The sequence below is a fragment of the Labrus bergylta genome, chromosome 1 (genome assembly GCF_963930695.1).
Source record: "Labrus bergylta chromosome 1, fLabBer1.1, whole genome shotgun sequence".
NCBI classification, from domain to species: domain Eukaryota; kingdom Metazoa; phylum Chordata; class Actinopteri; order Labriformes; family Labridae; genus Labrus; species Labrus bergylta.
In genome coordinates this window covers 30531614-30601932 of record NC_089195.1, presented here as the reverse complement: position 1 = coordinate 30601932, position 70319 = coordinate 30531614, and the positions used below count along the sequence as shown (strand labels likewise).

At 39.3% G+C, this 70319-nt stretch overlaps 5 protein-coding genes and 2 long non-coding RNA genes across 12 annotated transcripts in view; 4 read left to right on the top strand and 3 right to left on the bottom strand.

The window, feature by feature from the left end:
• The window catches only part of LOC109977679 (uncharacterized), a 9151-nt gene extending 302 nt beyond the window's left edge, over positions 1–8849 (bottom strand). The window contains exons 1-5 of one of the 2 annotated variants that reach the window (XM_065957695.1): positions 8701–8849; positions 8171–8545; positions 929–1069; positions 722–783; positions 1–611 (exon numbers count right to left, since the gene is read on the bottom strand). The exon at positions 1–611 is cut by the window's left edge and continues 302 nt beyond it. In XM_065957695.1, the coding sequence (XP_065813767.1) occupies positions 552–611; positions 722–783; positions 929–1069; positions 8171–8545; positions 8701–8737 (675 nt within the window). In that variant the 5' untranslated portion in view covers positions 8738–8849 and the 3' untranslated portion in view covers positions 1–551. The other variant, XM_065957651.1, reaches the window with a different exon arrangement.
• Positions 8850–15458: 6609 nt separating this feature from the next.
• On the top strand, positions 15459–16246 carry LOC136179770 (uncharacterized). Its single transcript, XR_010666739.1, has 3 exons — positions 15459–15718; positions 15844–15905; positions 15988–16246. It is a non-coding gene; the product is annotated as an uncharacterized lncRNA (long non-coding RNA).
• A 10499-nt stretch (positions 16247–26745) lies between these two features.
• Positions 26746–32142, top strand: LOC109976861 (uncharacterized). Of its 2 annotated transcripts, none has more exons than XM_065957475.1 (5): positions 26746–26872; positions 27025–27408; positions 30400–30534; positions 30660–30721; positions 30804–32142. In XM_065957475.1, exons 1-5 carry the CDS (start codon positions 26836–26838, stop codon positions 30924–30926), a joined length of 741 nt encoding a protein of 246 aa, XP_065813547.1. In that variant the 5' UTR covers positions 26746–26835; the 3' UTR covers positions 30927–32142. The 2 variants fall into 2 exon arrangements, with proteins under 2 accessions (XP_065813547.1, XP_065813564.1); XM_065957492.1 differs by having other exon boundaries at positions 26825–26872; positions 27028–27408.
• Positions 32143–34015: 1873 nt separating this feature from the next.
• Positions 34016–42407, bottom strand: LOC114920911 (uncharacterized). Of its 2 annotated transcripts, none has more exons than XM_065957399.1 (5): positions 42360–42407; positions 41824–42204; positions 35247–35387; positions 35040–35101; positions 34016–34928 (listed from the first exon to the last, which is right to left on the bottom strand). In XM_065957399.1, the coding sequence occupies exons 1-5, from the start codon at positions 42394–42396 to the stop codon at positions 34869–34871; spliced, it is 681 nt and encodes a 226-aa protein (XP_065813471.1). In that variant the 5' UTR covers positions 42397–42407; the 3' UTR covers positions 34016–34868. The 2 variants fall into 2 exon arrangements, with proteins under 2 accessions (XP_065813471.1, XP_065813436.1); XM_065957364.1 differs by having other exon boundaries at positions 41824–42207; positions 42360–42403.
• A 4096-nt stretch (positions 42408–46503) lies between these two features.
• Positions 46504–47554, top strand: LOC109975146 (uncharacterized). Its single transcript, XR_002277092.3, has 3 exons — positions 46504–46718; positions 46844–46905; positions 46988–47554. It is a non-coding gene; the product is annotated as an uncharacterized lncRNA (long non-coding RNA).
• Positions 47555–50020: 2466 nt separating this feature from the next.
• On the top strand, positions 50021–55324 carry LOC109989948 (uncharacterized). Of its 2 annotated transcripts, none has more exons than XM_065957247.1 (5): positions 50021–50531; positions 50687–51058; positions 54656–54799; positions 54925–54986; positions 55069–55324. In XM_065957247.1, the coding sequence occupies exons 1-5, from the start codon at positions 50495–50497 to the stop codon at positions 55189–55191; spliced, it is 738 nt and encodes a 245-aa protein (XP_065813319.1). In that variant the 5' UTR covers positions 50021–50494; the 3' UTR covers positions 55192–55324. The 2 variants fall into 2 exon arrangements, with proteins under 2 accessions (XP_065813319.1, XP_065813282.1); XM_065957210.1 differs by having other exon boundaries at positions 50684–51058.
• A 2940-nt stretch (positions 55325–58264) lies between these two features.
• Positions 58265–61340, bottom strand: LOC109989953 (uncharacterized). 2 transcript variants are annotated; one of them, XM_029278897.2, is made up of 5 exons: positions 61156–61340; positions 60620–61000; positions 59495–59635; positions 59288–59349; positions 58265–59177 (listed from the first exon to the last, which is right to left on the bottom strand). In XM_029278897.2, the coding sequence occupies exons 1-5, from the start codon at positions 61190–61192 to the stop codon at positions 59118–59120; spliced, it is 681 nt and encodes a 226-aa protein (XP_029134730.1). In that variant the 5' UTR covers positions 61193–61340; the 3' UTR covers positions 58265–59117. The 2 variants fall into 2 exon arrangements, with proteins under 2 accessions (XP_029134730.1, XP_065813212.1); XM_065957140.1 differs by having other exon boundaries at positions 58265–59349.
• Positions 61341–70319: the final 8979 nt, after the last annotated feature.

The following is a 70319-nucleotide window of genomic DNA, read 5'->3' as shown; positions in this document are numbered from 1 at the left end:
ATAACGATACTTGTTTACTTGTTTACTTGTTGAAAATATCTGTTTTGTTGATGTTTATGTCTCTGAAGACATTGACAAATTGGATCCTAATCGGCCATCGAGCGTCGTAGTAGGATGATTAACGTCATTGTGATAGTAAACAAGGGTCCTCAAAAGCTGCTTCTGCTGAACATCTGCCGAAGACCCAATTGTTAATTCATGACCACAGCTGACCTGGTGGTTGGGTTGCCCGAATGTTTGGAAGCTCTGGTCCTCTGGGCGGGTGGTTCAGGTCCGGCCTGTGGTTCCATTACCACATGTCATTCCCCCCTCTCTCTTTCCTGTTTACTACTCTATACACCATCTTATCAAGTGAAGGCAAGAAGCCAGAAAACAAACAAACAAACAGTTAATTCAACACCACTATCTGACTTTCTGACACCATTTTGACTCCGCCCCCAAAACGCATCATCACTGTGTACAAATATAACAGGTCTTTAAACTCGGACGCTAAAGACTTTGTGAGAAGTTTGAAGTGGAGCTTGTGTGATGTCCGCTCAGACAAAGCCAATCTATTTGTTCCGTCCATCGACACACAAGAACACAACTCTGGTGAAACATGCGTCTTCATCCTGAAAGGTAATCAGACACAGTAACATGAGTGTCATTAGTACAGAGTCTCTACTGCTGCAAAGATGTCTAATGGTTCTGAGACCATGAAAATACCAAAGAAAGTCCTTACCTGATTCACTGTACTTTCCTCTCCCATGTCAGGTCTTCTCTCAGTCATTTGATCTTTTTCATCTGTAGAATCATAAATAAAAGGTTTCTTGTTAGACAATGACTTCATTCATTCAATGATCCATCACAATCAATATGATTCATTTGTATTTAAGTCGATTCATAATGTCTATACTTAACAGGTAAAAAGTGATTGTTGTGTATTTACCTGCATTCTGACTGCAGAGATAAACAAAAGTCAGGCACAGGAAGGTGGAGAGGACCGTGATGGCTGGACTGAACACCATCATCCAAGATACACCAGGCTCAACATGGGGTGGACCGATGGAGTCACCGGAGTCACTGGAGGCTAGGTCAAATATAGAATGTGGATTAGATGTTTAAAATGTTGGTTTTCAATGTATCTAATTTTTCTCTGGTGTGCAACCACAGCCTGTAAGAATGAATGGACTAAGCCAGAGTGACATCACCCGTCTGTTACTGCAGGGGGCTTTGGAGTCCCATCGGTGGCATTATAACCACTGACAAAACATTGGAGCTTGTAATGATAGTCATACGAGTGATGAAGGAGAGAGCTACGAGTTTGATCAGATCTACTGCACGTTTTAATTAGCAGAAGAAAAATGAGCCACTGCATGGAAACCTTTGACTTAATTCACAATGTGAAAAGTACTCAGATATTTAAACATATTTGTTCTTCTTATCTCAACATATCTGCATTAAATGTCTTTTTAAACAAATTTCTCAGGTACCTCCTGTTGCCCGCCCACTTATTTAGGCTTTCCACATTTCCTGTCTTTGCTGTTGTTATAGTCACTTTGGTCATTGGTGATCATCTCTCTGCTTTGCTCTGTCACATTGTACTTCTATAGAAGCATATAGAGTAATGAACACATACCACAGAATCTGTACATTTCTCCAACTTTCACATTTCTCTACCAAAACTCCATAGAGCACCTTTAAAAAAACACAGTATAAGTGTGCTGATGATCTCAGCAGATGATGTTATGGTCTTACATGGGTGTTTCAGTACGCTGAGAGCCTCCCCTTGTGTTCTTTAGAGAGTGTTGCCTGTGGATAGACATTTTCTCTTATTTTAGAATTTTTTTTAAATAAATATCTTTTTACTTGTAAATGATGTGCAGTTTAAGCTCATTATTGCAACTACTACTTTGTGCAATCTTTACAGTCTTTATCTTCATAAACTCACGACACACTAAAATACAATTGTTGGTTGTTGGTCTTTTGTATAAAATTAAACTTTATACAAAAGACCAACAACAAAAAACTGCCTTATTAAAAGTCAGAAATCTTCGGCCTGATCCCGGGCTCATCAGCCTTCACAGGCCTAGACTGCGCCGGGCTTGGAAAGGGATAGGGGGAGAGATGGGATAAAATTCAGGAAGAGGGATAGGGAGTAAGGGGGTGGGGGTTGGGGGTTGTTCTGGCAGGCCGTCAACCAACAATCTCGAGGAGCCTAACCCCCAATTTACACATATTCCGTGCGTGCCGCGGTCCGTCAGTTCCACGGTTTAGCTCCTTCGGACGGCTCGCGCCCATTCACACTGGATCTGTTTCTGGGACGTCAGCACACCTATGACACATCACAGGACAACTACAAGATCCTGCGGGAATAAAGAGTAAAACATGCAAACAACATGTTGCTTTGTCTTTCTGAGGATGCATTGTGGTTCATTCGATACCTGTTTTGACGTAATGTTGATAAAGTGATGAAAAATACGATCGGGAGTCTGCATATTGTGTTTAATTTTAAAATTGACCGGACGCTCTGTGCGTTTCCTTGTCTGACTTCCTGTCCGGGCTGTCATATTCTGTCCAGCTTGACGCGTGCCTGCAGCGTACTCCGGCGAAAACAGACTCGCTGCCAGAGGTGTAAAGAGTACTAATATATTCTACTCAATTAAAAGTACTGTTACTTTGCTAAAATGTTACTTAAGTACAAGTAAAAGTACCAGATTAAAAATGTACTCAAGTAAAAGTAAAAAGTAACTTGTTTAAAATGTACTTTAAGTAAAAGTTACTTAGTTACTTTTTTTTAACAACGCATCTCTCGTGTTGTGAAAAAAGGACGAGAGGAAATTAATCTCCAAATGCAAATCTTAACAAAGATTTATCTTTTCTGATAAACATTTTCTCATAGCCTAAAAACAAAATATACATAATGATGGATAAATAATCAAGGATTATATGTTCAAGTAATCAGCTGTTTTATGAAGGGAAATGTTTAAACTATTTAAGAAAATACTAAAAGGATCTTTGTCTCAATCATGAACAGTGTAAAGAGTATTTTAGTGTTTTTAGTTTTATTATTCTGAGGCTGGTTAGTCTCAAAGACAGCATCAAAGGCTGATTTAGCTGCAAATAAACCTGAGATGAAAGATAATTCATTTATTGTTTTGAATTGAGCCTTTATGAGCTTAAATATTAGATGTCTTAGTCACTGTTTGTTTACTTATTAGCTACTGAAGCTTCTAACTGAATCTGTTTGGTTTGAAGTATTTATTTTCACACGTCTCAGATGTGTTAAGTTGCAGCAGCTTATAACACCCACTTTCCTCATACGTCTGTTTCAAAAGAAAAGCACATCACAGAGATGTCAATAAAGGACTTTTATTGTGAAAAACTTTCCGGAACTAAATGTGTTTATCGCTCGGAGCTGCAGCGGCGATTGTAGTCGCGAACGCTGCAGTGAGAAAAAGCATCCTCAGCCACTTCTTTGCCCAAGAGTAAGAACCACAGCCAACTTATTTTAATCATGTTGGACTTAAGACAATGAGACATCAGTTTATAAACACCTTCAGCAGGTAGACCCACAGTAGAGGAGGAGCTTATCCGTGCTGCACTAGCTGTAGTGGCATCTCTCTCTGTCTCTCTCTCTGTCTCTCTCTGTCTCTCTCTGTATCTCTCTCTGTGTCTCTCTCTGTCTCTCTCTGTCTCTCTCTCTGTCTCTCTCTGTATCTCTCTGTCTCTCTCTCTGTCTCTCTCTGTATCTCTCTCTGTCTCTCTCTCTGTCTCTCTCTGTATCTCTCTCTGTCTCTCTCTCTGTATCTCTCTGTCTCTCTCTCTCTGTCTCTCTCTGTCTCTCTCTCTCTCTCTCTCTCTCTGTCTCTCTCTCTGTATCTCTTTCTGTCTCTCTCTCTGTCTCTCTCTCTGTCTCTCTCTGTCTCTCTCTCTGTCTCTCTTTCTGTCTCTCTCTCTGTATCTCTTTCTGTCTCTCTCTCTGTCTCTCTCTCTGTCTCTCTCTGTCTCTCTCTCTGTCTCTCTTTCTGTCTCTCTTTCTGTCTCTCTCTCTGTCTGTCTCTCTCTGTCTCTCTCTGTGTCTCTCTCTGTGTCTCCCTCTCTGTCTCTCTCTCTGTCTCTCTCTCTGTCTCTCTCTGTCTCTCTCTGTCTCTCTCTCTGTCTCTCTCTCTGTCTCTCTCTGTCTCTCTCTCTGTCTCTCTCTGTATCTCTCTCTGTCTCTCTCTCTGTATCTCTGTCTCTCTCTCTCTGTCTCTCTCTGTCTCTCTCTCTCTCTCTCTCTCTGTCTCTCTCTCTGTATCTCTTTCTGTCTCTCTCTCTGTCTCTCTCTCTGTCTCTCTCTGTCTCTCTCTCTGTCTCTCTTTCTGTCTCTCTCTCTGTATCTCTCTCTGTATCTCTTTCTGTCTCTCTTTCTGTCTCTCTTTCTGTCTCTCTCTGTCTCTCTCTCTGTCTGTCTCTCTCTGTCTCTCTCTGTGTCTCTCTCTGTGTCTCCCTCTCTGTCTCTCTCTCTGTCTCTCTCTCTGTCTCTCTCTGTCTCTCTCTCTGTCTCTCTCTCTGTATCTCTCTCTGTGTCTCTCTCTGTCTCTCTCTCTGTGTCTCCCTCTCTCTCTCTCTCTCTCTGTCTCTCTCTGTATCTCTCTCTGTATCTCTCTCTGTATCTCTCTCTGTCTCTCTCTCTGTGTCTCCCTCTCTCTCTCTCTCTCTCTGTCTCTCTCTCTGTCTCTCTCTGTCTCTCTCTCTGTCTCTCTCTCTGTCTCTCTCTCTCTCTGTCTCTCTCTGTATCTCTCTCTGTCTCTCTCTCTGTATCTCTCTCTGTCTCTCTCTCTGTCTCTCTCTCTGTCTCTCTCTCTCTCTGTCTCTCTCTCTCTCTTCGCTCCGGTGCGATGAGTAGGGTTGCCACCTTCCAAGCAGAAAAATAAAGGACATCCTGCAGCGGGGTGCAACTCAGTAGGGGTCTGACCACCACTGGCCGAACGGTGGGGTGGGGCACCAGTTATGGTGAATCATGATTTAAAACGTGGTTTTAATGAAGTAGTAAGAGTCATACTTAAAGTTTTAAGTGCTTTATTAACACTTTCTTTTCTGAAATAATTTACAAAAACGCAAAACATCAGTGTAAAGGCAGATACAGTCATGTATGCACAATGAAATGCACCTAACAGGACGTCAGCAGATGATTACTACTAGCTAGGCCTATCTAATTTACAACTTAACTTAAACATTAAATAAAGACATTAACTTAACATTAATTCATTAACAGAGTATTATTAAAGTGCTTTTGACACTGCTGTAACATAGAGGGGAGCAGTAAGATGACAGATTTTTTATTAAATAAACAGTACGAATTTAATAGTATTTTTATTCATTTATTCTGTCCTTCTGTCTTTTGTTTTTGTTGTTTTCTCATGAAATCATGAATGATACGATTAATATGGTTTTGAACTATTTTCTTATTGTATTAATTAAGTGTCTACTGTCGATATATTGATGTTGTATTGATGATATCTCGACAGACACCTGCAGACATGTTTCCTTCTGACTCCTATGACTTTCTCTCACCCAATCACTAAAGAGCTCTTATTGCTCATGCCAAAAAAGAACCAAACAAACCAACGGACGCTCTGAGGAGGCGGGAACTAGCCGGCTGAATCGGGCTGAATGATGCTGAGTTCAAGGCATCTTGGAAATACGGGAAATACTGCTTCCCGTATTATATTATAATATATATACGATTCCGTATTTTACGGGACGGGTGGCAACCCGATGAGGGAAAATCATTCATAGCAGGCCTATTTTTTTACTCAATAACGGATGTGATTTAAAATGTAGCGAATTACAAAACTTAACAGAAAACCTACTGAAATAAAGGTAAAAGTACAGATTTTAAAAAGGACTTCAAAAGTAGTAAGTACACCAAAAAACTGCTCAATTACAGTAACGCGAGTAAATGTAATTCCTTACTTTACACCTCTGCTCGCTGCGTATTTGAAACGGAGCAGAGCGTGGTGCCGTTGGTGGCGCGCACTGTGTGAACACAATGATCATGATTACGGAGTATGTGTGAATTGGGGGAAAGAGAGCTCAAGAGCTCCCAGGAAAGTAGGTGGTTAGTGACTGAGATTTACAGATAGATACATGCAGTAATATGATGAACTGTATATGCACAGTGAGAGAGAGAGGAGCTCAAGGTGCCAGTTCCCCCGGTAGTCTAAGCCTATAGAAGCATAACTAGGAGCTGATCTACATCAGCCCTAACTATAAGATTTATCAAAAAGGAAAGTTTTAAGTCTATTCTTAAAAATACAGACTGTGTCTGCCTCCCGGACTCCGGCTGGAAGATGATTCCAGAGGAGAGGAGCCTGATAACTGAAGGCTTTACCTCCCATAGTACATTTAGAGACTGTAGGTACCACTAGCAGGCCTGCATTCTGGGACCGTAGTGTTCTCGAGGGGCAGTACGGCACTAGTAGCTCTTTAAGATAAGATGGTGCCTGGTCATTTAGAGCTTTGTAAGTGAGAAGAAGGATCTTGAACTCTATTCTAGATTGTATAGGGAGCCAGTGCAGAGAAGCCAACACAGGAGTAATGTGGTCCCTTTTCCTAGTTCTAGTCAGTACACGAGCTGCAGCGTTCTGGACTAGTTGAAGAGTCTTTAGAGACTTACCAGAGCACCCTGACAAAAGAGAATTACAATAATCCAACCTGGAGGTAACAAATGCATGAACTAGTTATTCTGCATTATTTTGCGACAGGATCTGCCTGATCTTAGATAAGTCCAGGCCAGAGAACCCGAAAGGGTATGTTCTTTGGCTGCTAGGTCCGTCCGAGCCGATTCTAGTTTTGCTAAGAGTCATCGAGCGAGAGAAGAGGGCCGTGGTAGGGTAGACCGAAAATATCAGAAAATAGTTTATTATTATTAAATAAAGAATTACTATAAGTGTGATTGATCTAATTATAAACACACTAGTGTACAGATTGAACTACTGTTGATGTAGCACGTAGCAGCCACGTTCAGTTTGTATGCTCCCTAAATCTGGAACAAACTCCCAGAAAACTGCAGGTCTGCTGAAACTCTCAGCTCTTTTAAATCGAGGTTGAAGACTCACCTGTTTACAGCTGCCTTTCAATAAACAATTTTAATAAGATTTGAAATCTTAACTCTGCACTGTAACTTTTAACTCTTTTTATATTTTTACTTTATTTATTTCAATTAATTTCATTTGAATTATTTTTATTTGAACATATTTTCAGATTTAATAATTTCAGTCATTTTTAAATTTCCTATTTTAATGTTTCTCTTCTTTCCTCTGTCATGATGCTTTTGGTGTTTTGTGTGAAGCACTTTGAATTGTTGTTGAAATGTGCTCTATAAATAAACTTGCCTTGCCCTGTAAGAAAGAGTCTCAGTGCTAAACTGGCACTTCCTGCAGTCCTGACTTGTCACCCGTTAAAAGTGTTTCTGAGCTTTATGAAAGGTGTAAAAGGAGTCCTTGAACTGTTGAACATTTTAAATCCTACATTAAGCAAGAATGGTAAAACATTACCCTCTTAAAGTTACAGAAACTGGTCTCCTGTGTTGTTTAAAGAAAAGTGTGATGCAACAGAGCGGTACACATGACCCTGTGATTTCTTGTGATTATTTAAAAAAAAAAAATCAGGGTTTCAATATTTTTAAATTCATCAAAATCAGTTTTGTTTACTTTTGACAACTTTTTGACCAAAAAAACAACATCTTGAGAAAGTCAATGTTCTTAATTAAAATTTTTTTAGTATTTAACTTTGCAGACAAGTTGAGTCTTTCTGAATGTATGTATATATATATTTCTGTGTGTGTGTGTGTGTGTGTGTGTGTGTGTGTGTGTGGGTTCACACCTCTTCTTTTTTCACTTCTCAAATACCTCCTGATCGTCCATTTATTTCAGCTATATTAATTACATTTCAGTTAATAGTATTTCTGCCACTTGTCTTTCGAGTTAGTTGTAGTCATATTGGTCATTGATGATCTGGTGATCATCATCCTGTACAACACTTTCTTTGCAAATTAATCATTCATTTTACAAAAGTATGAATGTGTTGTCTGATGATCTTAGCGGATGATGTTTTTGGTCTGACATCATTAATTCAGTGAATGATTTATTTGTAATATTCAAATTATTGAAATCACAGTCACACAAAGACAGAGCGTACTTACTGAATATGATTCTTCTTGTGATGTTGCTGTAGCTGTAGTAAATATATCTAGAAGTTATGTGTTCCTTTTCCTCCACTTTTAGTTCTTCAGTTCCACAGTAGTAAAGACCTTCATCTGACTCAGTGATGTTCAGGATCAGCAGGTCGTAAGAGTCAGAGGACTGGTTCTTCAATAAGTGGAAATTAGGATGATTCAGTATATTCGTTGCTCTAAGAACGAATGAAGGCTCGTTCTCATGAGAACAGTTCCTGTACCACATGATGTAAACTCCAGTTGAAGTTTTGCAGTCACAGTAGAGAATGATGTTGTCTCCTGGTCTGACCGTCACCTTCAACTCTGATCCACAAACACAGTCAGGACTCAAGGAAACCACTGCTGGAATTCAAACAAGATCATAACAGCAGTTTAAAATGTGCACAGCTATACAGGAAGACAAAATGACAAGGGCACTAGAACGTTAGTATTCTTCTTCTTTTAATGTAAAAACATCCTTGTATTAAATCATCCAAACTGTTAATCAAAAGAATTACCTGAGACCAGGAGCAGAACAACGTGACGGCCCTCCATGAGTGACGAGGTCTGAGATGTGAAGACAGAGACACAGGTCTCACTGACATCACACCCATGTAGATGTTTCCATTAAAGGAAGCAGACGCTGTGATTGGCCAGTGAGGTGGAACATTTTTTTTTTTTTTTTTTTGCAGATGCCACCTAATGTGATATTTTAGACTTTGATGTCTTATTCTCTCATTGTGTCTTTACCTAACATCCTCTATTAACTTTTAATGCTTTTATTTATTTTCATTTAATTGCTCTTCTTACGTCTTTAGTTCTTGCACGGATTACAAGACATGGGTTTCCTGTGAACTAATTTGATCGTTCTTGGAAATGTGTAGTGGAGAAAACAAGAAATTGCATGTAAACTCAGAGGGGCTCAGAGTCCAGACAGAAAAAGGGACCACTCTGATACTCAAGGGTTCAAGGTCAAACTTATCTATTTGAAGGTTTTACTATACTTTTGTCAGTAATGTTATGTATGTGTGTGTGTGTGTGTGTGTGTGTGTGTGTGTGTGTGTGTGTGTGCGTGCGTGCGTGCGTGTGTGTGTGGATGAATGAGTATATGTCTACAACACATTACAATACAAACAAATGCTGATGGCAGACTGGTGGCCAGGGAAGAGTTGAGAGGACTGAGCAGGTCTGCTTTATAGCATCCTGAAACCAGCATGCTCAGGTGTGCTGCATTACAGAGTCGTCTCAGACTCCACCCACATCTACCTGCAACAAGGAGAACACAGCAAGCAAAAGAGAGAACAAACAGGTAGAGAGGCCAACACTGAGGCCGTCAACATTTCTATACTAAGGATCTCAAAAGAAAACCCATTTCTAACCTTCTGTCAGCCATCTTGATTCTGAGAAATTTCTGGTGCACTTACAACTGCTGGCCAGTGGGTGGCAGTGTATGGATTGACTTACCAACGTCTGCTGAAGTGGCTGATGTGAAACCAATCTATCAAACTCTATGAACTTAGTGGATAAAGGCTTCTGAATAGCTGTCCACTGCAGTGAGCACGATGTGTGGAAGGGTTATGTGCATGACTGCATGAATCCTGGTTCAATAAAAAAAGTTTGTGTTGTGGCTAGAAAACAACAACAAATGATGAGTTCCCAATGAGGTGAGAAATTCAGAGGTTTTCAAATGGATAATGTGGCACCATGTTTCGTCTGTCTTCTGTTGATGACTTATATGTAATATATATTTTGAACATTACTGATGAACTTCAAAATAACTTATTGTATGATTGTAATGTTGTCACAACGCCTCCCATTCTGTTGGTGGCTTATTTGTGGTTTGTCTTGTACCTTTTCCTGTGTCAGAGCGGCAACAACCACACTTTGTTTCCATCATCCACTCACTCACACACACACACACACACACACACACACACACACACACACACACACACACACACACACACACACACACACAACATCACTGACAAAAGTGGTCACTATGTTTTTCACTTTTGGTATAGTAAAACCTTTGTCAAATCAATAAGTTTGACCTTGAACCCTTGAGTATCAGAGTGGTCCCTTTTTCTGTCTGGACTCTGAGCACAACATGTCTTCCCTTGTGTATTGTAAACACTGTTCTTGCAACAACCATGGCTGGGGGGGGGGATTAATCCTCCATTGTTAATTATGGAAAAGTTCCCATGTTTCCCCCGACAGTTTCCTCATGTTTCCCGATTCCTGCTGATGCAAGAGTGGCTGCTGGGAACATAACTTTAGCATACATGTCTTTTTCTTTCTCACCATTCTCAACTTTTCTCTAAGTCATTTATTTGGCTGTCTGTAATTTAACTGTTTCTGGCACTTAACATGTAACAGCTTTTTATTCACGTTTCTTCATTGAAAGGGATCCATAACATTTCATTATAGTAGTGAGTGTTGTTTAACATGAGCTGTTTACATGCAATTTCTTGTTTTCTCCAACACACATTTCCAAGAACGATCAGATTAGTTCACAGGAAACCCAAAGTGATGAACAGACCCTCGTCTAACTTGACACTCTGCTGCAGAAAATAAGTCTGCGCAACACCCTTTGTTGAAGTGTTGTGTGTCTGGGTGTCTAAAGTCAAGCAAAACCTCAGTTGGACATTCAACTGCTCTGCAGACACCAAAGATACTTCTAGACAAGCAACTACACAGGAGTTGCTCTCACTCTGGTTCACTTTTTTATTCTGGTGTATAAATCAACAGAACACACTAATCAGTACTGTTTCATGCAAATTCAAAGGACTCACATCTTCAGCTGGGGAGAGTTTTCCATTGCTGAGCTACGTGTGAACAGCTAGTGGCCCGACCAATACAGCTCACAGTTGCTCTATTAAACCACCATGTAGCGACAGCCTTATCTGTTTTGTAAAAATTCAACACAGAGGTAGATTCGAACTCTGTTACACATGCAGGAGTGCACCAGTCAGTTTTAAGGAATGAACGGTGCACTCTTTCATACAGTAGTCAATCCTTAAATTAAAAATGGAGAATAATCTCAGATCAAAGCACATTAAAGGCTTCTGAATACTTGTTTGGTGTTTGAATGTTGGGTCAAATGTTTGCATATTTTTATATTGTCTTTAATTATTTATATTGTAAATGGAGCCGCTGAGATATGCGAGACATTATTGAGAGTTCTCTCTGACAATAACGTTCTATCAGTCAATCAATATATCTGAATCTATGTCATATGGGTGACCACGTCCCACCTTTGTGAGATCAAATGAGGTCAGCTCTGGTTGCACATATGAAGCAGAGTGTAGCACATGTTCAGTGGGGTTTTCGTCTGCATTCTCATGTCTAAATTTAAAACATGTAGTGGCAGTACGCAGTACTGGAAAGAGGGGAGAACATGTTCCTGCCTAAACCAACATTCAAAACCAGACATGGTCGCACTTTATTCAAGAAAACACATCTGCTAATGTAACATCATCTTAAACAACACTTGTCTCAATAGAAGTTGCTTCTAAGTTATTCTGAACGTCTTCTGACCGTCCATGGTGTCTTGTAATCCGTGCAAGAACTAAAGACGTAAGAAGAGCAATTAAATGAAAATAAATAAAAGCATTTAAAGTTAATAGAGGATGTTAGGGAAAGACACAATGAGAGAATAAGACATCAAAGTCCAAAATGTCACATTGGGTGGAATCTGCAAAAACAAAACAAAAAAAAGTTTCACCTCACTGACCAATCACAGCGTCTGCTTCCTTTAATGGAAACATCTACATGGGTGTGATGTCAGTGAGACCTGTGTCTCTATCTTCACATCTCAGACCCCGTCACTCATGGAGGACTGTCACGTTGTTCTGCTCCTGGTCTCAGGTAATTCTTTTGATCAATAGTTTGGATGATTTAATACAAGGATGTTTTTACATTAAAAGAAGAATAATACTTACGTTCTAGTGCCCTTGTCATTTTGTCTTCCTGTTTAGCTGTGCACGTTTTAAACTGCTGTTATGATCTTGTTTGAATTCCAGCAGTGGTTTCTTTGAGTCCAGACTGTGTTTGTGGATCAGAGTTGAAGGTGACGGTCAGACCAGGAGACAACGTCACTCTCTACTGTGACTGCAAAACATCAACTGGAGTTTACATCGTGTGGTACAGGAACTGTTCTCATGAAGACGAGCCTTCACCTGATCTCAAAGTAAAGAATATACTGACACAAAGTCTTCCTCCTAATTTCCACTTATTGAAGAACCAGTCCTCTGACTCCTACGACCTGCTGATCTTGAACATCACTGAGTCAGATGAAGGTCTTTACTACTGTGGAACTGAAGAAATAAAAGTGGAGGATAAGGAACACATAACTTCTAGATATATTTACTACAGCTACAGCAACATCACAACAAGAATCATATTCAGTAAGTACGCTCTGTCTTTGTGTGACTGTGATTTCAGTGGATTCAATAATTTGAATATTACACAAAATCATTCTCTGAATTAATGATGTCAGACCAAAAACATCATCCGCTAAGATCATCAGACAACACATTCATACTTTTGTAAAATTAATGATTAATTTGCAAAGAAAGTGTTGTACAGGATGATGATCACCAGATCATCAATGACCAATATGACTACAACTAACTCGAAAGACAAGTGGCAGAAATACTATTAACTGAAATGTAATTAATATAACTGAAATAAATGGACGATCAGGAGGTATTTGAGAAGTGAAAAAAGAAGAGGTGTGAACACACACACACACACACACACACACACACACACACACAAATATATATATATACATACATTCAGAAAGATTCAACTTGTCTGCAAAGTTAAATACTAAAAAAAATTTAATTAAGAACATTGACTTTCTCAAGATGATGTTTTTTTGGTCAAAAAGTTGTCAAAAGTAAACAAAACTGATTGTGATGAATTTAAAAATATTGAAACCCTGATTTAAAAAAATAATAATAATCACAAGAAAACATAAAATGTTTACAGAAAATGATACGCCAATTTGAATTTAATGCCAGCAACACTTTTCAAAAGTTGGGACAGGGTCATGTGTACCGCTCTGTTGCATCACACTTTTCTTTAAACAACACAGGAGACCAGTTTCTGTAACTTTAAGAGGGTAATGTTTTACCATTCTTGCTTAATGTAGGATTTAAAATGTTCAACAGTTCAAGGACTCCTTTCATACAGCTCAAAAACACTTTTAATGGGTGACAAGTCAGGACTGCAGGAAGTGCCAGTTTAGCACTGAGACTCTTTCTTACAGGGCAAGGCAAGTTTATTTATAGAGCACATTTCAACAACAATTCAAAGTGCTTCACACAAAACATCAAAAGCATCATGACAGAGGAAAGAAGAGAAACATTAAAACAGGAAATTTAAAAATGACTGAAATTATTAAATCTGAAAATGTGTTCAAATAAAAATAATTCAAATGAAATTAATTGAAATAAATGAAGTAAAAATATAAAAAGAGTTAAAAGTTACAGTGCAGAGTTAAGATTTCAAATCTCATTCAAATTGTTTATTGAAAGGCAGCTGTAAACAGGTGTGTCTTCAACCTCGATTTAAAAGAGCTGAGAGTTTCAGCAGACCTGCAGTTTTCTGGGAGTTTGTTCCAGATTTAGGGAGCATACAAACTGAACGTGGCTGCTACGTGCTACATCAACAGTAGTTCAATCTGTACACTAGTGTGTTTATAATTAGATCAATCACACTTATAGTAATTCTTTATTTAATAATAATAAACTATTTTCTGATATTTTCGGTCTGCCCTACCACGGCCCTCTTCTCTCGCTCGATGACTCTTAGCAAAACTAGAGTCGGCTCGGACGGACCTAGCAGCCAAAGAACATACCCTTTCGGGTTCTCTGGCCTGGACTTATCTAAGATCAGGCAGATCCTGTCGCAAAATAATGCAGAAAAACTAGTTCATGCATTTGTTACCTCCAGGTTGGATTATTGTAATTCTCTTTTGTCAGGGTGCTCTGGTAAGTCTCTAAAGACTCTTCAACTAGTCCAGAACGCTGCAGCTCGTGTACTGACTAGAACTAGGAAAAGGGACCACATTACTCCTGTGTTGGCTTCTCTGCACTGGCTCCCTATACAATCTAGAATAGAATTCAAGATCCTTCTTCTCACTTACAAAGCTCTAAATGACCAGGCACCATCTTATCTTAAGGAGCTACTAGTGCCGTACTGCCCCTCGAGAACACTACGGTCCCAGAATGCAGGCCTGCTAGTATGGAAGCGATTAGTGATCAAAATTGAAATGATAAAGCTAATTTGAAAATTCAAATGCATTAACAGAAATGCGTTTGAATTTTCAGAATATGAGTGTATTATTTGACTCAATAATAAAATGATGATTAATTTATCTAATTTGAATTTTAGTTTTCAACTTCAAAAATGCACATTCTTTGATTAAATTAAAATGATGAAGAAAATTACATTTTCTTTATCATTTTCAAACTATGCCCCGCTAAATTTGTATCATAATTCAAATGAAAAAGCAAATTTTAAAATGAAAATACAGTAAAAGAAACACGTTTGAATTTTCAGATTATAAGTGCATTATTTGACCTATATTTAAAATGAATATTCAGTCATCCAGTTTGCATTATACCTTTGCTCTCTCTTTCAAACTTGCCGTGCTAAAAAGTGATCATAATTCAAACCAACTCGAAAATGAAACGGCAAAGTGGACGGTGCAGGAAAGTGACGTCAGACTCCAGCTCCCAGGCAGGTGAACGTAACATTTACAGTCCATGAGGCGAGCGGGCAGAACACGCACTACGATAGGTGGCGGGCATAACATATTATTCTAATTCATCATTTGAATTCTGATTCAGTTATGGATGTTTGTTTGTTTGTTTTTTACCATTTTTCAGACTTTTAGTCAGGCAGCTTCGGACCAGATTTGGAACGAATGGGGACACGTCGGATAAAAGCACCAAATTATTTCCATATTTTAATGCATTCCTCTACTCAGAAAATATATTGACACCAAGATTGACTTTCTAAGTGGCTTGGAAGACATATTGGCACTAACAGACTTTACATGGCCGCCATCTTAGAACCGCCAACTTGATGAAGTGCCCCCCCCAAAAAAAAAAAAAAAATTCGAAAGCTATGGTGATGGAGACTATGTGGAAAAAAATTGGTGCTTTTGTCTGATATGTCCCTATAAATTTACTAAGCTGCCTTAGCATTATTTTTTTCCAAAAACAATAAAATATCCCAGTTTCATCAATTTACGTTGTCTTTGTGCTATTTTCATTCAAATATGAGATTTCAATGTTTTGAAGTTTCTACAACTTTCTACAACTTTTTAGGAATTTTTCTGTAGATCAGAGTTAAAGGAATGTAATCAACACAACTTTCATTTAGATACAGAACCGAATGAGACTCCTCCCCCCAAGATGCCACAGGACTGCTGGATTCTGATCATCTGTCTGTGTCCAGTTGTATCTATTGTCTCCTCTCTCCTCTCCTCACTTGTGGTCTATCACTGCTGTAAGAAGGGTAACTACCTCACTTTTTCTCGAATATGTATCCACATGTTTGTTTTTAATCACAAAGACACCTTAATGTCTCTTCCACTGTGTGAGTTTTATTGTGCTGTACTGATGTTATATTTATTCCTGCAGCTGAAGAACATCCTGTTGATCAGCAAAGACCTGACACTAGAGGTCATCCAAGACAGAGCCAGGTATCTATCATTAAAGTGTAATGTATCAAAGCATTAAATATGTTCAAGGTTGGGCTTCTAAATGACAAATATCCAATCTTAGGATGACGATGTGTGCTATGCTGCTGTGGAAATCCGTCAGAAATCAAAGAGACCAAAGAAGAAGAAGGAACCGCAGACTTCTGACTCCTGCACCTATTCTGCTCTTAATACATCTAGGATGTAACAGACCTAAGACCAGAGGAACAAAAAAATAATTTTGTAATGTTGACATAAACATCGAACAAAAAGTAAGGACATTTGTGTTTGGTAGATTTATTTCTTTGTTGTAACAATGCTTCTTGGCAATAAATCTTGTAACTTTGGAAAGACTGTTTATTTCCCTTTTAAATGGTGCCACATTTGTAAGGAACATGCACTGTGGGATGAGTAGCAGAGCTGAGTATGAAAATTCAAAAACTTGAAAAAACATGAAAAAACAGCTTATTCGTTTATTGGATTGGATGATTAAAATCTGAAGAAACAAGACACATTGGCAATTTAACAATTTATTGATTTAACAAACAGGAGCCTCAGTATCGTGTGGAAGGCAAGGCTCTTTCTGCTCTGAGGTTGCCCAACTTAGATTTGACCACATTTTACCCAAACTGTGTAAAAAATGACAACCTTGAATAAAGGTTCTCATGGAATCAATTAGAATTTCTGTTTAATTTTGTCATCAATCTTATCACTTTTTTGTGGCTCCTGTTGGGCTCAACCTTTCTTAGATCTGCTTCACCTTTTAACAGAGATACACCAACAACGTACTTTGATTAATTTGAATATTTATTACAAATAGATGGTGAAAATAATATTCATTTCTTTAAATGTACTCTGTGACTCCACAAACTCTTCCCTAACAACGTGAATGTGTCTGAAGACATTGACGAATTGGATGATAATCGGCCACCGAGCGTCGTAGTAGGATGATTAACGTCATTGTGATAGTAAACAAGGGTCTTCAAAAGCTGCTTCTGCTGAACATCTGCCGAAGAACTAATTGTTAATTCATGAGCACAGTTGGCCTGGTGGTTGGGTTGCCCCGAATGTGAGAAAGCTCTGGTCCTCTGGGTGGACGGGTCTGGGTTCCATTACCACGTTATTCCCCCCTCTCTCTTTCCTGTTTACTACTCTATACACCGTCTTATCAAGTGAAGGCAAGAAGCCAGAAAACAAACAAACAAACAGTCAAGTCAACACCACTATCTGACTTTCTGACACCATTTTGACTCCGCCCACAAAACGCATCATCACTGTGTACAAATATAACAGGTCTTTAAACTCGGACTCTAAAGACTTTGTGAGAAGTTTGAAGTGGAGCTTGTGTGATGTCCGCTCAGACAAAGCCAATCTATTTGTTCCGTCCATCTGCAACCAAGAACACAACTCTGGTGAAACATGTGTCTTCATCCTGAAAGGTAAACTCCTGGTGGAACATTTTTTTTAATTTCTTTTTTCATGGGAGTAACCACGAGACATTTTGGTCTTTCAGGTCATCGTCAGGGCAACAATTCAATCAGAAGACGTGTTGCCTTTTTTTGTAATGTCGCTTTTGTATAAAAACACAATGTTAGTGACAAAGGGCATCAAAATCATAATACAGGACTGCACATGAAAACAAAAACCATAAAAAAAAACCTCAAATTAAAATACATCATTAAAACATAACATGATTACATGTTGGGAGTTCAATAGCAAGTTCAATTCATCGCAGAGTGCCAAATAAAGTGCAGAGTGCTATGATCAAACATGTTTATAAAGGATCAAGCAGCTTGTTTCTCTATAAGATAAATGTAAAGTTATACTGATTTAATGTGACTGTTAAGGACCAAGAAGCTAGGCAAGAGACAACAGGAGTTTTTATTTTACTCAAAGATGAATACAAAATGTACAAACCCCAAATTTCTTAGCTTTAAAAGTGAAACTATAACTGAACATAACTCTACTGAACATGAGAAAAGCTAAGGTGTGAACTCAGTGAACCGACCTAATGCAGCCCCCCCGATTCCCCCATGACATCAGAGCATTTGGTCTGGTCTAAAGAGGAGCCTTCAGGAAGCAGGAAGTCCTGCCCCCACCCACTAGTCATGTTACTGAAAGACAGAGAAATAATGATTAGCACAGTAACAGAAGTTATTGTTTAATTTTACACTAAAACAAACTGTTTTAACTGTCTGGTTGAATGACTCCAATTTTGTTGGGGAACTGAAAAGAGTAAGAGTGTGGGTGAAAGTGATATCATGGTTGTGTGCAAGGTGTAAGTGTCCATCACATTCACTCTCAGTGCAGCTACTTCAAATTATGAAAGAAGAATAGATTTATGGGTCGCTGTTTGTGAGAAATCCCCCATCGTAAGATCATATCAGTACATAGTGGAGGCTGAAAGAAAGTTGAAAGAGTTCAAACAACACTTAAACTGTGACTGCAGTATATGTCGGTGTCCAAAAAATGACACACGAGCTTCTTAAGTTGCCAACTCATCTTCAACAGATTTTCCGACCATAAAAAACAACATTTTAGCCTTCTCAGACAATGCCCGAAAAACCACAAAAGTTGACACTTTGTAGGATTTTTGTGTTCTTATACATTTAAAACATGTTTGTTTCATGGCACATAAAACCTACGCAGCCTGAACTGAACATGTGTATCCTTATACACAGCTCAGGTATATTTCCTCTCCTCTATATAAATGTTGGCATTTGATGGTGTGATTCAATATTTATGGCCGCCCCTACGGTGGGGGAAAAGAGTAAAGCTTGGGGCAACATGTCTGATATGTCCTTAAGCAAGACACTCAAGCCAAAGTTGCTCCAGCTACTTCGTCTGCGGTGTAAAAGTGCTTTGAGTAGACTGAAGAATAGAAAAGTGCTATGCAAGCTCAAGTCAATTTAAGATATTTCTGGGGAAAGATTGCATGGGAAGGACCCATGGAGGCTTACACAAACAGGGTTCATCCTAACTTAAAGCAACAATGACCACCTTTTCTTGCGGTGTATTTCTACATTTGCAAATCTTTTGAACCTTCAGAAGATTTTACCATATTTTACCCAAACTGTGTAAAAAATTCATGTTTCCTCACTCAAAAACATCAGGCTGCCTTAGTCAGCCACACCTCGACTTAAGGTTCTCACTGAATAAATTGGAATAAATTTTTGTTGATTTTTGACATCAATCTTAGCCTATCACTTTTTTTCTGTGTGGGTCCCTTGGGGGTTCGGCCTTTCTTAGATCTGCTCGACCTTTCAACAGAAACAAACCAACAAAGTTCTTGGCTTAATGTGAATCTTTATTACAAATAGATGGTGAACATAAAGGAAGAATACATGTACATTAGTAATGGTTACAACATAGTTACACATGATGAATAAATTGGAAACAGTATGCAAACTAAAACGGGATTAATGTTAAAAAAAATAATTCATTGTGGTGAACTAGTTAAAATGAAATCTGAGTCTTCCTCCTGAAAGTGCAGCACTGTGGGTGCCCAGGAAGGCCATGTATTGGGTTGCACAGTTCTAAGCCTGGCAGCGGTCTCTTGCTGTCACTTTTAGTCGTGTCAAAGTAATCTTTGCTATAATAACGATACTTGTTTACTTGTTTACTTGTTGAAAATATCTGTTTTGTTGATGTTTATGTCTCTGAAGACATTGACAAATTGGATCCTAATCGGCCATCGAGCGTCGTAGTAGGATGATTAACGTCATTGTGATAGTAAACAAGGTTCCTCAAAAGCTGCTTCTGCTGAACATCTGCCGAAGACCCAATTGTTAATTCATGACCACAGCTGACCTGCTGGTTGGGTTGCCCCGAATGTTTGGAAGCTCTGGTCCTCTGGGCGGGTGGTTCAGGTCCGGCCTGTGGTCCATTACCACATGTCATTCCCCCCTCTCTCTTTCCTGTTTACTACTCTATACACCGTCTTATCAAGTGAAGGCAAGAAGCCAGAAAACAAACAAACAAACAGTTAATTCAACACCACTAGCTGACTTTCTGCCACCATTTTGACTACGCATCCAAAAACGCATCATCACTGTGTACAAATATAACAGGTCTTTAAACTCGGACTCTAAAGACTTTGTGAGACGTTTGAAGTGGAGCTTGTGTGATGTCCGCTCAGACAAAGCCAATCTATTTGTTCCGTCCATCGACACACAAGAACACAACTCTGGTGAAACATGCGTCTTCATCCTGAAAGATAATCAGACACAGTAACATGAGTGTCATTAGTACAGAGTCTCTACTGCTGCAAAGATGTCTAATGGTTCTGAGACCATGAAAATACCAAAGAAAGTCCTTACCTGATTCACTGTACTTTCCTCTCCCATGTCAGGTCTTCTCTCAGTCATTTGATCTTTTTCATCTGTAGAATCATAAATAAAAGGTTTCTTGTTAGACAACGACTTCATTCATTCAATGATCCATCACAATCAATATGATTCATTTGTATTTTAGTCGATTCATAATGTCTATACTTAACAGGTAAAAAGTGATTGTAGTGTATTTACCTGCATTCTGACTGCAGAGATAAACAAAAGTCAGGCACAGGAAGGTGGAGAGGACCGTGATGGCTGGACTGAACACCATCATCCAATATACACCAGGCTCAACATGGGGTGGACCGATGGAGTCACCGGAGTCACTGGAGGCTAGGTCAAATATAGAATGTGGATTAGATGTTTAAAATGTTGGTTTTCAATGTATCTAATTTTTCTCTGGTGTGCAACCACAGCCTGTAAGAATGAATGGACTAAGCCAGAGTGACATCACCCGTCTGTTACTGCAGGGGGCTTTGGAGTCCCATCAGTGGCATTATAACCACTGACAAAACATTGGAGCTTGTAATGATAGTCATACGAGTGATGAAGGAGAGAGCTACGAATTTGATCAGATCTACTGCACGTTTTAATTAGCAGAAGAAAAATGAGCCACTGCATGGAAACCTTTGACTTAATTCACAATGTGAAAAGTATTCCACATTTCCTGTCTTTGCTGTTGTTGTAGTCACTTTGGTCATTGGTGATCATCTCTCTGCTTTCCTCTGTCACATTGTACTTCTATAGAAGCATATAGAGTAATGAACACATACCACAGAATCTGTACATTTCTCCAACATTCACATTTCTCTACCAAATCTCCATAGAGCACCTTTAAAAAAACACAGTATAAGTGTGCTGATGTTCTATGCAGATGATGTTTTGGTCTTACATGGGTGTTTCAGTACGCTGAGAGCCTCCCCTTGTGTTCTTTAGAGAGTGTTGCCTGTGGATAGACATTTTCTACTCTGCAAATTATTTTAGAAATCTTTTTTAATAAATATATATTTTTCCTGTAAATGATGTGATGTGTCGCAATAACTACTTTGTGCAATCTTTACAATCTTTATCTCCATAAACTCACGACACACTACAATACAAATGTTGGTTGTTGGTCTTTTGAGTAAAATAGTTGTACATGATTTTTTTTCTATTCAAATGATTGAATCCACTGAAATCACAGTCACACAAAGACAGAGCGTACTTACTGAATATGATTCTTGTTGTGATGTTGCTGTAGCTGTAGTAAATATCTCTCGAAAGTATGTGTTCCTTATCCTCCACTTTTGTTTGTTTAGTTCCACAGTAGTAAAGACCTTCATCTGACTCAGTGATGTTCAGGATCAGCAGGTCGAAGGATTCAGAGGACTGGTTCTTCAATAAATGGAAATTGGGATGAAGACTCTGTGTCAGTATATTCTTTACTTTGAGATCAGGTGAAGGCTCGTCCTCGTGAAAACAGTTCCTGTACCACATGATGTAAACTCCAGTTGATGTTTTACAGTCACAGTAGAGAATGATGTTGTCTCCTGGTCTGACCGTCACCTTCAACTCTGATCCACAAACACAGTCAGGACTCAAGGAAACCACTGCTGGAATTCAAACAAGATCATAACAGCAGTTTAAAATGTGCACAGCTATACAGGAAGACAAAATGACAAGGGCCCTAGAACGTTAGTATTCTTCTTTTAATGTAAAAACATCCTTGTATTAAATCATCCAAACTATTAATCAAAAGAATTACCTGAGACCAGGAGCAGAACAACGTGACGGCCCTCCATGAGTGACGAGGTCTGACATGTGAAGACAGAGACACAGGTCTCACTGACATCACACCCATGTAGATGTTTCCATTAAAGGAAGCAGACGCTGTGATTGGCCAGTGAGGTGGAACATTTTTTTTTCTTTTTTTTTGCAGATTCCACCCAATGTGACATTTTGGACATTGATGTTTTATTCTCTCATTGTGTCTTTCCCTAACATCCTCTATTAACTTTAAATGCTTTTATTTATTTTCATTTAATTGCTCTTATTACGTCTTTATTTCTTGCACGGATTACAAGACTCCATGGACGGTCAGAAGACGTTCAGAATAACTTAGAAGCAACTTCTAATGAGACAAGTGTTGTTTAAGATGATGTTACATTAGCAGATGTGTTTTCTTGATGACAGTGCGACCATGTCTGGTTTTGAATGCTGGTTTAGGCAGGAACCTGTTCTCCCCTCTTTCCAGTACTGCGTTCTGCCTCTAGATGTTTTAAATTTAGACATGAGAATGCAGACGAAAACCCCACTGAACATACCCTACACTCTGCTTCATATGTGCAACCAGAGCTGACCTCATTTGATCTCACAAAGGTGGGACGTGGTCACCCATATGACATAGATTCAGATATATTGATTGACTGATAGAACGTTATTGTCAGAGAGAACTCTCAATAATGTTTTGCATATTTCAGCCGCTCCATTTGGAATATAAAAATTAAAGACAAGATACAAATATGCAAATATTTGACCCAACATTCAAACACCAAACAAGTATTCAGAAGCCTTTAATGTGCTTTGATCTGAGATTATTCTCCATTTTTAATTTAAGGATTGACTGGTGTAGGAAAGAGTTCACCGTTCATTCCTTAAAACTGACTGGTGCACTCCTGCATGTGTAACAGAGTTAGAATCTACCTCTATGTTGAATTTTTACAAAACAGATAAGGCTGTCGCTACATGGTGGTTTAATAGAGCAACTGTGAGCTGTATTGGTCGGGCCACTAGCTGTTCACACGTAGCTCAGCAATGGAAAACTCTCCCCAGCTGAAGATGTGAGTCCTTTGAATTTGCATGAAACAGTACTGATTACTGTGTTCTGTTGATTTATACACCAGAATAAAAAAGTGAACCAGAGTGAGAGCAACTCCTGTGTAGTTGTGGCTTCCTTCAACAAGACATGCAGAGAGACACAACCAGTCACCCATGTCTAATAGCGTGTTTAGAAATAGCTGTGGTGGCTGCAGAGCAGTTGAATATCCACCTGAGGTTTTGCTTGACTTTAGACACCACACGCTTCAAAGGGGGTTGAGCAGACTTGTTTTCTTCAGCAGAGTGTGTGAAGTTGCATGAGGGTCTGTTCGTCATTTTCGGTTAACTGTGAATCTATCTGATCGTTCTTGGAATCGTGCGGTGGAGTGTATGCGGTCAGATGGATAACTTGAGATAAAAACAAGAAATTGCCTGAAAACAGCTCACGTGAAACAACACTCACTACTATAATGAAAAGTTATGGATCCATTTCAATGAAGAAATATGAATATAAAGCTGTTACTATTTAAGTGCCAGAAACGAAAGAAATACTCATTGCTATATTACAAACTAAGTCCCAATGTTAATCCATCATTAGCGGAGCACTTTAGCAACATTTTAGCAAAAGTTACGGTTGCAAGAAAGCTTTCTTTTAATAGGCAGAAATCTTGAGCAAATCCAGGCTCATGAAGAACAGCCATCCACCGAAACTGTGCCATGCTTGAAAATGGGATAGTGGGCGATGGGATAAGATGCAGGAAGAAGGTTAGGGAACAAGGGGGTGTTGGTCATTCAGGCAGGCCGTCCACCAAACGATCCAGAGGAACCTAAGAGAGCAGGTAAGAATGGTGGGAAGGAAAAATGTGAGGATTCATTTCCCCTCTTTGGTTGTTGTATGTACAGAGTTTATAATACACAAGGGAAGACATGTTGGGCTCAGAGTCCAGACAGAAAAAGGAACCACTCTGATACTCAAGGGTTCAAGGTCAAACTTATTGATTTGAAGGTTTTACTATACTTTTGTCAGTAATGTTATGTGTGTGTGTGTGTGTGTGTGTGTGTGTGTGTGTGTGTGTGTGTGTGTGTGTGTGTGTGTGTGTGTGTGTGTGGATGAATGAGTATATGTCTACCACACATTACAATACAAACAAATGCTGACGGCAGACTGGTGGCCAGGGAAGAGTTGAGAGGACTGAGCAGGTCTGCTTTATAGCATCCTGAAACCAGCATGCTCAGGTGTGCTGCATTACAGAGTCGTCTCAGACTCCACCCACATCTACCTGCAACAAGGAGAACACAGCAAGCAAAAGAGAGAACAAACAGGTAGAGAGGCCAACACTGAGGCCGTCAACATTTCTATACTAAGGATCTCAAAAGAAAACCCATTTCTAACCTTCTGTCAGCCATCTTGATTCTGAGAAATTTCTGGTGCACTTACAACTGCTGGCCAGTGGGTGGCAGTGTATGGATTGACTTACCAACGTCTGCTGAAGTGGCTGATGTGAAACCAATCTATCAAACTCTATGAACTTAGTGGATAAAGGCTTCTGAATAGCTGTCCACTGCAGTGAGCACGATGTGTGGAAGGGTTATGTGCATGACTGCATGAATCCTGGTTCAATAAAAAAAGTTTAACAACAACAAATGATGAGTTCCCAATGAGATGAGAAATTCAGAGGTTTTCAAATGGATAATGTGGCACCATGTTTCGTCTGTCTTCTGTTGATGACTTATATGTAATATATATTTTGAACATTACTGATGAACTTCAAAATAACTTATTGTATGATTGTAATGTTGTCACAACGCCTCCCATTCTGTTGGTGGCTTATTTGTGGTTTGTCTTTTCTGTGTCAGAGCAGCAACAACCACACTTTGTTTCCATCATACATTCTCTCTCTCTCTCTCACACACACACACACACACACACACACACACACACACACACAACATCACTGACAAAAGTGGTCACTATGTTTTTCACTTTTGGTATAGTAAAACCTTTGTCAAATCAATAAGTTTGACCTTGAACCCTTGAGTATCAGAGTGGTTCCTTTTTCTGTCTGGACTCTGAGCACCACATGTCTTCCCTTGTGTATTGTAAACACTGTTCTTGCAACAACCATGGCTGGGGGGGGGATTAATCCTCCATTTTTAAATATGGAAAAGTTCCCATGTTTCCCCCGACAGTTTCCTCATGTTTCCCGATTCCTGCTGATGCAAGAGTGGTTGCTGGGAACATAACTTTAGCATACATGTCTTTTTCTTTCTCACCATTCTCAACTTTTCTCTAAGTCATTTATTTGGCTGTCTGTAATTGAACTGTTTCTGGCACTTAACATGTAACAGCTTTTTATTCACGTCTCTTCATTGAAAGGGATCCATAACATTTCATTATAGTAGTGAGTGTTGTTTCACGTAAGCTGTTTACATGCAATTACTTGTTTTCTCCACCACACATTTCCAAGAACGATCAGATTAGTTCACAGGAAACCCAAAGTGATGAACAGACCCTCGTCTAACTTGACACTCTGCTGCAGAAAATAAGTCTGCTCCACACCCTTTGTTGAGGTGTTTTGTGTCTGGGTGTCTAAAGTCAAGCAAAACCTCAGTTGGACATTCAACTGCTCTGCAGACTCCAAAGATACTTCTAGACAAGCAACTACACAGGAGTTGCTCTCACTCTGGTTCACTTTTTTATTCTGGTGTTTAAATCAACAGAACACAGTAATCAGTACTGTTTCATGCAAATTCAAAGGACTCACATCTTCAGCTGGGGAGAGTTTTCCATTGCTGAGCTACGTGTGAACAGCTAGTGGCCCGACCAATACAGCTCACAGTTGCTCTATTAAACCACCATGTAGCGACAGCCTTATCTGTTTTGTAAAAATTCAACATAGAGGTAGATTCTAACTCTGTTACACATGCAGGAGTGCACCAGTCAGTTTTAAGGAATGAACGGTGCAATCTTTCATACACCAGTCAGTCCTAAAAAGAAATATGGAGAATAATCTCAGATCAAAGCACATTAAAGGCTTCTGAATACTTGTTTGGTGTTTGAATGTTGGGTCAAATATTTGCATATTTTTATGTTGTGTTTAATTATTTAAATTGTAAATGGAGCCGCTGAGATATGCAAAACATTATTGAGAGTGTTCTCTGACAATAACGTTCTATCAGTCAATCAATATATCTGAATCTATGTCATATGGGTGACCACGTCCCACCTTTGTGAGATCAAATGAGGTCAGCTCTGGTTGCACTTATGAAGCAGAGTGTAGCACATGTTCAGTGGGGTTTTCGTCTGCATTCTCATGTCTAAATTTAAAACATGTAGTGGCAGAACGCAGTACTGGAAAGAGGGGAGAACAGGTTCCTGTCTAAACCAACATTCAAAACCAGACATGGTCGCACTTTAATCAAGAAAACACATCTGCTAATGTAACATCATCTTAAACAACACTTGTCTCATTAGAAGTTGCTTCTAAGTTATTCTGAACGTCTTCTGACCGTCCATGGTGTCTTGTAATCCGTGCAAGAACTAAATACGTAAGAAGAGCAATCAAATGAAAATAAATAAAAGCATTTAAAGTTAATAGAGGATGTTAGGGAAAGACACAATGAGAGAATAAGACATCAAAGTCCAAAATGTCACATTGGGTGGCATCTGCAAAAACAAAACAAAAAAAAGTTTCACCTCACTGACCAATCACAGCGTCTGCTTCCTTTAATGGAAACATCTACATGGGTGTGATGTCAGTGAGACCTGTGTCTCTGTCTTCACATCTCAGACCTCGTCACTCATGGAGGGCCGTCACGTTGTTCTGCTCCTGGTCTCAGGTAATTCTTTTGATTAATAGTTTGGATGATTTAATACAAGGATGTTTTTACATTAAAAGAAGAATACTAACGTTCTAGTGAACTTGTCATTTTGTCTTCCTGTATAGCTGTGCACATTTTAAACTGCTGTTATGATCTTGTTTGAATTCCAGCAGTGGTTTCCTTGAGTCCTGACTGTGTTTGTGGATCAGAGTTGAAGGTGACGGTCAGACCAGGAGACAACATCATTCTCTACTGTGACTGTAAAACATCAACTGGAGTTTACATCGTGTGGTACAGGAACTGTTCTCATGAAGACGAGCCTTCACCTGATCTCAAAGTAAAGAATATACTGACACAAAATCTTCCTCCTAATTTCCACTTATTGAAGAACCAGTCCTCTGACTCCTACGACCTGCTGATCTTGAACATCACTGAGTCAGATGAAGGTCTTTACTACTGTGGAACTGAAGAAATAAAACTGGAGGATAAGGAACACATAACTTCTAGATATATTTACTACAGCTACAGCAACATCACAACAAGAATCATATTCAGTAAGTACGCTCTGTCTTTGTGTGACTGTGATTTCAGTGGATTCAATAATTTGAATATTACAAATAAATCATTCTCTGAATTAATGATGTCAGACCATAAACATCATCAGCTAAGATCATCAGACAACACATTCATACTTTTGTAAAATGAATGATTAATTTGCAAAGAAAGTGTTGTACAGGATGATGATCACCAGATCATCAATGACCAATATGACTACAACTAACTCGAAAGACAAGTGGCAGAAATACTATTAACTGAAATGTAATTAATATAGCTTAAATAAATGGACGATCAGGAGGTATTTGAGTAGTGAAAAAAGAAGAGGTGTGAACACACACAAACACACACACACACACACACACACACAAATATATATATATACATACATTCAGAAAGATTCAACTTGTCTGCAAAGTTAAATACTAAAAAAAATTTAATTAAGAACATTGACTTTCTCAAGATGATGTTTTTTTGGTCAAAAAGTTGTCAAAAGTAAACAAAACTGATTGTGATGAATTTAAAAATATTGAAACCCTGATTTAAAAAAATAATAATATTCACAAGAAAACATAAAATGTTTACAGAAAATGATACGCCAATTTGAATTTAATGCCAGCAACACTTTTCAAAAGTTGGGACAGGGTCATGTGTACCGCTCTGTTGCATCACACTTTTCTTTAAACAACACAGGAGACCAGTTTCTGTAACTTTAAGAGGGTAATGTTTTACCATTCTTGCTTAATGTAGGATTTAAAATGTTCAACAGTTCAAGGACTCCTTTCATACAGCTCAAAAACACTTTTAATGGGTGACAAGTCAGGACTGCAGGAAGTGCCAGTTTAGCACTGAGACTCTTTCTTACAGGGCAAGGCAAGTTTATTTATAGAGCACATTTCAACAACAATTCAAAGTGCTTCAGACAAAACATCAAAAGCATCATGACAGAGGAAAGAAGAGAAACATTAAAATAGGAAATTTAAAAATGACTGAAATTATTAAATCTGAAAATGTGTTCAAATAAAAATAATTCAAATGAAATTAATTGAAATAAATGAAGTAAAAATATAAAAAGAGTTAAAAGTTACAGTGCAGAGTTAAGATTTCAAATCTCATTCAAATTGTTTATTGAAAGGCAGCTGTAAACAGGTGTGTCTTCAACCTCGATTTAAAAGAGCTGAGAGTTTCAGCAGACCTGCAGTTTTCTGGGAGTTTGTTCCAGATTTAGGGAGCATACAAACTGAACGTGGCTGCTACGTGCTACATCAACAGTAGTTCAATCTGTACACTAGTGTGTTTATAATTAGATCAATCACACTTATAGTAATTATTTATTTAATAATAATAAACTATTTTCTGATATTTTCGGTCTGCCCTACCACGACCCTCTTCTCTCGCTCGATGACTCTTAGCAAAACTAGAGTCGGCTCGGACGGACCTAGCAGCCAAAGAACATACCCTTTCGGGTTCTCTGGCCTGGACTTATCTAAGATCAGGCAGATCCTGTCGCAAAATAATGCAGAAAAACTAGTTCATGCATTTGTTACCTCCAGGTTGGATTATTGTAATTCTCTTTTGTCAGGGTGCTCTGGTAAGTCTCTAAAGACTCTTCAACTAGTCCAGAACGCTGCAGCTCGTGTACTGACTAGAACTAGGAAAAGGGACCACATTACTCCTGTGTTGGCTTCTCTGCACTGGCTCCCTATACGATCTAGAATAGAATTCAAGATCCTTCTTCTCACTTACAAAGCTCTAAATGACCAGGCACCATCTTATCTTAAGGAGCTACTAGTGCCGTACTGCCCCTCGAGAACACTACGGTCCCAGAATGCAGGCCTACTAGTATGGAAGCGATTAGTGATCAAAATTGAAATGATAAAGCTAATTTGAAAATTCAAATGCATTAACAGAAATGCGTTTGAATTTTCAGAATATGAGTGTATTATTTGACTCAATAATAAAAAGATGATTAATTTATCTAATTTGAATTTTAGTTTTCAACTTCAAAAATGCACATTCTTTGACTAAATTAAAATGATGAAGAAAATTACATTTTCTTTATCATTTTCAAACTATGCCCCGCTAAATTTGTATCATAATTCAAATGAAAAAGCAAATTTTAAAATGAAAATACAGTAAAAGAAACACGTTTGAATTTTCAGATTATAAGTGCATTATTTGACCTATATTTAAAATGAATATTCAGTCATCCAGTTTGCATTATACCTTTGCTCTCTCTTTCAAACTTGCCGTGCTAAAAAGTGATCATAATTCAAACCAACTCGAAAATGAAACGGCAAAGTGGACGGTGCAGGAAAGTGACGTCAGACTCCAGCTCCCAGGCAGGTGAACGTAATATTTACAGTCCATGAGGCGAGCGGGCAGAACATGCACTACGATAGGTGGCGGGCATAACATATTATTCTAATTCATCATTTGAATTCTGATTCAGTTATGGATGTTTGTTTGTTTGTTTTTTACCATTTTTCAGCCTTTTAGTCAGGCAGCTTCGGACCAGATTTGGAACGAATGGGGACACGTCGGATAAAAGCACCAAATTATTTCCATATTTTAATGCATTCCTCTACTCAGAAAATATATTGACACCAAGATTGACTTTCTAAGTGGCTTGGAAGACATATTGGCACTAACAGACTTTACATGGCCGCCATCTTAGAACCGCCAACTCGATGAAGTGCCCCCCCCAAAAAAAAATAAAAAATTTGAAAGCTATGGTGATGGAGACTATGTGGAAAAAAATTGGTGCTTTTGTCTGATATGTCCCTATAAATTTACTAAGCTGCCTTAGCATTATTTTTTTCCAAAAACAATAAAATATCCCAGTTTCATCAATTTACGTTGTCTTTGTGCTATTTTCATTCAAATATGAGATTTCAATGTTTTGAAGTTTCTACAACTTTCTACAACTTTTTAGGAATTTTTCTGTAGATCAGAGTTAAAGGAACGTAATCAACACAACTTTCATTTAGATACAGAACCGAATGAGACTCCTCCCCCCAAGATGCCACAGGACTGCTGGATTCTGATCTCCTGTCTGTGTCCAGTTGTATCTATTGTCTCCTCTCTCCTCTCCTCACTTGTGGTCTATCACTGCTGTAAGAAGGGTAACTACCTCACTTTTTCTAGAATATGTATCCACATGTTTGTTTTTAATCACAAAGACACCTTAATGTCTCTTCCACTGTGTGAGTTTCATTGTGCTGTACTGATGTTATATTTATTCCTGCAGCTGAAGAACATCCTGTTGATCAGCAAAGACCTGACACTAGAGGTCATCCAAGACAGAGCCAGGTATCTATCATTAAAGTGTAATGTATCAAAGCATTAAATATGTTCAAGGTTGGGCTTCTAAATGACAAATATCCAATCTTAGGATGACGATGTGTGCTATGCTGCTGTGGAAATCCGTCAGAAATCAAAGAGACCAAAGAAGAAGAAGGAACCGCAGACTTCTGACTCCTGCACCTATTCTGCTCTTAATACATCTAGGATGTAACAGGCCTAAGACCAGAGGAACAAAAAAATAATTGTGTAATGTTGACATAAACATCGAACAAAAAGTAAGGACATTTGTGTTTGGTAGATTTATTTCTTTGTTGTAACAATGCTTCTTGGCAATAAATCTTGTAACTTTGGAAAGACTGTTTATTTCCCTTTTAAATGGTGCCACATTTGTAAGGAACATGCAATGTGGGATGAGTAGCAGAGCTGAGTATGAAAATTCAAAAACTTGAAAAAACATGAAAAAACAGCTTATTCGTTTATTGGATTGGATGATTAAAATCTGAAGAAACAAGACACATTGGCAATTTAACAATTTATTGATTTAACAAACAGGAGCCTCAGTATCGTGTGGAAGGCAAGGCTCTTTCTGCTCTGAGGTTGCCCAACTTAGATTTGACCACATTTTACCCAAACTGTGTAAAAAATGACAACCTTGAATAAAGGTTCTCATGGAATCAATTAGAATTTCTGTTGAATTTTGTCATCAATCTTTTCACTTTTTTGTGGCTCCTGTTGGGCTCAACCTTTCTTAGATCTGCTTGACCTTTTAACAGAGATACACCAACAACGTACTTTGATTAATTTGAATATTTATTACAAATAGATGGTGAAAATAATATTCATTTCTTTAAATGTACTCTGTGACTCCACAAACTCTTCCCTAACAACGTGAATGTGTCTGAAGACATTGACGAATTGGATGATAATCGGCCACCGAGCGTCGTAGTAGGATGATTAACGTCATTGTGATAGTAAACAAGGGTCTTCAAAAGCTGCTTCTGCTGAACATCTGCCGAAGAACTAATTGTTAATTCATGAGCACAGTTGGCCTGGTGGTTGGGTTGCCCCGAATGTGAGAAAGCTCTGGTCCTCTGGGTGGACGGGTCTGGGTTCCATTACCACGTTATTCCCCCCTCTCTCTTTCCTGTTTACTACTCTATACACCGTCTTATCAAGTGAAGGCAAGAAGCCAGAAAACAAACAAACAAACAGTTAAGTCAACACCACTAGTTGACTTTCTGACACCATTTTGACTCCGCCCACAAAACGCATCATCACTGTGTACAAATATAACAGGTCTTTAAACTCGGACGCTAAAGACTTTGTGAGAAGTTTGAAGTGGAGCTTGTGTGATGTCCGCTCAGACAAAGCCAATCTATTTGTTCCGTCCATCTGCAACCAAGAACACAACTCTGGTGAAACATGTGTCTTCATCCTGAAAGGTAAACTCCTGGTGGAATATTTTTTTAAATTTCTTTTTTCATGGGAGTAACCACGAGACATTTTGGTCTTTCAGGTCATCGTCAGGGCAACAATTCAATCAGAAGACGTGTTGCCTTTTTTTGTAATGTCGCTTTTGCATAAAAACACAATGTTAGTGACAAAGGGCATCAAAACCATAATACAGGACTGCACATGAAAACAAAAACCATAAAAAAAAAACTCAAATTAAAATACATCATTAAAACATAACATGATTACATGTTGGGAGTTCAATAGCAAGTTCAATTAATCGCAGAGTGCCAAATAAAGTGCAGAGTGCTATGATCAAACATGTTTATAAAGGATCAAGCAGCTTGTTTCTCTATAAGATAAATGTAAAGTTATACTGATTTAATGTGACTGTTAAGGACCAAGAAGCTAGGCAAGAGACAACAGGAGTTTTTATTTTACTCAAAGATGAATACAAAATGTACAAACCCCAAATTTCTTAGCTTTAAAAGTGAAACTATAACTGAACATAACTCTACTGAACATGAGAAAAGCTAAGGTGTGAACTCAGTGAACCGACCTAATGCAGCCCCCCCCCCCTTCCCCCATGACATCAGAGCATTTGGTCTGGTCTAAAGAGAAGCCTTCAGGAAGCAGGAAGTCCTGCCCCCACCCACTAGTCATGTTACTGAAAGACAGAGAAATAATGATTAGCACAGTAACAGAAGTTATTGTTTAATTTTACACTAAAACAAACTGTTTTAACTGTCTGGTTGAATGACTCCAATTTTGTTGGGGAACTGAAAAGAGTAAGAGTGTGGGTGAAAGTGATATCATGGTTGTGTGCAAGGTGTAAGTGTCTATCACATTCACCCTCAGTGCAGCTACTTCAAATTATGAAAGAAGAATAGATTTATGGGTCGCTGTTTGTGAGAAATCCCCCATCGTAAGATCATATCAGTACATACTGGAGGCTAAAAGAAAGTTGAAAGAGTTTAAACAACACTTAAACTGTGACTGCAGTACATGTCGCTGTCCAAAAAATGACACACGAGCTTCTTAAGTTGCCAACTCATCTTCAACAGATTTTCCGACCATAAAAAACAACATTTTAGCCTTCTCAGACAATGCCTGAAAAACCACAAAAGTTGACACTTTGTAGGATTTTTGTGTTCTTATACATTTAAAGCATGTTTGTTTCATGGCACATAAAACCTACGCAGCCTGAACTGAACATGTGTATCCTTATAAACAGCTCAGGCATATTTCCTCTCCTCTATATAAATGTTGGCATTTGATGGTCTGATTCAATATTTATGGCCGCCCCTACGGTGGGGGAAAAGAGTAAAGCTTGGGGCAACATGTCTGATATGTCCTTAAGCAAGACACTCAAGCCAAAGTTGCTCCAGCTACTTCGTCTGCGGTGTAAAAGTGCTTTGAGTAGACTGAAGAATAGAAAAGTGCTATGCAAGCTCAAGTCAATTTAAGATATTTCTGGGGAAAGATTGCATGGGAAGGACCCATGGAGGCTTGCACAAACAGGGTTCATCCTAACTTAAAGCAACAATGACCACCTTTTCTTGCGGTGTATTTCTACATTTGCAAATCTTTTGAACCTTCAGAAGATTTTACCATATTTTACTCAAACTGTGTAAAAAATACATGTTTCCTCACTGAAAAACATCAGGCTGCCTTAGTCAGCCACACCTCGACTTAAGGTTCTCACTGAATAAATTGCAATTAATTTTTGTTGATTTTTGACATCAATCTTAGCCTATCACTTTTTTTCTGTGTGGGTCCCTTGGGGGTTCGGCCTTTCTTAGATCTGCTCGACCTTTCAACAGAAACAAACCAACAAAGTTCTTGGCTTAATGTGAATCTTTATTACAAATAGATGGTGAACATAAAGGAAGAATACATGTACAGTAGTAATGGTTACAACATAGTTACACATGATGAATAAATTGGAAACAGTATGCAAACTAAAACGGGATTAATGTTAAAAAAATTAATTCATTGTGGTGAACTAGTTAAAATGAAATCTGAGTCTTCCTCCTGAAAGTGCAGCACTGTGGGTGCCCAGGAAGGCCATGTATTGGGTTGCACAGTTCTAAGCCTGGCAGTGGTCTCTTGCTGTCACTTTTAGTCGTGTCAAAGTAATCTTTGCTATAATAACGATACTTGTTTACTTGTTTACTTGTTGAAAATATCTGTTTTGTTGATGTTTATGTCTCTGAAGACATTGACAAATTGGATCCTAATCGGCCATCGAGCGTCGTAGTAGGATGATTAACGTCATTGTGATAGTAAACAAGGTTCCTCAAAAGCTGCTTCTGCTGAACATCTGCCGAAGACCCAATTGTTAATTCATGACCACAGCTGACCTGCTGGTTGGGTTGCCCGAATGTTTGGAAGCTCTGGTCCTCTGGGCGGGTGGTTCAGGTCCGGCCTGTGGTCCATTACCACATGTCATTCCCCCCTCTCTCTTTCCTGTTTACTACTCTATACACCATCTTATCAAGTGAAGGCAAGAAGCCAGAAAACAAACAAACAAACAGTTAATTCAACACCACTAGCTGACTTTCTGACACCATTTTGACTACGCATCCCAAAACGCATCATCACTGTGTACAAATATAACAGGTCTTTAAACTCGGACGCTAAAGACTTTGTGAGAAGTTTGAAGTGGAGCTTGTGTGATGTCCGCTCAGACAAAGCCAATCTATTTGTTCCGTCCATCGACACACAAGAACACAACTCTGGTGAAACATGCGTCTTCATCCTGAAAGGTAATCAGACACAGTAACATGAGTGTCATTAGTACAGAGTCTCTACTGCTGCAAAGATATCTAATGGTTCTGAGCACCATGAAAATACCAAAGAAAGTCCTTACCTGATTCACTGTACTTTCCTCTCCCATGTCAGGTCTTCTCTCAGTCATTTGATCTTTTTCATCTGTAGAATCATAAATAAAAGGTTTCTTGTTAGACAATGACTTCATTCATTCAATGATCCATCACAATCAATATGATTCATTTGTATTTAAGTCGATTCATAATGTCTATACTTAACAGGTAAAAAGTGATTGTTGTGTATTTACCTGCATTCTGACTGCAGAGATAAACAAAAGTCAGGCACAGGAAGGTGGAGAGGACCGTGATGGCTGGACTGAACACCATCATCCAAGATACACCAGGCTCAACATGGGGTGGACCGATGGAGTCACCGGAGTCACTGGAGGCTAGGTCAAATATAGAATGTGGATTAGATGTTTAAAATGTTGGTTTTCAATGTATCTAATTTTTCTCTGGTGTGCAACCACAGCCTGTAAGAATGAATGGACTAAGCCAGAGTGACATCACCCGTCTGTTACTGCAGGGGGCTTTGGAGTCCCATCAGTGGCATTATAACCACTGACAAAACATTGGAGCTTGTAATGATAGTCATACGAGTGATGAAGGAGAGAGCTACGAGTTTGATCAGATCTACTGCACGTTTTAATTAGCAGAAGAAAAATGAGAGACTGCATGGAAACCTTTGACTTAATTCACAATGTGAAAAGTACTCAGATATTTAAACATATTTGTTCTTCTTATCTCAACATATCTGCATTAAATGTCTTTTTAAACAAATTTCTCAGGTACCTCCTGTTGCCCGCCCACTTATTTAGGCTTTCCACATTTCCTGTCTTTGCTGTTGTTATAGTCACTTTGGTCATTGGTGATCATCTCTCTGCTTTCCTCTGTCACATTGTACTTCTATAGAAGCATATAGAGTAATGAACACATACCACAGAATCTGTACATTTCTCCAACTTTCACATTTCTCTACCAAAACTCCATAGAGCACCTTTAAAAAAACACAGTATAAGTGTGCTGATGATCTCAGCAGATGATGTTATGGTCTTACATGGGTGTTTCAGTACGCTGAGAGCCTCCCCTTGTGTTCTTTAGAGAGTGTTGCCTGTGGATAGACATTTTCTCTTATTTTAGAATTTTTTTAAAATAAATATCTTTTTACTTGTAAATGATGTGCAGTTTAAGCTCATTATTGCAACTACTACTTTGTGCAATCTTTACAGTCTTTATCTTCATAAACTCACGACACACTAAAATACAATTGTTGGTTGTTGGTCTTTTGTATAAAATTAAACTTTATACAAAAGACCAACAACAAAAAACTGCCTTATTAAAAGTCAGAAATCTTCGGCCTGATCCCGGGCTCATCAGCCTTCACAGGCCTAGACTGCGCCGGGCTTGGAAAGGGATAGGGGGAGAGATGGGATAAAATTCAGGAAGAGGGATAGGGAGTAAGGGGGTGGGGGTTGGGGGTTGTTCTGGCAGGCCGTCAACCAACAATCTCGAGGAGCCTAACCCCCAATTTACACATATTCCGTGCGTGCCGCGGTCCGTCAGTTCCACGGTTTAGCTCCTTCGGACGGCTCGCGCCCATTCACACTGGATCTGTTTCTGGGACGTCAGCACACCTATGACACATCACAGGACAACTACAAGATCCTGCGGGAATAAAGAGTAAAACATGCAAACAACATGTTGCTTTGTCTTTCTGAGGATGCATTGTGGTTCATTCGATACCTGTTTTGACGTAATGTTGATAAAGTGATGAAAAATACGATCGGGAGTCTGCATATTGTGTTTAATTTTAAAATTGACCGGACGCTCTGTGCGTTTCCTTGTCTGACTTCCTGTCCGGGCTGTCATATTCTGTCCAGCTTGACGCGTGCCTGCAGCGTACTCCGGCGAAAACAGACTCGCTGCCAGAGGTGTAAAGAGTACTAATATATTCTACTCAATTAAAAGTACTGTTACTTTGCTAAAATGTTACTTAAGTACAAGTAAAAGCACCAGATTAAAAATGTACTCAAGTAAAAGTAAAAAGTAACTTGTTTAAAATGTACTTTAAGTAAAAGTTACTTAGTTACTTTTTTTTAACAACGCATCTCTCGTGTTGTGAAAAAAGGACGAGAGGAAATTAATCTCCAAATGCAAATCTTAACAAAGATTTATCTTTTCTGATAAACATTTTCTCATAGCCTAAAAACAAAATATACATAATGATGGATAAATAATCAAGGATTATATGTTCAAGTAATCAGCTGTTTTATGAAGGGAAATGTTTAAACTATTTAAGAAAATACTAAAAGGATCTTTGTCTCAATCATGAACAGTGTAAAGAGTATTTTAGTGTTTTTAGTTTTATTATTCTGAGGCTGGTTAGTCTTAAAGACAGCATCAAAGGCTGATTTAGCTGCAAATAAACCTGAGATGAAAGATAATTCATTTATTGTTTTGAATTGAGCCTTTATGAGCTTAAATATTAGATGTCTTAGTCACTGTTTGTTTACTTATTAGCTACTGAAGCTTCTAACTGAATCTGTTTGGTTTGAAGTATTTATTTTCACACGTCTCAGATGTGTTAAGTTGCAGCAGCTTATAACACCCACTTTCCTCATACGTCTGTTTCAAAAGAAAAGCACATCACAGAGATGTCAATAAAGGACTTTTATTGTGAAAAACTTTCCGGAACTAAATGTGTTTATCGCTCGGAGCTGCAGCGGCGATTGTAGTCGCGAACGCTGCAGTGAGAAAAAGCATCCTCAGCCACTTCTTTGCCCAAGAGTAAGAACCACAGCCAACTTATTTTAATCATGTTGGACTTAAGACAATGAGACATCAATTTATAAACACCTTCAGCAGGTAGACCCACAGTAGAGGAGGAGCTTATCCGTGCTGCACTAGCTGTAGTGGCATCTCTCTCTGTCTCTCTCTCTGTCTCTCTCTGTCTCTCTCTGTATCTCTCTCTGTGTCTCTCTGTGTCTCTCTCTGTCTCTCTCTCTGTCTCTCTCTGTATCTCTCTGTCTCTCTCTCTGTCTCTCTCTGTCTCTCTCTCTGTATCTCTCTCTGTCTCTCTCTGTCTCTCTCTCTGTCTCTCTCTGTATCTCTCTCTGTCTCTCTCTCTGTATCTCTCTGTCTCTCTCTCTCTGTCTCTCTCTGTCTCTCTCTCTCTCTCTCTCTGTCTCTCTCTCTGTATCTCTTTCTGTCTCTCTCTCTGTCTCTCTCTCTGTCTCTCTCTGTCTCTCTCTCTGTCTCTCTTTCTGTCTCTCTCTCTGTATCTCTCTCTGTATCTCTTTCTGTATCTCTTTCTGTCTCTCTCTCTGTCTGTCTCTCTCTGTCTCTCTCTGTGTCTCTCTCTGTGTCTCCCTCTCTGTCTCTCTCTCTGTCTCTCTCTCTGTCTCTCTCTGTCTCTCTCTGTCTCTCTCTCTGTGTCTCCCTCTCTCTCTGTCTCTCTCTGTCTCTCTCTCTGTATCTCTCTCTCTGTCTCTCTCTGTCTCTCTCTGTCTCTCTCTGTCTCTCTCTCTGTCTCTCTCTCTCTCTGTCTCTCTCTCTCTCTTCGCTCCGGTGCGATGAGTAGGGTTGCCACCTTCCAAGCAGAAAAATAAAGGACACCCTGCAGCAGGGTGCAACTCAGTAGGGGTCTGACCACCACTGGCCGAACGGTGGGGTGGGGCACCAGTTGTGGTGAATCATGATTTAAAACGTGGTTTTAATGAAGTAATAAGAGTCATACTTAAAGTTTTAAGTGCTTTATTAACACTTTCTTTTCTGAAATAATTTACAAAAACGCAAAACATCAGTGTAAAGGCAGATACAGTCATGTATGCACAATGAAATGCACCTAACAGGACGTCAGCAGATGATTACTACTAGCTAGGCCTATCTAATTTACAACTTAACTTAAACATAAAATAAAGTTATTAACTTAACATTAATTCATTAACAGAGTATTATTAAAGTGCTTTTGACACTGCTGTAACATAGAGGGGAGCAGTAAGATGACAGATTTTTTATTAAATAAACAGTACGAATTTAATAGTATTTTTATTCATTTATTCTGTCCTTCTGTCTTTTGTTTTTGTTGTTTTCTCATGAAATCATGAATGATACGATTAATATGGTTTTGAACTATTTTCTTATTGTATTAATTAAGTGTCTACTGTCGATATATTGATGTTGTATTGATGATATCTCGACAGACACCTGCAGACATGTTTCCTTCTGACTCCTATGACTTTCTCTCACCCAATCACTAAAGAGCTCTTATTGCTCATGCCAAAAAAGAACCAAACAAACCAACGGACGCTCTGAGGAGGCGGGAACTAGCCGGCTGAATCGGGCTGAATGATGCTGAGTTCAAGGCATCTTGGAAATACGGGAAATACTGCTTCCCGTATTATATTATAATATATATACGATTCCGCATTTTACGGGACGGGTGGCAACCCGATGAGGGAAAATCATTCATAGTAGGCCTATTTTTTTACTCAGTAACGGATGTGATTTAAAATGTAGCGAATTACAAAACTTAACAGAAAACCTACTGAAATAAAGGTAAAAGTACAGATTTTAAAAAGGACTTCAAAAGTAGTAAGTACACCAAAAAACTGCTCAATTACAGTAACGCGAGTAAATGTAATTCCTTACTTTACACCTCTGCTCGCTGCGTATTTGAAACGGAGCAGAGCGTGGTGCCGTTGGTGGCGCGCACTGTGTGAACACAATGATCATGATTACGGAGTATGTGTGAATTGGGGGAAAGAGAGCTCAAGAGCTCCCAGGAAAGTAGGTGGTTAGTGACTGAGATTTACAGATAGATACATGCAGTAATATGATGAACTGTATATGCACAGTGAGAGAGAGAGGAGCTCAAGGCGCCAGTTCCCCCGGTAGTCTAAGCCTATAGAAGCATAACTAGGAGCTGATCTACACCAGCCCTAACTATAAGATTTATCAAAAAGGAAAGTTTTAAGTCTATTCTTAAAAATACAGACTGTGTCTGCCTCCCGGACTCCGGCTGGAAGATGATTCCAGAGGAGAGGAGCCTGATAACTGAAGACTTTACCTCCCATAGTACATTTAGAGACTGTAGGTACCACTAGCAGGCCCGCATTCTGGGACCGTAGTGTTCTCGAGGGGCAGTACGGCACTAGTAGCTCCTTAAGATAAGATGGTGCCTGGTCATTTAGAGCTTTGTAAGTGAGAAGAAGGATCTTGAATTCTATTCTAGATTGTATAGGGAGCCAGTGCAGAGAAGCCAACACAGGAGTAATGTGGTCCCTTTTCCTAGTTCTAGTCAGTACACGAGCTGCAGCGTTCTGGACTAGTTGAAGAGTCTTTAGAGACTTACCAGAGCACCCTGACAAAAGAGAATTACAATAATCCAACCTGGAGGTAACAAATGCATGAACTAGTTTTTCTGCATTATTTTGCGACAGGTTAAATAAATAATTACTATAAGTGTGATTGATCTAATTATAAACACACTAGAGTACAGATTGAACTACTGCTGATGTAGCACGTAGCAGCCACGTTCAGTTTGTATGCTCCCTAAATCTGGAACAAACTCCCAGAAAACTGCAGGTCTGCTGAAACTCTCAGCTCTTTTAAATCAAGGTTGAAGACACACCTGTTTACAGCTGCCTTTCAATAAACAATTTGAATGAGATTTGAAATCTTAACTCTGCACTGTAACTTTTAACTCTTTTTATATTTTTACTTTATTTATTTCAATTAATTTCATCTGAATTATTTTTATTTGAACATATTTTCAGATTTAATAATTTCAGTCATTTTTAAATTTCCTATTTTAATGTTTCTCTTCTTTCCTCTGTCATGATGCTTTTGATGTTTTGTGTGAAGCACTTTGAATTGTTGTTGAAATGTGCTCTATAAATAAACTTGCCTTGCCCTGTAAGAAAGAGTCTCAGTGCTAAACTGGCACTTCCTGCAGTCCTGACTTGTCACCCATTGAAAGTGTTTTTGAGCATTATGAAAGGTGTAAAAGGAGTCCTTGAACTGTTGAACATTTTAAATCCTACATTAAGCAAGAATGGTAAAACATTACCCTCTTAAAGTTACAGAAACTGGTCTCCTGTGTTGTTTAAAGAAAAGTGTGATGCAACAGAGCGGTACACATGACCCTGTGCCAACTTTTGAAAAGTGTTGCTGATATTAAATTCAAATTGGCGTATCATTTTCTGTAAACATTTTATGTTTTCTTGTGATTATTATTATTTTTTTAAATCAGGGTTTCAATATTTTTAAATTCATCACAATCAGTTTTGTTTACTTTTGACAACTTTTTGACCAAAAAAACGACATCTTGAGAAAGTCAATGTTCTTAATTAAAAAATGTTGTAGTATTTAACTTTGCAGACAAGTTGAGTCTTTCTGAATGTATGTATATATATGTGTGTGTGTGTGTGTGTGTGTGTGTGTGTGTGTGTGTGTGTGTGTGTGTGTGTGTGTGTGTGTGTGTGTTCACACCTCTTCTTTTTTCACTACTCAAATACCTCCTGATCGTTCATTTATTTAAGCTATATTAATTACATTTCAGTTAATAGTATTTCTGCCACTTGTCTTTCGAGTTAGTTGTAGTCATATTGGTCATTGATGATCTGGTGATCATCATCCTGTACAACACTTTCTTTGCAAATTAATCATTCATTTTACAAAAGTATGAATGTGTTGAATGTGTTGATGATCTTAGCGGATGATGTTTTTGGTCTGACATCATTAATTCAGTGAATGATTTATTTGTAATATTCAAATTATTGAATCCACTGAAATCACAGTCACACAAAGACAGAGCGTACTTACTGAATATGATTCTTCTTGTGATGTTGCTGTAGCTGTAGTAAATATATCTAGAAGTTATGTTTTCCTTATCCTCCAGTCTTGGTTCTTCAGTTCCACAGTAGTAAAGACCTTCATCTGACTCAGTGATGTTCAGGATCAGCAGGTCGTAGGATTCAGAGGACTGGTTCTTCAAGAAGTGGAAATTAGGAGGAAGATTTTGTGTCAGTATATTCTTTACTTTAAGAACGAGTGAAGGCTGGTTCTCATGAGAACAGTTCCTGTACCACACGATGTAAACTCCAGTTGATGTTTTGCAGTCACAGTAGAGAGTGACGTTGTCTCCTGGTCTGACCGTCACCTTCAACTCTGATCCACAAACACAGTCAGGACTCAAGGAAACCACTGCTGGAATTCAAACAAGATCATAACAGCAGTTTAAAATGTGCACAGCTATACAGGAAGACAAAATGACAAGGGCACTAGAACGTTAGTATTCTTCTTTTAATGTAAAAACATCCTTGTATTAAATCATCCAAACTATTAATCAAAAGAATTACCTGAGACCAGGAGCAGAACAACGTGACGGCCCTCCATGAGTGACGAGGTCTGAGATGTGAAGACAGAGACACAGGTCTCACTGACATCACACCCATATAGATGTTTCCATTAAAGGAAGCAGACGCTGTGATTGGCCAGTGAGGTGGAACATTTTTTTTTTTTTTTTTTTTGCAGATTCCACCCAATGTGACATTTTAGACTTTGATGTCTTATTCTCTCATTGTGTCTTTACCTAACATCCTCTATTAACTTTAAATGCTTTTATTTATTTTCATTTAATTGCTCTTACGTCTTTAGTTCTTGCACGGATTACAAGACACCATGGACGGTCAGAAGACGTTCAGAATAACTTAGAAGCAACTTCTAATGAGACAAGTGTTGTTTAAGATGATGTTACATTAGCAGATGGAAAACTCTCCCCAGCTGAAGATGTGAGTCCTTTGAATTTGCATGAAACAGTACTGATTACTGTGTTCTGTTGATTTAAACACCAGAATAAAAAAGTGAACCAGAGTGAGAGCAACTCCTGTGTAGTTGCTTGTCTAGAAGTATCTTTGGTGTCTGCAGAGCAGTTGAATGTCCAATTGAGGTTTTGCTTGACTTTAGACACCCAGACACACAACACTTCAACAAAGGGTGTTGAGCAGACTTGTTTTCTGCAGCACAGTGTCAAGTTAGACGAGGGTCTGTTCATCGCTTTGGGTTTCCTGTGAACTAATTTGATCGTTCTTGGAAATGTGTGGTGGAGAAAACAAGAAATTGCAAGTAAACTCAGAGGGGCTCAGAGTCCAGACAGAAAAAAGGGACCACTCTGATACTCAAGGGTTCAAGGTCAAACTTATTGATTTGAAGGTTTTACTATACCAAAAGTGAAAAACATAGTGACCACTTTTGTCAGTGATGCTGAGTGTGTGTGTGTGTGTGTGTGTGTGTGTGTGTGTGTGTGTGTGTGTGTGTGTGTGTGTGTGTGTGTGTGTGTGTGTGTGTGTGTGTGTGTGTGTGTGTGTGTGAGAGAGAGAGAGAGAGAGAGTGTATGATGGAAACAAGGTGTGGTTGTTGCCGCTCTGACACAGAAAAGACAAACCACAAATAAGCCACCAACAGAATGGGAGGCGTTGTGACAACATTACAATCATACAATAAGTTATTTTGAAGTTCATCAGTAATGTTCAAAATATATATTACATATAAGTCATCAACAGAAGACAGACGAAACATGGTGCCGCATTATCCACTTGAAAACCTCTGAATTTCTCATCTCATTGGGAACTCATCATTTGTTGTTGTTTTCTAGCCACAACACAAACTTTTTTTATTGAACCAGGATTCATGCAGTCATGCACATAACCCTTCCACACATCGTGCTCACTGCAGTGGACAGCTATTCAGAAGCCTTTATCCACTAAGTTCATAGAGTTTGATAGATTGGTTTCACATCAGCCACTTCAGCAGACGTTGGTAAGTCAATCCATACACTGCCACCCACTGGCCAGCAGTTGTAAGTGCACCAGAAATTTCTCAGAATCAAGATGGCTGACAGAAGGTTAGAAATGGGTTTTCTTTTGAGATCCTTAGTATAGAAATGTTGACGGCCTCAGTGTTGGCCTCTCTACCTGTTTGTTCTCTCTTTTGCTTGCTGTGTTCTCCTTGTTGCAGGTAGATGTGGGTGGAGTCTGAGACGACTCTGTAATGCAGCACACCTGAGCATGCTGGTTTCAGGATGCTATAAAGCAGACCTGCTCAGTCCTCTCAACTCTTCCCTGGCCACCAGTCTGCCGTCAGCATTTGTTTGTATTGTAATGTGTTGTAGACATATACTCATTCATCCACACACGCACGCACGCACACACACACACTCATAACATTACTGACAAAAGTATAGTAAAACCTTCAAATAGATAAGTTTGACCTTGAACCCTTGAGTATCAGAGTGGTCCCTTTTTCTGTCTGGACTCTGAGCCCAACATGTCTTCCCTTGTGTATTATAAACTCTGTACATACAACAACCAAAGAGGGGAAATGAATCCTCACATTTTTCCTTCCCACCATTCTTAACTGCTCTCTTAGGTTCCTCTGGATCGTTTGGTGGACGGCCTGCCTGAATGACCAACACCGCCTTGTTCCCTAACCTTCTTCCTGCATCTTATCCCATCGCCCACTACCATTTTCAAGCATGGCACAGTTTCGGTGGATGGCTGTTCTTCATGAGCCTGGACTTGCTCAAGATTTCTGCCTATTAAAAGAAAGCTTTCTTGCCGCTGTAACTTTTGCTAAAATGTTGCTAAGGTGCTACACTAATGATGGATTAACATTGGGACTTAGTTTGTAATATAGCAATGAGTAATGTCTTTTACCAGCTTTTTGTAAAGTGTCTGGAGATAACACTTGTTATGAATTGGCGCTATACAAAGAAAGATTGAACTTTTCTGCCAGTCATTTATTTGACAGTCTATAATTTAAATGTTTCTGGCACTTAAATAGTAAAAGCTTTATATTCATATTTCTTCATTGAAATGGATCCATAACTTTTCATTATAGTAGTGAGTGTTGTTTCACGTGAGCTGTTTTCAGGCAATTTCTTGTTTTTATCTCAAGTTATCCATCTGACCGCATACACTCCACCGCACGATTCCAAGAACGATCAGATAGATTCACAGTTAACCGAAAGTAACGAACAGACCCTCATGCAACTTCACACACTCTGCTGAAGAAAACAAGTCTGCTCAACCCCCTTTGAAGTGTGTGGTGTCTAAAGTCAAGCAAAACCTCAGGTGGATATTCAACTGCTCTGCAGCCACCACAGCTACTTCTAAACACGTTATTAGACATGGGTGACTGGTTGTGTCTCTCTGCATGTCTTGTTGAAGGAAGCCACAACTACACAGGAGTTGCTCTCACTCTGGTTCACTTTTTTATTCTGGTGTTTAAATCAATAGAACACAGTAATCAGTACTGTTTCATGCAAATTCAAAGGACTCACATCTTCAGCTGGGGAGAGTTTTCCATTGCTGAGCTACGTGTGAACAGCTAGTGGCCCGACCAATACAGCTCACAGTTGCTCTATTAAACCACCATGTAGCGACAGCCTTATCTGTTTTGTAAAAATTCAACATAGAGGTAGATTCTAACTCTGTTACACATGCAGGAGTGCACCAGTCAGTTTTAAGGAATGAACGGTGCACTCTTTCCTACACCAGTCAATCCTAAAATGAAATATGGAGAATAATCTCAGATCAAAATTAATCAGATCAAATTAATATTAATATGTTTTCTTAATGAATAATTACTATAAATTAACAATATTATTAAACTGAGTTGATCAGAATGGGGCACCACCCTAAAATCAGGGGAAAATAACAAAATAATCACAAATTCTGTCATGAATTAATTAATTAACTACTAATATTATTAATAATTCACAACCTGTATTTCATAAATTGAAGGCTTGAAATCTGTGAACAAAGCCCTTGCACCCTGCTGTATTACAATGATTATACACAAGTAATCACAAACAACTGCTTTCTTAAATTGTAACAGAGTTTATTTAATTAAAGCCACATCAATCCAAAATCAATACAACTCAATCAACAACACACTTGTGTGTTTGTGTGTGTGTGTGTGTGTGTGTGTGTGTGTGTGTGTGTGTGTGTGTGGACAAGAGAAAGAGAGAGAGAGAGGGAAAGATGGCGGCATCCTGTAAGATGGCGGACACTTAACAGAGTAGTCTTCTGGCGTGGTCTATTGTCTACACAGGCAGGACTGAGTTAAGGTTGGTCTCAGCACGATCTGTGTCTCTGAGGTGTTTGAACGACTACGAGTGTACAGATCTATATGTGTTAGCGTGTGTATGTGTGTTGGGGAGGCAGCAGAAAGAGCCTCTTGCTGGCTTTGTTTCAGGCAGGAGGAGACGAGCTGGAAACTTGTTGATAGTTAACCTTGGATGTTTTTTTGTTAATCATTTTCCAGCCTTTTCTTTCCACCTTCTCAACTTTTTTGAAACAAGTCGTTAGCATCAAATTGGGCATATACTTTTCCAAAAACAATAAAATATCACAGTTTCAACAATTCACGTTGTCTTTGTGCTATTTTCATTCAAATATGGGGTTTCAATGTTTTTTTAAGTTTCTACACATGTCCCAACTTTTTAGGAATTGTGTTTGTAGATCTGAGTTAAATGAATGTAATCAACACAACTTTTTACACAACTCATTTAGATGCAGAACCGAATGCGACCTCTTGCCCCAAGATGCCTCAGGACTGTAATGAGTGCTGGATTCTGATCATCTGTCTGTGTCCAGTTGTATCTATTGTCTCCTCTCTCCTCTCCTCACTTGTGGTCTATCACTGCTGTAAGAAGGGTAACTACCTCACTTTTTCTAGAATATGTATCCACATGTTTGTTTTTAATCACAAAGACACCTTAATGTCTCTTCCACTGTGTGAGTTTCATTATGCTGTACTGATGTTATATTTATTCCTGCAGCTGAAGAACATCCTGTTGATCAGCAAAGACCTGACACTAGAGGTCATCCAAGACAGAGCCAGGTATCTATCATTAAAGTGTAATGTATCAAAGCATTAAATATGTTCAAGGTTGGGCTTCTAAATGACAAATATCCAATCTTAGGATGACGATGTGTGCTATGCTGCTGTGGAAATCCGTCAGAAATCAAAGAGACCAAAGAAGAAGAAGGAACCGCAGACTTCTGACTTCTGCACCTATTCTGCTCTTAATACATCTAGGATGTAACAGGCCTAAGACCAGAGGAATAAAAAAAATGAATTTTATAATGTTGATATATATAGACCATTCTGTCATTGCATAGTTCAAACATTGCTGGCTGTATTAACCACAACATTCATCACGGAAAATATGCGTCATGTGGTCTTATTTCCTTGCGCCACTGAGATGACTTTTGAAAATTAAAGGAGCCGTAAAAATCAGAAATGAAGAACAATCTCATAAGTGTTTGTCGTGGTTGATTACACTTCATCTTCAGAATCTTTATATTCTTAATTGAGATCAATTTCATAAAGTTTGTAATGGCTGCTGGTCTGAATCTAGACTGTTCTCTGGCAATTTCCTGTTTTTATCTCAAGCTAACCATCAACCATGCTGCTTTGCCTGTGCAGTCTGATGCAATACAAGTATCAATTATGTTGGAGCTGATTCTGTTAAAGATACTAAAACCTTTATCCTCTTTTTTGTGTAAAGGGAATACATACAAAAGCTCGCAACACAAGACAGATACTGTAACATTTTCTTATAGCTTCTTCAAGACCCTGACCCAATGTTTGCAAGACATCCCATGAAAACAAAGAGTAAACAACAAAGTCAACTTATAACACATGATGTAGCACCCTGGCATCAGTCCGGCTCACAGGAAACCCACACTGACAAAAAAGCCCCTCATACGACGGCACAGCTCATCACACAGGCACACTGAAGCTGCAGGTTAGTTCACAGCTTCGTTGTCAAGGTTCACACTTTATGGTGGCAAGACAGATAGTGACTGAAGAAAGACCCAAGCACATGCGCACAAAGCATAACCAGCCAAGGGTGCAAAAAAAGAGTGCGAGTCTGACACTGTCTCTGAGAACGATCAGTAAGTATAAAGTACTAAAGCTTTTTCATTAAAGAGCCGTAACTAAGCTCAACCTTCATCACGTCTTTGTGCATTCATATTGATTTTGTGACAGCGTGATATTGGAGTGCCAGTCTGTGAATTCACTTTTCTTTTTGGCGTTGCAGAAGCACAGCACAACAGGAGCTTCACATACACACACAGTCAGACATGCACACACACACACACACACACACACACACACACACACACACAGCGCCGTGCCTCCCCGCTGGCTCCGCTGATCCCGTCTCAGCTATGTAACGCCTCTGTTACTCCCTCCAAAGATGGTACAGAGGGTGGATCACTTCGCCCCCCCCATTGCACCTCCGCAACATTCAGATTGAAAGCAACGTCACAGGGGCGTAAATGTAGCAGTCTGAACAGAGCTTAAAGGCAGGGTTGGTCATTTTCGAAAACTAGCCTGATTTTGAAAGTAGCATCCGTCTACACCCACCCCCCCTCCTCTGTGCTCCCTCAAAAGCCACGCCCCTCACTTACATGCACGAGCGCCGTTGCTCCAGAAGCGGACCTCAGCTCATCGCTTGCATTGTGAAGAAACTACATTTAGAGGTAAGTAAACACTAAACTTTATCAAAATATCTATTTTTAAAAAACCTGACTATTTTACTACTCACAACAACGGCCAACAACAAACTCACAGTATAAACTCCATCATCGGTGACACGCTTTGAGTGTGGGCTAGTGCACACAAAGAGTATAGAACGAGCAGGGAGACAGGGAGACAGTGAGACGTGATTGGTTCATCAGATGGGTACTTTTTTTTACAGGCTTACAACTGCTACAGGTGACGGATTTTCTTTGTTCCTTTGTCAGGACCGAAAGACAATTTCAACCAAAATCTTAAAAAGTGTATCTGGATAAAATGACCAACCCTGCCTTTACGTCCATGTTTTATACAGTCTATGGTTGTTGCTGAGCAGACCTCAAAAAACGAGGGCCAAATCCTCTAAAATAAGGCAGTAAAATCAGAATTTTCTTAATGCTATTTTGACATTAATAAATGTACTTTTTGTTTTTCAGGGGATTTTTGCGCACACAAAAAACCACTAGCTTATAGTAGAGAATATGTTTTGCATCCTCTAATAGGAAATTGATGACAAAAGAGTGTCAATGATATGACAGTTTATAGCCAAAAAGAACATCATTTCATTTCATAATAGACGATAATGCCTGCTGCCCTCATTCAGGTTTTGTTGGTTGGTTTCCGTTGATTTAATTCGTTGTTGTTGCATCATACATCTGTCACAAAACAACCACAGAGGAAAATGTTCCATTCAATGAGCCAATCACAGGTCACATTTCTTTGAAGGGAAATGTGTGCACAGGTCATAAAGTTACTGTTTCACTACCTCTCACCTCCTGGTTGTCGTCAACACATGGACAGGCTGTGCTTTTTGCTTGCTGTCATCTTGGGTAATTTTTTTGTTAGATTACGTTTTATCTGCTGTCCTATGAAATCATTCCCTATTTTTGACTTGTTTTTCTGCATTTGTATTCCAGGAGTTTTTTCCTGCAACCGTGATGGGATTTGTGGATCAGTGTTGGAGGAGATCAAATAAGGTCAGCTCTGGTTGCACATATGAAGCAGAGTGTAGCACATGTTCAGTGGGGTTTTCGTCTGCATTCTCATGTCTAAATTTAAAACATGTAGTGGCAGTACGCAGTACTGGAAAGAGGGGAGAACAGGTTCCTGCCTAAACCAACATTCAAAACCAGACATGGTCGCACTTTAATCAAGAAAACACATCTGCTAATGTAACGTCATCTTAAACAACACTTGTCTCCTTAGAAGTTGCTATTCTGAAGGGCTTCTGACCGTCCATGGAGTCTTGTAATCCGTGCTAGGTGGAGCCCAGCTTCCGTTCATGACTGCTAGTTAACGTGAGCACGAGCTTCGGTCAATGTGCTGCAGCTGACTGATAAACAATGCTGCAGAGTTTTGGCAGCCAGAAGTTTGTTGCAAAATCTCCCAAGTGAAATGTGTAGCAGAGGAAGATGTGATGATTCATTATCATATGTGTTATTCCAACAAAACATACTTTAAAAAAACATGCTGACTAATCGTTTACAGATTAGGAAAAGGACAACAACAAAGATACTCAAGCAACATGATTAACCTGAACATCATTTGAACCCAAGTAACACAAGAACCCAACAACATGCGCTGAGACCCAAAGAATGACCACAAATGGAAGGTGAAGTAAGAAACTAAAAGAGACAGAAATTTTAAAAACAGATAATAGCAGTTAAATGAAAATAAATAAAAGCATTTAAAGTTAATAGAGGATGTTAGGGAAAGACACAATGAGAGAATAAAACATCAAAGTCTAAAATGTCACATTGGGTGGAATCTGCAAAAAAAATCAAAAAAATGTTCCACCTCACTGACCAATCACAGCGTCTGCTTCCTTTAATGGAAACATCTACATGGGTGTGATGTCAGTGAGACCTGTGTCTCTGTCTTCACATCTCAGACCTCGTCACTCATGGAGGGCCGTCACGTTGTTCTGCTCCTGGTCTCAGGTAATTCTTTTGATTAACAGTTTGGATGATTTAATACAAGGATGTTTTTACATTAAAAGAAGAATACTAACGTTCTAGTGCCCTTGTCATTTTGTCTTCCTGTATAGCTGTGCACATTTTAAACTGCTGTTATGATCTTGTTTGAATTCCAGCAGTGGTTTCCTTGAGTCCTGACTGTGTTTGTGGATCAGAGTTGAAGGTGACGGTCAGACCAGGAGACAACATCATTCTCTACTGTGACTGCAAAACATCAACTGGAGTTTACATCGTGTGGTACTGGAACTGTTCTCACGAGAACCAGCCTTCACTTGTTCTTAGAGCAATGAATATACTGAAACATCCCAATTTCCATTTATTGAAGAACCAGTCCTCTGACTCCTACGACCTGCTGATCCTGAACATCACTGAGTCAGATGAAGGTCTTTACTACTGTGGAACTGAAGAACCAAGACTGAAGGATAAGGAAAACATAACTTCTAGATATATTTACTACAGCTACAGCAACATCACAAGAAGAATCATATTCAGTAAGTACGCTCTGTCTTTGTGTGACTGTGATTTCAGTGGATTCAATAATTTGAATATTACAAATAAATCATTCACTGAATTAATGATGTCAGACCATAAACATCATCCGCTAAGATCATCAGACAACACATTCATACTTTTGTAAAATGAATGATTAATTTGCAAAGAAAGTGTTGTACAGGATGATGATCACCAGATCATCAATGACCAATATGACTACAACTAACTCGAAAGACAAGTGGCAGAAATACTATTAACTGAAATGTAATTAATATAACTGAAATAAATGGACGATCAGGAGGTATTTGAGAAGTGAAAAAAGAAGAGGTGTGAACACACACACACACACACACACACACACACACACACACACACACATATATACATACATTCAGAAAGACTCAACTTGTCTGCAAAGTTAAATACTAAAAAAAGAATAATTAAGAACATTGACTTTCTCAAGATGTTGTTTTTTTGGTCAAAAAGTTGTCAAAAAGTAAACAAAACTCATTGTGATGAATTTAAAAATATTGAAACCCTGATTTAAAAAAAAAAAAATATTCACAAGAAAACAGAAAATGTTTACAGACAATGATACACCTATTTGAATTTAATGCCAGCAACACTTTTCAAAAGTTGGGACAGGGTCATGTGTACCGCTCTGTTGTTATCACACTTTTCTTTAAACAACACAGGAGACCAGTTTCTGTAACTTTAAGAGGGTAATGTTTTACCATTCTTGCTTAATGTAGGATTTAAAATGTTCAACAGTTCAAGGACTCCTTTTACACCTTTCATAATGCTCAAAAACACTTTTAATGGGTGACAAGTCAGGACTGCAGGAAATGCCAGTTTAGCACTGAGACTCTTTCTTACAGGGCAAGGCAAGTTTATTTATAGAGCACATTTCAACAACAATTCAAAGTGCTTCACACAAAACATCAAAAGCATCATGACAGAGGAAAGAAGAGAAACATTAAAATAGGAAATTTAAAAATGACTGAAATTATTAAATCTGAAAATATGTTCAAATAAAAATAATTCAAATGAAATTAATTGAAATAAATAAAGTAAAAATATAAAAAGAGTTAAAAGTTACAGTGCAGAGTCAAGATTTCAAATCTCATTCAAATTGTTTATTGAAAGGCAGCTGTAAACAGGTGTGTCTTCAACCTCGATTTAAAAGAGCTGAGAGTTTCAGCAGACCTGCAGTTTTCTGGGAGTTTGTTCCAGATTTAGGGAGCATACAAATTGAACGTGGCTGCTACGTGCTACATCAACAGTAGTTCAATCTGTACACTAGTGTGTTTATAATTAGATCAATCACACTTATAGTAATTATTTATTTAATAATAATAAACTATTTTCTGATATTTTCGGTCTACCCTACCACGGCCCTCTTCTCTCGCTCGATGACTCTTAGCAAAACTAGAGTCGGCTCGGACGGACCTAGCAGCCAAAGAACATACCCTTTCAGGTTCTCTGCCTTGGACTTATCTAAGATCAGGCAGATCCTGTCTCAAAATAATGCAGAAAAACTAGTTCATGCATTTGTTACCTCCAGGTTGGATTATTGTAATTCTCTTTTGTCAGGGTGCTCTGGTAAGTCTCTAAAGACTCTTCAACTAGTCCAGAACGCTGCAGCTCGTGTACTGACTAGAACTAGGAAAAGGGACCACATTACTCCTGTGTTGGCTTCTCTGCACTGGCTCCCTATACAATCTAGAATAGAGTTCAAGATCCTTCTTCTCACTTACAAAGCTCTAAATGACCAGGCACCATCTTATCTTAAGGAGCTACTAGTGCCGTACTGCCCCTCGAGAACACTACGGTCCCAGAATGCGGGCCTGCTAGTGGTACCTACAGTCTCTAAATGTACTATGGGAGGTAAAGTCTTCAGTTATCAGGCTCCTCTCCTCTGGAATCATCTTCCAGCCGGAGTCCGGGAGGCAGACACAGTCTGTATTTTTAAGAATAAACTTGTGTATTCTGCTGTAGATCAGCTCCTCTCTCTCTCTCTCTCTCTCTCTCTCTCTCTCTCTCTCTCTCTCTCTCTCTCTCTCTCTCTCTCTCTCTCTCTCTCTCTCTCTCTCTCTCACTGTGCATATACAGTACATCATATTACTGCATGTATCTATCTGTAAATCTCAGTCACTAACCACCTACTTTCATGGGAGCTCTTGAGCTCTCTTACCCTCCAATTCACACATACTCCGTGTGCGCCGCGGTCCGTCAGCGCCGCGCACTACGTTACTTAGCTGCCACACTAGTCTATCGTTGTGTTCACACAGGGCACGCTGCGGTCCGTCTCCGGCACGTGCCACCAACGGCACTACCCTCTGCTCCCTTTCAAATACGCAATGAGTTTTTATGTCGCCGGAGTACGCTGCAGGCACGCATCAAGTTGGACAGAATATGACATTTCGGACAGGAAGTCAGACAAGGAAACGCACAGAGCATCCATTCAATTTCAAAATAAAACACAATCTACGGACTTGCGATCGTATTGACTGACTAACGGACAGTGGCACACACCGAGTATGTGTGAATTGGGGGTTAGGCTCCTCGAGATCGTTGGTTGACGGCCTGCCAGAACAACCATAACAATGAGTAAGGTTTTTTACCTGCTTTTAGCAAAGTGTCTCGAGATAACACTTGTTATGAGTTGACGCTATACAAATAAAAATTGATTGATTGACTACACTACTTGAGTTATGGATGGTTGACGCCTTCTTGCATGGCGAGACCGTGACACGGGCCTTAATGGAAAGGTCCTGCCCTGTCTGCGTTTGTTTGGATTCCTGGCTTGGTAGACAGGAGGCGGAGTCAGGAAGGCCATTAGTTCAACTGGTTACACCTGAGCCTATCAGGACTCGGCTTATATACTGTAAGTGGCTTCCAGGGGTCTGTGTGGAAGGAAGGGAGAGGAAGGCAGCTGCTTGGCAGGTTGGGGGAGGCAGCAGAAAGAGCCTCTTGCTGGCTTTGGTTGAGGCGGGAGGAGACAAGCTGGAAACTTGTTGCCAGTTAACCTCGTTCTTTTTTTTTTTTTTTTTTTTACCATTTTTCAGTCTTTTAGTCAGGCAGCTTAGAACCAGATTTGGGAAGACTGGAGACACATCGGACAAGAGCACCACATTTTTCCACATATTTTAATGCATTCCTCTACCCAGAAAATTTATATATTGACACCAAGATTGACTTTCGAAGTGGCTTGGAAGACATATTGGCACTTATAGACTTTACATGGCCGCCATATTAGAACCGCCAACTTGATGAAGTGCAAAGTGAAAATTGAAAGCTATTGTGATGGAGACTATGTGGAAAAAATTTGGTGCTTTTGTCCGACGTGTCCCCATAATTTTCCTTGACACCATCCTAACTTTTTTGAATCATGTTGTTGGCATCAAATTCAAACTGGGCATTTCATTTTCCAAAAACAATAAAATATCACAGTTTCAACAATTTACGTTGCCTTTGAGCAATTTTCATTGAAATATGGGGATTCAATGTTTTTTAGATTCTACATGTCCCAACTTTTTAGGAATTTTTCTGTAGATCAGAGTTAAAGGAACGTAATCAACACAACTTTCATTTAGATGCAGAACCGAATGAGACTCCTCCCCCCAAGATGCTTCAGGACTGTAATGAGTGCTGGATTCTGATCTTCTGTCTGTGTCCAGTTGTATCTATTGTCTCCTCTCTCCTCTCCTCACTTGTGGTCTATCACTGCTGTAAGAAGGGTAACTACCTCACTTTTTCTAGAATATGTATCCACATGTTTGTTTTTAATCACAAAGACACCTTTAAGTCTCTTCCACTGTGTGAGTTTCATTGTGCTGTACTGATGTTATATTTATTCCTGCAGCTGAAGAACATCCTGTTGATCAGCAAAGACCTGACACTAGAGGTCATCCAAGACAGAGCCAGGTATCTATCATTAAAGTGTAATGTATCAAAGCATTAAATATGTTCAAGGTTGGGCTTCTAAATGACAAATATTCAATCTTAGGATGACGATGTGTGCTATGCTGCTGTGGAAATCCGTCAGAAATCAAAGAGACCAAAGAAGAAGAAGGAACCGCAGACTTCTGACTTCTGCACCTATTCTGCTCTTAATACATCTAGGATGTAACAGGCCTAAGACCAGAGGAACAAAAAAATAATTTTGTAATGTTGACATAAACATCGAACAAAAAGTAAGGACATTTGTGTTTGGTAGATTTATTTCTTTGTTGGAACAATGCTTCTTGGCAATAAATCTTGTAACTTTGGAAAGACTGTTTATTTCCCTTTTAAATGGTGCCACATTTGTAAGGAACATGCACTGTGGGATGAGTAGCAGAGCTGAGTATGAAAATTCAAAAACTTGAAAAAACATGAAAAAACAGCTTATTCGTTTATTGGATTGGATGATTAAAATCTGAAGAAACAAGACACATTGGCAATTTAACAATTTATTCATTTAACAAACAGGAGCCTCAGTATCATGTGGAAGGCAAGGCTCTTTCTGCTCTGAGGTTGCCCAACTTAGATTTGACCACATTTTACCCAAACTGTGTAAAAAATGACAACCTTGAATAAAGGTTCTCATAGAATCAATTAGAATTTCTGTTGAATTTTGTCATCAATCTTATCACTTTTTTGTGGCTCCTGTTGGGCTCAACCTTTCTTAGATCTGCTTGACCTTTTAACAGAGATACACCAACAACGTACTTTGATTAATTTGAATATTTATTACAAATAGATGGTGAAAATAATATTCATGTCTTTAAATGTACTCTGTGACTCCACAAACTCTTCCATAACAACGTGAATGTGTCTGAAGACATTGACAAATTGTATCATAATCGGCCATCGAGCGTCGTAGTAGGATGATTAACGTCATTGTGATAGTAAACAAGGGTCTTCAAAAGCTGCTTCTGCTGAACATCTGCCGAAGAACTAATTGTTAATTCATGAGCACAGTTGGCCTGGTGGTTGGGTTGCCCCGAATGTGAGAAAGCTCTGGTCCTCTGGGTGGACGGGTCTGGGTTCCATTACCACGTCATTCCCCCCTCTCTCTTTCCTGTTTACTACTCTATACACCGTCTTATCAAGTGAAGGCAAGAAGCCAGAAAACAAACAAACAAACAGTTAATTCAACACCACTAGCTGACTTTCTGCCACCATTTTGACTCCGCCCACAAAACGCATCATCACTGTGTACAAATATAACAGGTCTTTAAACTCGGACGCTAAAGACTTTGTGAGAAGTTTGAAGTGGAGCTTGTGTGATGTCCGCTCATACAAAGCCAATCTATTTGTTCCGTCCATCTGCAACCAAGAACACAACTCTGGTGAAGCATGCGTCTTCATCCTGAAAGGTAAACTCCTGGTGGAACATTTTTTTTAATTTCTTTTTTCATGGGAGTAACCACGAGACATTTTGGTCTTTCAGGTAATCGTCAGGGCAACAATTCAATCAGAAGACGTGTTGCCTTTTTTTGTAATGTTGCTTCGGCATAAAAACACAATGTTAGTGACAAAGGGCATCAAAATCATAATACAGGAGTGCACATGAAAACAAAAACCATAAAAAAAAACAAATTAAAATACATCATTAAAACATAACATGATTACATGTTAGGATTTCAATACCAAGTTCAATCAATCGCAGAGTGCCAAATAAAGTGCAGAGTGCTATGATCAAACATGTTTATAAAGGATCAAGCAGCTTGTTTCTCTATAAGATAAATGTAAAGTTATACTGATTTAATGTGACTGTTAAGGACCAAGAAGCTAGGCAAGAGACAACAGGAGTTTTTATTTTACTCAAAGATGAATACAAAATGTACAAACCCCAAATTTCTTAGCTTTAAAAGTGAAACTATAACTGAACATAACTCTACTGAACATGAGAAAAGCTAAGGTGTGAACTCAGTGAACCGACCTAATGCAGCCCCCCCGATTCCCCCATGACATCAGAGCATTTGGTCTGGTCTAAAGAGGAGCCTTCAGGAAGCAGGAAGTCCTGCCCCCACCCACTAGTCATGTTACTGAAAGACAGAGAAATAATGATTAGCACAGTAACAGAAGTTATTGTTTAATTTTACACTAAAACAAACTGTTTTAACTGTCTGGTTGAATGACTCCAATTTTGTTGGGGAACTGAAAAAAGTAAGAGTGTGGGTGAAGGTGATATCATGGTTGTGTGCAAGGTGTAAGTGTCTATCACATTCACCCTCAGTGCAGCTACTTCAAATTATGAAAGAAGAATAGATTTATGGGTCGCTGTTTGTGAGAAATCCCCCATCGTAAGATCATATCAGTACATAGTGGAGGCTGAAAGAAAGTTGAAAGAGTTCAAACAACACTTAAACTGTGACTGCAGTATATGTCGCTGTCCAAAAAATGACACACATGAGCTTCTTAAGTTGCCAACTCATCTTCAACAGATTTTCCGACCATAAAAAACAACATTTTAGCCTTCTCAGACAATGCCTGAAAAACCACTTGTAGGATTTTTGTGTTCTTATACATTTAAAACATGTTTGTTTCATGGCACATAAAACCTACGCAGCCTGAACTGAACATGTGTATCCTTATACACAGCTCAGGCATATTTCCTCTCCTCTATATAAATGTTGGCATTTGATGGTGTGATTCAATATTTATGGCCGCCCCTACGGTGGGGAAAAAGAGTAAAGCTTGGGGCAACATGTCTGATATGTCCTTAAGCAAGACACTCAAGCCAAAGTTGCTCCAGCTACTTCGTCTGCGGTGTAAAAGTGCTTTGAGTAGACTGAAGAATAGAAAAGTGCTATGCAAGCTCAAGTCAATTTAAGATATTTCTGGGGAAAGATTGCATGGGAAGGACCCATGGAGGCTTGCACAAACAGGGTTCATCCTAACTTAAAGCAACAATGACCACCTTTTCTTGCGGTGTATTTCTACATTTGCAAATCTTTTGAACCTCCAGAAGATTTTACCATATTTTACCCAAACTGTGTAAAAAATTCATGTTTCCTCACTGAAAAACATCAGGCTGCCTTAGTCAGCCACACCTCGACTTAAGGTTCTCACTGAATAAATTGGAATTAATTTTTGTTGATTTTTGACATCAATCTTAGCCTATCACTTTTTTTCTGTGTGGGTCCCTTGGGGGTTCGGCCTTTCTTAGATCTGCTCGACCTTTCAACAGAAACAAACCAACAAAGTTCTTGGCTTAATGTGAATCTTTATTACAAATAGATGGTGAACATAAAGGAAGAATACATGTACATTAGTAATGGTTACAACATAGTTACACATGATAAATAAATTGGAAACAGTATGCAAACTAAAACGGGATTAATGTTAAAAAAATTAATTCATTGTGGTGAACTAGTTAAAATGAAATCTGAGTCTTCCTCCTGAAAGTGCAGCACTGTGGGTGCCCAGGAAGGCCATGTATTGGGTTGCACAGTTCTAAGCCTGGCAGTGGTCTCTTGCTGTCACTTTTAGTCGTGTCAAAGTAATCTTTGCTATAATAACGATACTTGTTTACTTGTTTACTTGTTGAAAATATCTCTTTTGTTGATGTTTATGTCTCTGAAGACATTGACAAATTGGATCCTAATCGGCCATCGAGCGTCGTAGTAGGATGATTAACGTCATTGTGATAGTAAACAAGGGTCCTCAAAAGCTGCTTCTGCTGAACATCTGCCGAAGACCCAATTGTTAATTCATGACCACAGCTGACCTGCTGGTTGGGTTGCCCGAATGTTTGGAAGCTCTGGTCCTCTGGGCGGGTGGTTCAGGTCCGGCCTGTGGTTCCATTACCACATGTCATTCCCCCCTCTCTCTTTCCTGTTTACTACTCTATACACCGTCTTATCAAGTGAAGGCAAGAAGCCAGAAAACAAACAAACAAACAGTTAATTCAACACCACTAGCTGACTTTCTGACACCATTTTGACTCCGCCCCCAAAACGCATCATCACTGTGTACAAATATAACAGGTCTTTAAACTCGGACGCTAAAGACTTTGTGAGAAGTTTGAAGTGGAGCTTGTGTGATGTCCGCTCATACAAAGCCAATCTATTCGTTCCGTCCATCGACACACAAGAACACAACTCTGGTGAAACATGCGTCTTCATCCTGAAAGGTAATCAGACACAGTAACATGAGTGTCATTAGTACAGAGTCTCTACTGCTGCAAAGATGTCTAATGGTTCTGAGACCATGAAAATACCAAAGAAAGTCCTTACCTGATTCACTGTACTTTCCTCTCCCATGTCAGGTCTTCTCTCAGTCATTTGATCTTTTTCATCTGTAGAATCATAAATAAAAGGTTTCTTGTTAGACAATGACTTCATTCATTCAATGATCCATCACAATAAATATGATTCATTTGTATTTTAGTCGATTCATAATGTCTATACTTAACAGGTAAAAAGTGATTGTTGTGTATTTACCTGCATTCTGACTGCAGAGATAAACAAAAGTCAGGCACAGGAAGGTGGAGAGGACCGTGATGGCTGGACTAAACACCATCATCCAAGATACACCAGGCTCAACATGGGGTGGACCGATGGAGTCACCGGAGTCACTGGAGGCTAGGTCAAATATAGAATGTGGATTAGATGTTTGAAATGTTGGTTTTCAATGTATCTAATTTTTCTCTGGTGTGCAACCACAGCCTGTAAGAATGAATGGACTAAGCCAGAGTGACATCACCCGTCTGTTACTGCAGGGGGCTTTGGAGTCCCATCAGTGGCATTATAACCACTGACAAAACATTGGAGCTTGTAATGATAGTCATACGAGTGATGAAGGAGAGAGCTACGAGTTTGATCAGATCTACTGCACGTTTTAATTAGCAGAAGAAAAATGAGCCACTGCATGGAAACCTTTGACTTAATTCGCAATGTGAAAAGTATTCAGATATTTAAACATATTTGTTCTTCTTATCTCAACATATCTGCATTAAATGTCTTTTTAAACTAATTTCTCAGGTACCTCCTGTTGCCCGCCCACTTATTTAGGCTTTCCACATTTCCTGTCTTTACTGTTGTTGTAGTCACTTTGGTCATTGGTGATCATCTCTCTGCTTTGCTCTGTCACATTGTACTTCTATAGAAGCATATAGAGTAATGAACACATACCACAGAATCTGTACATTTCTCCAACATTCACATTTCTCTACCAAAACTCCATTGAGGACCTTTAAAAAAAACACAGTATAAGTGTGCTGATGATATCAGCAGATGATGTTATGATCTTACATGGGTGTTTCAGTACGCTGAGAGCCTCCCCTTGTGTTCTTTAGAGAGTGTTGCCTGTGGATAGACATTTTCTACTCTGCAAATTATTTTAGAAATCTTTTTTAATAAATAATATTTTTCCTGTAAATGATGTGATGTGTCGCAATAACTACTTTGTGCAATCTTTACAATCTTTATCTTCATAAACTCACGACACACTACAATACAAATGTTGGTTGTTGGTCTTTTGAGTAAAATAGTTGTACATGATTTCTTTTTTATTCAAATGATTTAATCCACTGAAATCACAGTCACACAAAGACAGAGCATACTTACTGAATATGATTCTTCTTGTGATGTTGCCGTAGCTGTAAATATCTCTAGAAAGTATGCGTTCCTTTTCCTCCACTTTTGTTTGTTTAGTTCCACAGTAGTAAAGACCTTCATCTGACTCAGTGATGTTCAGGATCAGCAGGTCGTAGGAGTCAGAGGACTGGTTCTTCAATAAATGGAAATTGGGATGAAGACTCTGTGTCAGTATATTCTTTACTTTGAGATCAGGTGAAGGCTCGTCCTCGTGAAAACAGTTCCTGTACCACATGATGTAAACTCCAGTTGATGTTTTACAGTCACAGTAGAGAATGATGTTGTCTCCTGGTCTGACCGTCACCTTCAACTCTGATCCACAAACACAGTCAGGACTCAAGGAAACCACTGCTGGAATTCAAACAAGATCATAACAGCAGTTTAAAATGTGCACAGCTATACAGGAAGACAAAATGACAAGGGCACTAGAACGTTAGTATTCTTCTTCTTTTAATGTAAAAACATCCTTGTATTAAATCATCCAAACTATTAATCAAAAGAATTACCTGAGACCAGGAGCAGAACAACGTGACGGCCCTCCATGAGTGACGAGGTCTGAGATGTGAAGACAGAGACACAGGTCTCACTGACATCACACCCATGTAGATGTTTCCATTAAAGGAAGCAGACGCTGTGATTAGCCATTGAGAACTATAGACTGAACATAACTCTACTGAACGTGAGAAAAGCTAAGGTGTGAACTCAACGATCAGACCTAATGCAGCTCCCCCCCTCCCCCATTGACATCAGTGCATTAGGTCTGATCTAAAGTGGAGCCTTCAGGAAGCAGGAAGTCCTGCCCCCACCCACCAGCCAAGTTACAAGAAAATGACACATATGAGCTTCTTAAGTTGCCAACTCATCTTCAACAGATTTACCAGCCATGAAAAACAACATCTTGACCTTTTTCGACAATGCTCCAAAAAACCACAAAAGTTGACACTTTTTGTGTTCTTATACATTTAAAGCATGTTTGTTTCATGGCACATAAAACCTACGCGGCCTGAACTGAACATGTGTATCCTTATAAACAGCTCAGGCATATTTCCTCTCCTCTATATAAATGTTGGCATTTGATGGTGTGATTCTATATTTAAGGTCGCCCGTACGATGGGGATAAAGGGTAAAGCTTGCGGCGGCTCTGGCTCAGTTGGTAGAGTCGGAAAGTCAGGGGTTCAATCCCCAGCTCCTGCAGCCACATGTCTGATATGACCTTAAGCAAGACACTCAACCCAAAGTTGGTCCTGCTGTTTAATATCAGCAGTTCATTGTTCAATGCTGTCTCTTTAGTTGACATGAGATTGGTGCAGTGGCAGACTTAACTAAACTAGCGCGGTGTGTTAATGTAAAGTAAGCACTTACATCAGCTGCTCTCCCACTATGTTGATGAGCAGGGAAGCACAACTTCTAAAATGAAATGGTCATTGCAGAGGTACAGCATGGCGAGAAAACGTTTGCACTTCAAGGACACTGTTGTCGTCTCCGAGTAAGCTGCTTCAACAACACATTGAATGACAGAGTGTAATGAGTACATCTGTCAGTGTTGTCAAAAGTTTGTTTTCCTGTTTTCATGTGGACGGAGATGTTTTCGATGTGTGTAGACGGCATTACTCGGAGGAGGAAAACCTCCATTTAAAAAAAAAATTAAAAAAAACCCAGTGTCAAGGTTGTATCATAATCTTTTTTTCTATTCTGTTCAAACTAACAACCCACATTTTAAAGTGTAATTTTATAATTGCACATCATTATAACCTTCACAAGACTAAGTCAACAACTGTACAGCCATCTTTCAAGTTCCTCAACAGCATCTTTTGAAGGACGAGAAAGGAATTGTTATCTTTCTAGATCTGTACCTATACAACAACAGGACATCAATATAGTAACAGCCAATCAAGGCACAGTATGTACATACAGTAGGCGATGTGTTGTGATGTTGGAGGCCCACCTAGCATGCTAAGGTCACCTTTATCCCTTCATAAAGTACCTTTCATTGGCCTGATTTGAAATCCACAGCCCTGCTATTGTATCACAGAGACGACACTGATCCACTGATCTACATCAGTGGCTTTGATTCAAATCCGTCCCCTGACCAAACAGTGAGTCCTCACAAAACTGGGACACACAGATGACGCTACTGGCCAAACTCCAAAGACAAATTCCTTTAATGAAGCTGCTGTGTGTTAACATAATAGACAGCTGGGTTTATGGATTCACAGAGTCAGTGTGTTCCAGTTCATCCACAAACGTAGTCATACCAGAATTATTTCATCATTATTTTGGGGGATATGAAAGCCACATCTGCCCAGTCCAAAGCCGTTAAAGTGACGGCTGATTTACTGTCTTGGCAGTTCATTTTGCCTACACCTGGTCTTCCTGCGTTAAAGGCAGCAAGTTATGCCAAGCCACATTTGTGGATGTCAGAATGGTGTCTAAAGTTGTTTTTTTATGACTTACTGTAGGGTTTCAAAATAATATGATGCACACTAAAGTAGCACTTCTGCCAGCAGGCCTGCAGCCTATCAGAAAAATATGTGATTACTGACAATTTTTGAATATTGCAATGACAATATGGAGTTTGCTTATCATTAAAAAATCCTGACCTACTGGTAGATGGCCTACTGGTTAGGTCACACCCCATGTGCCTAGGCTATGGTCCTCTAGGCGGGCGGCCGAGGTTTGAGTCCGACCTTGCCATGGTATTGAAACAGGTATCAATATTGTATGATTTTTGCATTTATTTGATAGGACAGAGGATAGAGTAGGAAACTGGGGAGAGAGAGTGAGCAGTGACATTCGGGAAAGGAGCCACAGTCAGGACCCCGCCCACTTTGGGGACAACATTCTCCGCACATGGGTCGCAACCTAACCACTAGGCCATCTGCGCCCCTCGAAATTGTTCTGCTTTTCACTTGGATAGTATCAACGTTTAGACATCTGTCATAGTGACAACCGTATTTCACACAATCCCTTTGGACAACGGCTAAAAAATGATTCTTTTTCATCACTTTGCCGCCAATTAATCTGAGGGTTGCTGATAGCTAGCTTGAGGTTCATCCAAGTGCATAAAAATGCTGTGAGCATGGCCATTATCTCAAGTCTCCGCCCAACAATTAAAACGTGTACATGCTGAGTGAAGCAGCATGGCGTTTCTACACGCAGTATTTGTTTTCTTTTTTATCTTTGTTTGACAATCAGCTTCTGTGCTCACTGCAAGCGGAGCACAGTTAAATGCACATCAACACAAGACGAGCACTAGCCAGACGTCTCTTAGCTGAAACACTGTACACTGAGAGTAGACATGCACAGTTATCAGTTATTGACAACTAAATAACTGAACACTGATTATAACACCATTAACACACTTTCTACCCAGACAGTATCAGTCCCATGAGCCTTTGCTCCACATATCAGTCTTAACTCGGTTGTCCTTTTTGGGTCACAACGATATTTATCGCTATTAATTCAGACTTTTGCAATGTGTTTATCACAGATTGCATGATAATGGTAAAACAGCGATTCAATGTGCAGCCTTACCTTACCGGTCAAGTTGGAGCTGATTGTATAGGAAATATTACTAAAAAAACATTTGAAAGAATACAAAAACTACTTCACCAGGAAGCTCAAATCCACTCAAACCAAATACTGAACAGACACATCTCAGTGTCTTGAGATAACACTTGTTATGAGTTGACGCTATACAAAATAAACTGAATTGAATTGAACCGGTGGTCTGTGGAGATGTGCTGCCTTCGTTCCTGTAGCACAAAACAAAATAGTATGAATGCCCCAAAAAATATGCTACCAGAACAAATGACAAACTCTCTCCATATGCATTGGCAGAGTATGGGGAGCCTTTGTTATGCATGGTACTCTGTTATTCAAGATTTCATGGGGACGCGTATCCCGATGGACAATTATCCCCAATCAAATAATGCTCCTGTTACAGAATCATTTCAAAACACCACTACTCTCTCGCTGCATTTGCATCGTAAGGAAACGAGAAGCATGTTTGGAAACTCTATAATTCAATGTTTATTTGACTTTTTAGAGGACGCATTCTTTCGGGAGACCAAAAGCCCCTATATCTTATACTGCACAGAGCCGCATGGTTGCACATCTCAATGGGAAGCACGATTCAATAGAACACCAGCTCAATGTGAATGATGGGAGCCGGCTCCTGTTTGAGAGACTCTTTCCTTTTTTTGTTGATATTGAATACAAAACAGAATACAGGGATGATCCTTTTTTACACAAAGCTCAGTCACAGAAACACCTAGTGCTCAGTGGTATACCATTAATGTGTCCAACCAAACATCATTTAAAATAGTGTCATTCTGGGAGCTATACTCATTGGTACAATTAAAATGAATAATTTCTGTATAATACTTACACACATTTCAATCACAGGTCAAACAATTGTTTCGTTTGGCTGATTTAATAAAGCCAAAATGGCACCAAATGAAGAGCCATGTGGGAGCCCAAAGAGCCAGCTCTTGTTGCTGAGCTGAGCCAAAACGATCCGGATCGTTAAAAAGAGCTGATTTCCCATCACTAGTGTGAAATTATGTCATAATGATTGTTTGGATTGCTGAGATGTGTGGCCACATAAACCTACTTTTATACTGTGACTTTGACAGCTTGAACACGACATTTTAGTTGGTTCATATTTACATCCAAGTCGACATTGGTGCCAAACATGAGGAAAATCCCCCCCCCCCCCCCCAGCTGTGTCACGTTTACAAGAACGAGACTGAACCTCCATACATGCAGACATATTAATAAAAGCAGAGGCAACCGGAAAAAAAAACATTATGCCTCCAGCCAGAACTGTTGCAGAAGCTGAGGCAAGCACATGAGACTTGAACTGCATATCAAGGGGAGTGGTAAACATAAATAGTGTACAACAGAGTGATGCCTGGAGACTTATTAGATGATGCTGATTGAAGTAAACATCACTGGGCAGAAAAATGAACACAAGTAAAATGCAAAGGTAGGGTTGAACAGAAGCGATACAAAACTGCTTATTTGAGTGTCTCTGCGTCTGCTCTAGCTGTGTGTTTCTGCAAAGCGCATGTGCATTTTTTTTTCATGATACTGGTGCAGATGTTATCCAGAGGATTTTCAGCTTTGCTGTTTTAAGCCTCACTGCAGCATCGAGGGGAGGGGCAAAGGGCCTGCAGAAACCACAACTGTTTCCATCCACTTCTGAAGCGTCAACTGCTTGGTCAACCACTGCAGCCGCTTCTTAGTTTGTGCAAATGTGTGTGTGTGTGTGTGTGTGTGTGTGTGTGTGTGAGAGAGTGCAAGTGCGTATGTGTTTCACATTTGTTCATTTGCAACTGCAACCGCACAGGAAGCTGCCCACGGGCCTCCAGGGCAGTGTGAACACTTAGATGTTCTGTCATGTTTGACACATACAAACCATTACTGACCGAGTAACTTGTTAGTGTTATGATGCTGGATCTAATATTGCACACTGTGTGTTTATTTAAATCTATCATTGACCAGAATATTCTTGTAATTGCAATCATTTTTTGCGAGATAATTGAACCAAATGGCAGAAAAACGACAGATAAAAATTTGAACAAAGACTTCAAAAAAGAAAAAAAAGAGCCAAAAAAAAGATAACAAAAAGCACATTATTCCTTATAAAAGTATTCATTAAAAAGTGCAGATAAAACAATGCACTTGCCTATTTCAATAATTGGAAAAAAAAAAATGAATGGGTTCGTATTTAAAAGCATGAAAGGTCACTTGTGTCTGTAATTCCATTTCTTTGCAATTCACTCAAAGACAATGGAGCCATCCACATGAGAGCTCTTTTATGGTGCCAATCTGCATACAAAGCCTTTGCACAGACGAGAGTGATCTGACATTGGTATGGGGGGAGCGCACATAAGGGGAGATATTAAAGCGGGTGCTAAAGGAATACCATTATAACTGAAGAAGTGGCTGAAGGTGGATTTCTGATTTAAAGAAGGTCAACAACACTTTCGAATCTTGAAGGTTTAATTTGAGTTAAAGAAGCGGATTCTTAGGTGCGAGCATGAAACGACCATCACGCACAAGGAAGCAGACGATCTTTGATTTCTTCTCTTCATATACCATTCGAGTGTTTCCCTCACTCCCTATAAGTATGCATTCATGGATGAGAGCTGCATTCCTGGCTTTGTGCAATGACTCACTTTTATGTGAGCATGTGGAATCTGTGTGTTTGTGTTTGTGTGTGTGTGTGTGTGTGTGTGTGTGTGACATGTGCATTTGTTTGTACACCTTGCCTGCGCATAAAATACCCCGATGGATGTTTGGATCCCCAATGACACACACAAGGTCAGCACCATCCTGCACTGAAGCAGCTGCTAATGCAAGTCAAAGTGAAAGCTTTCCTGCATGCATTTCCTTACAGTGTCACTAGATGGCGGTGTGGTTGTTTATGAGGCCATTAGGAACAGACTGCCTGTTTAGTACATCTATTATACAGACTCATGGTGCTCATCTCCATTTAGCGCTGTGTAGGTTTTTTTTTTTTTTTTCTTCCAGCCTGTGGTGTGTAGGGATTGTATTTGAGTGGTGACAATTTGTGAAAGCTGTTAATGTTATTCTGAAACTACCACTTAACACTAAGTGGTTTTAATTGTACTATTGCAAAAAATGGCTTGATAAAGCTTTAATTTTGTCTTATCTACTCTGCGATAACTCTTTGTCTCGATCATCACGTCTTCACTGATATCATTGATTATAGTCTGAGAACAATGCCATTGTATACTTGTATAATTCAGTTTCTCAAAGGACAGAGACAGAACACTTTTCTATTTTACTTTATTTAACCAGGAATATCCCGATTTGGCATACAGAATCACTTTGACAGGTGAATTATTGTAAAGACAGCAGCATACAGTTCCACAAGGGTAAGAAACGACAGACCATAACAAGGAGAAATGACACCAATCAACTGCGAGCTGTGTCAGATGTGCTGACACTGCTCAAGTGATCCTTACAGATTCTAAATGTAGACTCTGTACACAGGGGTCTGGATTTTCAGCATGGGAAGCGGTCTCCTTTTCCCTTTGTTGTGCATTTGTAGTGCGAGCCGTATTGACCAATCGTGTTTCAGCAGCCTTTGGTATGTGCAGGAAAAACAACCCATGTGGACTTCACTGCAGATAACAGGCGTAATGTTATCCCCGCCTATGATATACCAGCTTAAATTGGCAGTATTCTGATGATAGCTGTATAAAGGTTCAGCTAACAATTAACTACAGATTAAATATTTTAACTTGAGCCATAAAATCTGCTCGACGCTGTGTCAAGAAAGTCAATCAGCGTTTAGGTTCCCTGACTTCATGAAATGCATCAGAAGTGGTCGATCCAAAGTCCATTCAACAAACAAGAATATTAATGGTTGTTTTCTTCTCCTCTTGATGACAGACCTGACAAAGCTTGACTTTCCACCTCCACAAATCTCTATCATGATGTTGTTATTTCTGCAAACTCAATTTCTGTGTAGTTCAAAGTAAATCAGGAGATATTGAGCTTCTTTTCGGCCTAATACAGCTGAAATGAGGCAGAGTGAAGCTATGTATAAGTTTTATTCTGCTGTTGAACTGAGACTCAGCAGATGCACAGGCACTGGTCAACAGGCAAGAAAAGACTGCGCTGAAGCTTGCGAGCTCCACCGGAAATACGCAGAAATTCCCATTCTCAGTAACTAAAGTAGCTTCTCTAGTTACCTTCCAAATTCAAAAACACTGAAGTTCATTAACATCTGATTTGGTGTGTGAGGTTAGGTCAGCACAGCAGGATCCTGGGAGAAAGTAAACACGGGAGCCTTCTGTCATGGAAATACCAAATATTATTTCTCCCCTCCTCGAGGTAAAGGACAAGAATGTAGTGTTGAGTTTTTAGTGTATATGCAGCCAGGAAGGAAAACTTTGTCCACTGACAAGAATAGTAACTCTGATCTCATGAAGCACCTAACCAAATAACAGGCTTCTACTAAACCAGTTGCCAGAGGGCCCGGCGCTGCAAACACTAGTGACACAGGTGTCGCTTCAGTTAACTTGGCGGGCCTCCATCCAAACAGAAAAGGCTTTATTTTTAAATCACATGTAATCCAGCAATGACTGAACAGACTGATGCGAGGTATATTGTTGACGACATGCGTCCCATATCAACTGTTGGATCTGTTGCCTTCAGAGAACTTGTGAGTAAAATGCCTTCATATTCGGGCGGCTGGGGTTCAGTTGGTAGAGTCGGTGGTGTCTAAACTGGAAGGTTGGCGGTTCAATCCCCAGCTCCTGCAGCCACATGTCCGATGTGTCCTTAGGCAAGACACTTGACCCTAAGGTGCTCCCGAATGGGATGAGTTAATACTGATGGTCACTTTACATAGCAGCCTCTACCATCAGTGTGTGAATGTGGTGTGAATGGGGAGGTGTGACCTGCGGTGTTAAAGCTCAAGTCCATCCATTGATAACGTGCAAGTTGTTTTGTCTCACACGGCTACAGCAACACTAAATAATGTATATATTTATATGAGTATTGAAGCATAAAGAAGTAACACCAAAGTTTACCTTCCTAAGTCAAGAAGTTACTTTTATAATGCAGAAACTCGTTAATGTAACTAGTGACTGATTTGAAGTAACTTGCCCAACACCAGGAATTACTTTTGAGTCCATGAGACCAAATGTTACAGCTACTGAGAGTTTTAAATCAACAGAAGGCAGTTCATGTGGTACGTCCTTAGAGAATAAAATGTACCAGTGCTCTGTTGTCCTTCTGTTGTATAAAAAAAAGCCTAACTGACTGTCTCAAACAGGACACAATGGTGTGTCTGGAAACCCAAAGCAGAGGCAAATCACAAGGCAGCATGGTGCACAGGATCCAACATTTTCCTTGTGACGACGAGGTAGCATGCATGTAAAGAAAAACACAGTGAGTGAACGAGTTGAATGACTTTCTTCTTTGCAATGAAAGAAAAACAGCATTTGTTTCAGTGAAACAGTTTCACCCACAGTTTTGTTGTTGTTGTTGTTGTTAGATACTCGATATAACTTAAAGACAGATGCTCTCTTAAAACATCTCGGGCTACATGTTAATTACAGGGATATACGTCCCAATTTGCATGTCTTCACAATGCATTGCAATCAAGCGTCCCTGCAATTATGAAGCTTTAATCATCCAGTGTTCCCCTGATTCTTTTCGAGGTGTGGACTCCAAGGGAGACAAAAGAACTAGAACAAATTTAAAAACAACACATTTAACTTTACAAGGTTCGGCCTCAGAAATTCAAAAAGGACATTTGGAGGAAGTGCACAAATCACTTTCATTTGGTACCAAAGTGCATAAAAGTAAACCAGCATTAAAATACCAATATCACCTCAATGGAGTGAATCTCTTTTAATTTTAGCAATTGGTCCAATCCTGCTAAGACAAACCAAAATGTCATCATCTGTAAAGGTCCATTATGACAGAATTCAAGGAGCAAAGAAAGTCAGGGATATTGTTATGCAGGGTAAAAGGCTATGAAGAGGGATTTCATCATTCATGTCCCACAAAGGTAGTTTTTTTTATTTGAAAGGAATAATGATGGTAACATCAGTGCCAGGGTACTGTAATGATTTTGGTCATAAGTAGAATAAATTCAGACGTAGAACTAAATCTTAAAAAA

What these genes read in the sequence shown, in the direction of transcription:
- LOC109976861 (XM_065957475.1), top strand. Translation starts at nt 26,836, where the DNA reads ATGGAGGGCCGTCACGTTGTTCTGCTCCTGGTCTCAG. An exon ending in TGTTCTGCTCCTGGTCTCAG is followed by an intron (nt 26,873 to 27,024) that starts GTAATTCTTTTG and finishes TTTGAATTCCAG; the next exon opens with CAGTGGTTTCCTTGAGTCCT. An exon ending in CACAACAAGAATCATATTCA is followed by an intron (nt 27,409 to 30,399) that starts GTAAGTACGCTC and finishes ACTTTCATTTAG; the next exon opens with ATACAGAACCGAATGAGACT.
- LOC114920911 (XM_065957364.1), bottom strand. Translation starts at nt 42,396, where the DNA reads ATGGAGGGCCGTCACGTTGTTCTGCTCCTGGTCTCAG. An exon ending in TCTCTGCAGTCAGAATGCAG is followed by an intron (nt 35,102 to 35,246) that starts GTAAATACACAA and finishes ATGATTCTACAG; the next exon opens with ATGAAAAAGATCAAATGACT. An exon ending in AGGAAAGTACAGTGAATCAG is followed by an intron (nt 34,929 to 35,039) that starts GTAAGGACTTTC and finishes ATTACCTTTCAG; the next exon opens with GATGAAGACGCATGTTTCAC.
- LOC109989948 (XM_065957210.1), top strand. Translation starts at nt 50,495, where the DNA reads ATGGAGGGCCGTCACGTTGTTCTGCTCCTGGTCTCAG. An exon ending in CACAAGAAGAATCATATTCA is followed by an intron (nt 51,059 to 54,655) that starts GTAAGTACGCTC and finishes ACTTTCATTTAG; the next exon opens with ATGCAGAACCGAATGAGACT. An exon ending in CTATCACTGCTGTAAGAAGG is followed by an intron (nt 54,800 to 54,924) that starts GTAACTACCTCA and finishes TTATTCCTGCAG; the next exon opens with CTGAAGAACATCCTGTTGAT.
- LOC109989953 (XM_065957140.1), bottom strand. Translation starts at nt 61,192, where the DNA reads ATGGAGGGCCGTCACGTTGTTCTGCTCCTGGTCTCAG. An exon ending in TGTTCTGCTCCTGGTCTCAG is followed by an intron (nt 61,001 to 61,155) that starts GTAATTCTTTTG and finishes TTTGAATTCCAG; the next exon opens with CAGTGGTTTCCTTGAGTCCT. An exon ending in CACAAGAAGAATCATATTCA is followed by an intron (nt 59,636 to 60,619) that starts GTAAGTATGCTC and finishes TATTTGACCTAG; the next exon opens with CCTCCAGTGACTCCGGTGAC.